The sequence below is a fragment of the Brachyhypopomus gauderio genome, chromosome 7 (genome assembly GCF_052324685.1).
Source record: "Brachyhypopomus gauderio isolate BG-103 chromosome 7, BGAUD_0.2, whole genome shotgun sequence".
In the NCBI taxonomy this organism is placed as follows: domain Eukaryota; kingdom Metazoa; phylum Chordata; class Actinopteri; order Gymnotiformes; family Hypopomidae; genus Brachyhypopomus; species Brachyhypopomus gauderio.
In genome coordinates, this window is record NC_135217.1 from 8,276,789 (window position 1) to 8,346,112 (window position 69,324).

At 44.3% G+C, this 69,324-nt stretch overlaps 6 protein-coding genes and 1 pseudogene across 11 annotated transcripts in view; 5 read left to right on the forward strand and 2 right to left on the reverse strand.

Annotated features, from left to right (window-relative positions):
- The first annotated feature begins 827 nt into the window (after positions 1-827).
- Positions 828-20,031, forward strand: fubp3 (far upstream element (FUSE) binding protein 3). 3 transcript variants are annotated; one of them, XM_077011425.1, is made up of 19 exons: positions 828-1,004; positions 5,254-5,365; positions 9,046-9,079; positions 9,777-9,826; positions 10,037-10,108; positions 10,332-10,389; positions 11,051-11,213; positions 11,459-11,557; positions 11,702-11,812; positions 11,957-12,059; positions 13,560-13,660; positions 14,202-14,343; positions 16,074-16,234; positions 16,945-17,018; positions 17,162-17,238; positions 17,737-17,805; positions 18,070-18,141; positions 18,293-18,423; positions 18,556-20,031. In XM_077011425.1, exons 1-19 carry the CDS (start codon positions 906-908, stop codon positions 18,562-18,564), a joined length of 1,737 nt encoding a protein of 578 aa, XP_076867540.1. In that variant the 5' UTR covers positions 828-905; the 3' UTR covers positions 18,565-20,031. The 3 variants fall into 3 exon arrangements, with proteins under 3 accessions (XP_076867540.1, XP_076867543.1, XP_076867541.1); XM_077011426.1 differs by having other exon boundaries at positions 830-1,004; positions 11,702-11,806; XM_077011428.1 differs by lacking the exon at positions 18,070-18,141 and having other exon boundaries at positions 829-1,004.
- Positions 20,032-23,499: 3,468 nt separating this feature from the next.
- prdm12a (PR domain containing 12a) lies at positions 23,500-28,646 on the forward strand. The gene is made up of 5 exons (XM_077010658.1): positions 23,500-23,859; positions 25,542-25,732; positions 25,983-26,138; positions 26,375-26,489; positions 27,500-28,646. The coding sequence occupies exons 1-5, from the start codon at positions 23,634-23,636 to the stop codon at positions 27,934-27,936; spliced, it is 1,125 nt and encodes a 374-aa protein (XP_076866773.1). The 5' UTR covers positions 23,500-23,633; the 3' UTR covers positions 27,937-28,646.
- An 890-nt stretch (positions 28,647-29,536) lies between these two features.
- On the forward strand, positions 29,537-30,621 carry LOC143518366 (polyadenylate-binding protein 1 pseudogene; annotated as a pseudogene).
- A 9,606-nt stretch (positions 30,622-40,227) lies between these two features.
- On the forward strand, positions 40,228-41,506 carry LOC143518718 (vasotocin-neurophysin VT 2-like). The gene is made up of 3 exons (XM_077011433.1): positions 40,228-40,381; positions 40,654-40,858; positions 41,014-41,506. Exons 1-3 carry the CDS (start codon positions 40,259-40,261, stop codon positions 41,148-41,150), a joined length of 465 nt encoding a protein of 154 aa, XP_076867548.1. The 5' UTR covers positions 40,228-40,258; the 3' UTR covers positions 41,151-41,506.
- A 14-nt stretch (positions 41,507-41,520) lies between these two features.
- Positions 41,521-59,143, reverse strand: ythdc2 (YTH domain containing 2). 4 transcript variants are annotated; one of them, XM_077011430.1, is made up of 32 exons: positions 58,990-59,101; positions 58,738-58,879; positions 57,929-58,093; positions 57,732-57,822; positions 57,436-57,635; positions 57,045-57,247; positions 56,327-56,493; positions 55,836-55,938; positions 55,255-55,411; positions 54,922-55,029; positions 54,578-54,726; positions 53,964-54,099; positions 53,700-53,826; positions 53,302-53,367; positions 53,001-53,179; positions 52,360-52,456; positions 52,150-52,237; positions 51,961-52,041; positions 51,788-51,870; positions 51,535-51,640; positions 51,230-51,349; positions 50,506-50,778; positions 50,026-50,152; positions 49,714-49,919; positions 49,415-49,610; positions 49,133-49,242; positions 48,521-48,828; positions 48,242-48,434; positions 47,710-47,913; positions 47,438-47,620; positions 45,267-45,338; positions 41,522-42,405 (listed from the first exon to the last, which is right to left on the reverse strand). In XM_077011430.1, exons 3-32 carry the CDS (start codon positions 58,086-58,088, stop codon positions 42,397-42,399), a joined length of 4,302 nt encoding a protein of 1,433 aa, XP_076867545.1. In that variant the 5' UTR covers positions 58,089-58,093; positions 58,738-58,879; positions 58,990-59,101; the 3' UTR covers positions 41,522-42,396. The 4 variants fall into 4 exon arrangements, with proteins under 4 accessions (XP_076867546.1, XP_076867545.1, XP_076867544.1 ...); XM_077011431.1 differs by lacking the exon at positions 58,738-58,879 and having other exon boundaries at positions 41,521-42,352; positions 58,990-59,139; XM_077011429.1 differs by lacking the exon at positions 58,738-58,879 and having other exon boundaries at positions 58,990-59,143.
- A 1,466-nt stretch (positions 59,144-60,609) lies between these two features.
- On the reverse strand, positions 60,610-61,837 carry LOC143518720 (uncharacterized). Its single transcript, XM_077011435.1, has 3 exons — positions 61,567-61,837; positions 60,885-61,117; positions 60,610-60,711 (listed from the first exon to the last, which is right to left on the reverse strand). Exons 1-3 carry the CDS (start codon positions 61,835-61,837, stop codon positions 60,610-60,612), a joined length of 606 nt encoding a protein of 201 aa, XP_076867550.1.
- A 4,619-nt stretch (positions 61,838-66,456) lies between these two features.
- Positions 66,457-69,324, forward strand: part of hspa5 (heat shock protein 5) — a 4,039-nt gene continuing 1,171 nt past the window's right edge. The window contains exons 1-8 of the mRNA XM_077011434.1: positions 66,457-66,634; positions 67,328-67,478; positions 67,570-67,801; positions 67,903-68,040; positions 68,151-68,263; positions 68,369-68,759; positions 68,854-69,091; positions 69,209-69,324. The exon at positions 69,209-69,324 is cut by the window's right edge and continues 52 nt beyond it. Coding sequence (XP_076867549.1) covers positions 67,363-67,478; positions 67,570-67,801; positions 67,903-68,040; positions 68,151-68,263; positions 68,369-68,759; positions 68,854-69,091; positions 69,209-69,324 — 1,344 coding nt within the window. The 5' untranslated portion in view covers positions 66,457-66,634; positions 67,328-67,362. The remainder of the gene's footprint in view (positions 66,635-67,327; positions 67,479-67,569; positions 67,802-67,902; positions 68,041-68,150; positions 68,264-68,368; positions 68,760-68,853; positions 69,092-69,208) is intronic.

Genomic DNA, 69,324 nt, shown 5'->3' on the forward strand with positions numbered 1-69,324 from the left:
ACACACACACACACATCTTCTGTGTTTCTCACAGTGCTGTGTTGGTCATTTCAGTACACCCATTCTTCTAACTCTAATATGTCACACACCATAGAATCGTATCCCATGTAATAAACATTTGGGCTGAATGAAATGTAGCAGGCAAGGGCCAGGTTTTGCATTAACAGGGTTCGAATTTGCGGCTATTTTAACGCATTTAACTCGCATCTCTACTACTACTCGAGACTCTGCCAGATGTTCACGGTTAGACGTTTCCACATGTGCCCTACGAAAGAAATTCCAAGTCAGCTCACTCTATAACTGCACACTCATTTCACAACTGCAGCCTGCTCACAGCAATATTATATGCATGACCCGAGAAAAGAACTGAAAATATTTTTCACATTTCCCCATTGCTTTGTTTATTTTTTACAGCGTTTAGAAATAACCGAGACGATAGATCAAAAACCTAAGTGACATCGTTATGTTGTCACTACAATTTAGATTGAATTATTGACTAAAACATTAACATGTACTTGAGTTAGTGGGTGGTACTATGTACCTTTATTCTAAAGCAAAATAGATATAAAATATAGATGGTATCTTATTAGTTGGAGGTTTTCAGTTATTATTATTATTATTATTGTAGTTATAATAATAATAATTATTAAATTATATGTGTTTTAATTTTTTATTATTTGTTTATTTTTTATTATTACTCCATCTATCTATTTCACAAACAAAATAACCTCCTGACTTCACTATCTCTGGTGGACGTAGACCGCTCTAAAACACAGCGGGGAAATCCCCTCTCGCGGTGTTTCCTAGCAGCGTGGCGCGTTTCCGGTTCCTGGGTCGGCGCGTGCTTCCTGATCGGCTCGCGCTTCGCTATTTTTTATGTGTTGCCGCGAGCTGCCGTGGTAGGGATGATGATGATGGCGGAGCTGGTGCAGGGACAGGCCTCGGTGGCTCAGCCTGGAATGAAACCAGACGGCTTCGCCGACGCTTTACACCGGGCTCGACAGGTAATGCCCTTAAAACAGTGAAATACTGTAGAATGCAGATGTTATGCGAGGAAGTCCTTTCGGAGTGCTGGAGGAATGTACTTTTTAAACAGCGTAACCCCAGCCCCACTCGCTAGCAGCAAACCCACTCCTGTGCACACACGACGCTAGCGAGCAGGCTACCCACAAGGTCCAAGTGTTAAGACTTACATGGCAGTGCGTGCAGATTAAGGCAACGCGGGCCACAAGACGCCCAAAAATAAACCCAAGAACAAAATGCACTCGCTTTTCCCGATGCAGAAATCGGTTGACGTAGTTATCAAACAACTTTACGATTGTTCAGCCCACGGAGTTAGTTCAAAAACTGAAACCCAAGCAACAAACGGCAACCTGTTGTAGTGCCACAGAAGTTAGGAGCCAGTTAGCTGGCGTCTCCCCGAGCTAGCTAACAGCCGAGCTAAAGCTAGTGGCCGTGTGGCCTAGTTCCGCGAAGCCCTGCAGCCACCTGATTTCACGCGAACACTGCACGAAGTTAGCTCGCGCTCGCGGGGCGCTCGCGCTGCGCTCGAGACGTGTCGACGCGTTAAAAAAAACGGTCGAGTATCTTTTATCGTTTCTGTGTGGAAACGGCGTCGTACCTGTCTGCCTTAAAACCCCAGTGTTGAGGCGGTTTGTACGATTTTATGGTGTTTTGTTGAGGGAACTTCGCGTAAACAAGTTCACAAGCTCGTTTTAGACACGCGTCAACAAGTTTGTCTTGGGCGAAGAAACGTTTTTGGCCGACGTGTTTCTGAGGCTTCACGAGGGGAGACGCGCCGACAAACGGGCTTTTCTCTCGGCGTTGGGCGAACAGCGTGACATATTAGTTAAAAAAAACAACAAAAAATGTTCCACTGTAGGATATGGGCTTGGTGAAATGTGATCCTGCACTAATAGCCAGCGTAGCTAGCAGGCGACCAGCTTTTTAAGTTAAAACCTTAGAGTGACGTTAACACACGGTCAGCTGAGCCAAGTGTTGAAGTGACTGCGAAGACGTGACACGGCCATTTCGCTGTCATGTCAAATAAAACGCGTTACCTGAACACCGCGTCTTCGTTTCAACACGTAATAAAGTCTTAATATTAAAGTAAAAGCTCTAAACCTAAATGGTTTTTCTCAGATGTGTATATTTTAGCCCTCATTTGAGGGGGGAAAAATTCTCAACTTGTTTGTACATTTGAGGCCACTACGCAGAGAACCATTCATGCCTGTGTGGATGAGCATTAGCGTCTCTCCAGATAAAAATGTATTAAAGTTTCATAATGTCCGTTTTCTTTCAGGCATTCTTAAGGACCACAGTTCCAACAACCACCATGCGTATTTTAACGTTTGGGTATTTTTTTGTTGAATTTTAATTTTAACTACACTTGTCCACCATTTCGGAGCACTACCACCTTGTAAATGAACTTGGAGAAAGGCTGGGTATTAGAAAGGCATCCTGTTGGACCTACCTCTCCATGAGTCCTCGTATAACATGAAAAACCAGAAGTGTGCAGTGGAGCACTGATGTCACTCTCTTTTTCTGTTGTTCTCTTGCCATTTCTCAGAGTTAAACTTTTACTGTTTGGCTACCTGTCGTGAGCCAAGGCTGTTGCATATTACTCACACGTTTGTTGGGAGGGCTAAAGAAAATGGCTGTCATCTTTCTCATTGATTTTTGCCAGCATTTACTCTCACAGCAGTATTATATAATTGCTGTAACAGTGTGCAAAAATAAACTCAATTGCCTATTGCACAAATCATTAGGAAATAAAACTGACAAATCTCTGTGGCTTTGAGTCAGTGGGGTCAAAAAGCATCTTTTTAAACACATTCTTTCATTTAGTGGAAGACACAAGTGGTGTTCCTGTCCATTCTGTTTTGTCTTCAAGATGCTTCACTACATGATAAAGAAGCTTTGTTAATTTTTGAGTCACTGGAAGTGCTTTGTAAAGAACCTCAAGGTTCTTTTCTGTCGATATGACCAGCTTTTGATACTTGTTTCAGAAGTACCATTCTCAAATCAGCATTCAGATCTGTAGTTTTATGCTTCTGAGACTACATTTAGTGCAAGCAGGTAGACAACTAATATTTACAAACTGGTTCATTGTAAATAATTTATGCTACTTGCAAAGCACCTAAAAAAGTTCAGGTGGTTAACTTTGCATACAGGAAAAGACCCCCCCCCCCCCCCCCCCCCCAGCTAGCTGTGGTAATGCAGCTTTGTGCTGTCGGTGTGCAGTGTGGTAGGCCTGTGATTGGAATGTTCTTGAAGTATATTATAACATGCCAGGGAACCCTATTTATGGCACAATTCATGCTCAACCAGCATTTATATTTTTTAAAGTGATTGTTGGATCATGTAAATGCAGTGATGAATTAAAAACAAGTTTGAAGGTTGTTCACAATGCTCAAAGCACACAATATAATGTGCTTTGTTAAAAGGCCAGTTGGTCTATTGCACCTTCCTGCAATACCAACATCACAAATACCATATTGCAATGGCCATTATATGATGTATTGTCCAACCCTTCTGAGTATCTTGAGTGTTGCCTCAAGTCTTGCTTGCAGGCCGGGGGCTCTTGGCCACGTTCAGTAGAGCAGCACTGTCGTCCACACCTTCTATATTCACCTCTGCCAAAAGAAAATAGAACTAGGCACAAAGCCAAGAACACAACCAGATTTTATAGTCTGTATGGTAAACAAGATCTTATACATGAAGACCGTCCTAAGGCCTCATTTGTCAGTAGTTCTTAAGTATCTGCCTTTATATGTTATGCCAACATAGGCCTAATATATTCAGACCTGTAATCTAATCAGCATTTGAGCATTTTGGTTGGTCTGTCCTAACCAGGTCAGTACCTACATGTGTGGGCAAACGCACCCACTGTACCAGCACTGTACCTCACTGTAATGATAGCCTGTCCTTAGGTTTCTTTGGCACAAATGTGCCACCTGCTCTGTTCTTGAGGTGTGCTCAGGAACACAAGCTGACTAACTTGTTGCATCGCAAATGCTTATGGGGCTCCATGTGGTCTGAAATGTGTGCGCGTGCTCTCGGGCTGGTGGTGTTCTCTTACACAGAGCAGCCCCTCAAAAACCGCCCCACCCCAGGCCGCTGTCCTCATCGATGGCTGTAATGCCCTCCTTTTTTTTGCTCACTTGGGTCCGAGGACGCCCCCGAGACTGGCAACAAGTGGCCGGTTGTTGGGTCAGAATTCCTCTAGCCAGTGTTTGCCTCCCCCCTTCAGTGAGCTGGAGACTTTTCCTGGCAGGCTGATTTATCCATGTGCTCGCATTGTTGGCATTCCAGCCTAGCATTCCACAGAAAGAGGGTTTATCTGGGGGGGGGGGGGGGGGGGGGGGGGGGGTGAGAGGCAAGCATGTTCTATCTCCCTCTCTCCTCTCCATCTTTTACCTCCTATGCTCTTGTTCTCCCTCATTTCCTCCATTATTTTTCGCTCTACTTTCTCTCCATCTACTACTTCGTCTTCAGAACTGTCAGAACCCCCCCCCCCCCCTTTTTTTTGGCCCCGCCTTCTCCCACCCATGTATGCACCAGTATGTTTTATGCCGGAGTGTTAACGCCCCAAAGGTGATAGAAGCCTCTAATTGGGATGCACTAATTGGAGACATTACATTTTGATTTTTTTTTCCCCTCCCTCCTCCTCACCTTCCCCCACCGTTTTGCAAGTACACGTCAATCGGGCGGGCAGGCAGACATCTCAATTTTGTGTAATTTTCTGAAAGACTATACTTTCCAATGGAGAAAGACAATGCCAGGGAAGAATGGAGAAGTGCTCTCTCCTTTGTGCGGGCTTTTACTTTCCAATGCCAGCCATCTGCGTTCATGAATAGCTAATTGGAGAGCGGAAGCTGTGTGATTTTTATGAAAAGTGAGCAAACGATCGTTGCCGTGTGGCCTGAAACAGGCGTCCCTCAAGTTGTCTTAGTTTTCTAACAATGCCAGGAGAATCGGTTGTTTAAAAGATTGCTCATGAGAGATGAGATTTGATGTTCATAAATAGAATGTGCTGACTGCCAAACTGCTCAAAGTTTTATGTTGCTGTTGGTGCCATTTTCTTCCGGAAAAGCACTGTGGCGCAGACGCAATAGCCGTGCTCTGTGGAAACCTGGGCTTGCCTCGGTGCAGGGGCTTTACCATGGAACACCTGCTCTTGGACAGTTTGGTCCACTTCTCCAAGTGTGTCTAATCCGTCCCTCCTTGTGTTTTTTGACCTGATCAACTCAGATTGCGGCTAAGATGGGTGGAGACCAGATGCCCCATATGAACCACTCTTCTCCTGTTGTTGACCCTTCACTTTATGGGTATGGAGGGCAGAAACGCTCCCTAGATGAAGGAGGTAAGATGACTCATGGGGGGGTGAAAAATGTGTGTATATATATTTGTATATAATATATGTATGTGTATGTCTCCTGCTGCTCACTGCCGTGTGCCGAATGCTTTTCACCCAGGCCTGTACCGGGACAACACGGGTGTAGTCCCCTGGGGGGGGGGGGTAGCCACTCATAAGAGGGCTGCATCCTTACCAGGTTCACTTCAGGAGGTTGAGGTGGAAGGGGGGTGTAACACCTCAGTGTCTAGAGTAAAAGAAGCACCAGGCTACAGGGCATGGTGGGGGTGCAGTTAGCCCTGGACTTCCGCACCTCTCCCACACATGTGGACCCAATCAGAGATGCATTTCTTCCAATGCCCTGGGGGGGTAAAGGGGGGGGGACCTAGATCTTCAAGAAGCACAGATGGGTGAACGTTTCAGGAAGTGACACAGTTAGTGTGCACCGGCCTCAGAGCCGAGTGGTAACTTGGACACTACGTGTGTGTGTGTGAGAGAGAAAATAAAAATATATGCATGTTCGTGTGTATTTATAAAATAATACATGAACATGGAACAGACACAACAGCATGAACACTGGACATTTTATTACCAACTACGTCATGTTGATGTACTGAACAAACGTTTAATGGTCTGTTCATTAATGCTGGAGTTTTTGGACTTGCTTAACCTTAGCTAGACTAGCTTGTTTTAGTATTTTGTTTAGTGTTGAACTGTAGGGAAGATCTTAAGCTGTGGCTTAAGTACAGTGTAGAAGGCAGCAGTTACTTCTGTACATTATTGGACAGTATCTCTCAACATGAAGACACGGATGAGTGAGTTCAGTAAAAGGAGAGGCAGCAATAACTAAGTGATTTGAGTGAATTTCCATGATCATGAGATAGCAGTAGTCGTTTCAGTTAACACAATACAGTATCAAGGTAGTACAAAAGAACAGCATGATGGGATTGATCAAGTCAGGGGATTGGGCTACAAAAGTATGTTTTAATGCTGTTAAAGTTTCAAAAGATAACCCAGTTCTGTGGCAGTATTGCTGATTGAGGGCAGAAATACTCTCTTAAAGTGTGTGGAGTAATATCTGTAGTTATAGAACATAGATAGATTTTAGACCTGCTAGAGAGAATGTGTCAGCACTGTAAAATCAAGCTGCGTAGTAGTATAGTTGCAATTTAGGTCATTCTAGCATTAATTCAAACACACAGTTGCTTTTCCTCTCCTTTGTCTGTTCAGTTTTTGTAAAGGTCATTGAACTCGGGTCTTGTTGTTTTTTAATGCATTTATAAATGTGAAATGAACGTTTTTGAGGGGCCCATAACTTTGTGGCTAGCCTCAGAAAAATGATGCATCTCTAGTATCGTCTGTGTGTGGTAAAAACAAATTTCTACGTTATCGTGCCGTGTTGCTTGCATCACCTGCTACTACTGTTCATCTGGACAACCAACGCGTTTCACCTGGGTGACGTTAGAAGAGAATCCTCCTCAGTGTTGTCTGGAGAGGCCGTTGACCCCTTTGATCATGAAGCGTGTTTGTTTGGGCTGGTGTCTTTGCCTTACCAACCCTAACTGATTCACTCAACCTGTGAACTGGCCTGTGAATTATTTTTTATTTATCTATTTATTTATTTGCTTGTGTAAACTTGCTTTCTCCCCTTCTCTACAAAATAAGAAGTGCGGAGTGAATAAATCACTCCTCAGAAGGCTGATCTTGGCACTGGCCTCTAGCCAGTGGGAATTCATATTCCATGTTGGTATAGAACCCAGCTGTTATGCCACTGCATTCTGAAAGAGCGATCGTCAGCAACGCCCTGCGATCGGCGGAGGTGAAAGTGGTCTGACCATGGGCGGTAATGTCAGTGATGGACCTACCACTGTCTAGCCTGGCCGTTGATCAGCGATACCCTAATTTTAGTCTTTAGAAAGACCAAATGGAACCTCGGTGGGATTGGCTGGTGGAGGATGATGGGAACGAAGCGCTAACATGGGGAGACACGGGTCACGACACGACCTGTGCAATGCCGGCTAGTGTCAACAGGCGTTGTTTGTACTTTGTGTTGACACGCTTGCTCACTCTCGGATACTTCTACGATTCAAATAAGCCGTGTTGCTTGAAAGTTATCTTATCTAGATTGGACGATGTGTTCTGGTGTGTTCAGACTTAAAAGCATAACGCCATAATCATATTTTAAGCTGTGTTTTTAGATAGAATGTGGACATGTAATCATTCTCATGTAATGCACCATGGCCCACTATTTACATGCCCCAGGTAGGCCTTGTCCGAACATTTTAGAGCCTGTTTGCTGATGAACCTGTTTAACCTGCATAGTGAAATAATTAATATGCCTGATGGAGTTTAGTAGAACTACACCGTGTTGGAGGTCTGGATATTCCTAGGCAGTCTCTAATGGCTTATTAAACATCCTTAAATGGTTAATTGTCCCCAGTAGTGTACATGTGTAATGCTTCTTTAAAGCTACTTTATTGGTACTTTAAAGATTAAAGATGCAGGATGTATGGTGGTATTTCTTATAGTATGAGAATGTGAAGGGTCACCAAATGATGAATCCGAATGTACTAGAACGCATAATGCACCTACACACACACACACACACACACACGGTGCAGGCATCTTCACTGCAATTACACCGTGATGGCTGCTCTTAATTACTGTGCAAAGAAAATGTTCTGCAGAGCAAACGTGTACGGTGGCAATTTGATCGTTAGCGAGTAGCTTGCACCAGGCAAGGTTATCGCCAATTAACTTCCAGTCTTCGTTGCCTCTAGCCGCTTGTGTTGTCAGGAGGCGCATTCAAGATCAGCGGGTGCTGGGACACTTGAGGGCCTCCTGAAATACACTCCTGAAATACACTCCTCATGCATTTATAACACAGGGCTGCTTGATTATTAGGTTATTGATTGTTTTTATTTTTTGGTGGGGGGGAGGTTTTTGTTTTATATACATGGCTGTGCTTGAATACAATTGAAAGTAGTTTGAAAAAAGTACCCTTTAGACTTTACTCAGTCAATCTTTTTATCTTGGATATGGCATAATTCAAGTAATTTCCTGGGGACTTGCTCCACCAGAGATTCCACTCGGCGCATGTCGGCGAGCCGGTCCGTTTGTGAGGGACGGCGTTACGGTAGCGCCTCTGTGAAAGGAGCTGTCTGTGTATGACGGCTTGTCCCTGAGCTGCAGACGTGCGCCGTGTGACTGACGGCGCGTGAGAGTAAACGTGCCCACCTGCCACCTGCCACGCTCACTCCTGAGGTAGCACACGCGGGCAAATGACTGCCAGCCGAGCTCCGTCGGAAAATCACTACCAGGCAGTCTCTCTCTCTCTCTCTCTCTCTCTCTCTCTCTCTCTCTCTCTCTCTCTCTCTCTCTCTCTCTCTCTCTCTCTCTCTCTCTCTCTCTCTCTCTCTCTCTCTCTCTCTCTCTCTCTCTCTCTCTCTCTCTCTCTCTCTCTCTCTCTCTCTCTGTGTCTGTCTATCCTCCCCTCTCATCTGTTCTCTCATTCTCGCACCCAGACTCTTTGATCTCCCCCGTGGTAGCAGTCAGTCACGTGTCCAACGGCAGTCTCGTGCCTTGTGTAGTCACTGTGCCATGTGCAGTTATCCTTCTTACTGACAAATGTTGAAAATAACTTTTATCCATATTTCCCCTTTTTGTTCTCTCTCTCCCCCCTTCCACAGTAGGTACCCAGCTCGGAGGAATGGTACATCCAAGGTAAGTTCATATCACATCATAAATGTGTTTTAAATCCTAGTTGCCCATTTTGAATTCACGCTTCATACAAATGTCAGCATGCATATTATCTAAATATCTTAATGTGAAGAGTCTTCGTTTTCTCTTCTCAATAAAATACTAAATTTGGGTGTTTTTAAAAGGGGGCAGTTTCCCCTGTAGAATAGCTTCAAGGACACGTTCAGGGAAGGTGTCATGACAAGGCAGTGGGCACCTCTGGGATTAGCAGCATTTTGCTACTTGATTTGGTTGTTTGGTTAGTTTCTGTCCCCTTGTGTCTCACGTTCACTTGCGCATCACCCACCAGGCTAGTTGGGGCCATTCCAAATGGCCACGTGCGCACGGAGCAGCACATTCTCACGTGTGCTGTGCTCCGGCCTTCTCGTCCAGTCACGTGGACTTTAACGGGGGAATTTGCATATCATTTGCTAATGGACCAGGGTTATGGTGTGTGTATGAGAAATTGGTTTTAATGTAGTGAATTACAATGTGAACTTTCTTAGAGTATCTTTCTTAGTAAGAGATGCCTCTAGCGGAGGTTTATAGGTTCATTTCACTTCTTGCATTTATCCAAAAAATAACCATGTACAATATAAAAGCTCTTAGACTTGCCAGAGGGCAGTTACGGTGTTCTCTTTAATCATAATTCTGGTTCATTGTGAACTTCGGTTTTCTCCAGGGCTATAGTGACAGAGGACTTCAAAGTGCCTGACAAGATGGTGGGCTTCAGTAAGTATGACATTTTTGGTGCAGAAACCTATCTTTGTGTTGCAAAGTAATTCCTTACATTTGAAATAGCTTTTTAAAAATGTAATTTCCTCTGCCATGTAAACCTGAAAAATGTATTCAGCATTGCAGGCTGTGTAAACACGGAAGGTTTTTCTATTTGTTTATGTGCATGGTTAGGTTAATTTTGTCACCTTCATCGTGTGTTTGCAGTCATTGGAAGAGGCGGTGAGCAGATCACGAGAATCCAGCTGGAATCCGGCTGCAAGATTCAGATAGCAGCTGGTACGGAGCTTTAACGCACGCACCCACACCTACAAACACCCTCGTGTTTATGTACATCACAAACATGCATATAACCTCCCGCGTTTTTAAGATATGAACTTATTTTGTTTCACTGTTGAAAGGGTTTTTTTTCCTTTTCATTTTTGCTTTTGTGTTGTTGTTTTATCGATCTGTTTTATTTATTTATTTATTTGCTGGTAAACTGTCTGTGTTGCCCCTATAGACAGTGGAGGTATGGCTGACCGCCCCTGCGCCCTAACAGGGAGTCCAGAGAACATTGAGTAAGCTCTCCCTGTTTCTCCCCACCATCTCTGATGTTGCCCTTTGTGTGACCTGTACTAGACCCCTAAATCTAAATCTGTGTGCTTGAAGGAAAAAGAATCATGAGGCACATCTTTAGTGCTGTACATTTCTACTGTCTTTGTGGAGGGAAATGTTGATTGATTTTTGGATTGGTCAGTTGATCAGATTTTTTTCTTTCTACTATGGTGATCATGATGCAGTCAGATGGCGTAAACTTTTATTTGGTTGCCTGGTTGGTTTGTGTTTTTGTTTGTAAACACTGCACCTGGTTGGTTTGTGTTTTTGTTTGTAAACACTGCACCTGGTTGGTTTGTGTTTTTGTTTGTAAACACTGCACCTGGCTGGTTTTTGCGATCTTAGATGGTTGACTGACACTGGAGTCTTTTAGATTGGGTTGAAACTAATCGGCTTGATGCTGTAATGCACTTAAAGTGTATTTGGATGGTTATTTAATGCTATATCTGTAGTGTATTTACGTAAATATTAAGGAAATGTTTACATGTGTGCTAAACTACCTGTTCAAGTTTGCCGTGTGTGAATGTGCTGTTTGATGCGCCGTGTGTGTGTGTACGCCACATGCTGTTTGTGGAGAAACCCCAAAACCCCTCCCCTTATACACCTGCTGCTTCTGTCCACCAGGCAGGCCAAACGGCTACTTGGTCAGATTGTGGACCGCTGTCGGAACGGCCCCGGCTTCCACAGTGACATGGACGCCAACAGCGCCGTCCAGGAGATCCTGATCCCAGCCAGCAAAGTGGGCCTGGTCATTGGCAAGGGAGGAGACACCATCAAACAGTTGCAGGTGCACTTGCCTCTCAAACACGGAGCCCACTGCAGCAATGTGTACAAACATGCATACTTGTGGTGTGGTGGAAAAAAGCTACTCTCTCTCAGAAACATGATCTTCCTGTCTCCCCCCCTTTTTTTTTTTTATATTATTTTTTATAAAATTGTGAATTTTTACGGATCAAAGATGTTTGAGTTCCATGCAGGCTGCTTCTTTAATCAGCGGTGGTCTGTCCTGTATGTGTGCTGTGTGTACTCCAGGAGAGAACAGGGGTGAAGATGATCATGATTCAGGATGGTCCCATGCCCACAGGAGCAGACAAACCCCTCAGGATCACTGGAGACCCCTACAAAGTGCAGGTGATGTACCTGTCCTTACTCCCTGTAAAGGATTTGGACAGTTTGAACCACAAGAAGGATTTTGGTTGGTGGTTTAGTGGTTTTGTTTGTTGTTGAGTGTCTTTGTGGCTAACTTGGTCGTCTGTGGTGCTGTGAATCTTGCAGCAAGCACGAGAGCTTGTAGTGGAGATCATTCGGGAGAAGGACCAGGGAGACTTCAGGACTGGCCGTGGTGACTTTGGCTCCAGGCTGGGAGGAAGCAGTGTGGATGTGAGTGTGCGTACACTCAGTCATTAAACGGTCATTAAACGGCGGTGTTCCAGTATCTTTAACCAAGCAAAGTGAAGTACAAGAAGCAAAAATACAAGCCTCTGTTGATGTGTGTAGACTCTCTGGATAATTTTTTTTCCTTTTGAGCAGGTGGCGGTGCCGAGGTTTGCGGTGGGCATCGTCATCGGCAGAAACGGCGAGATGATCAAGAAGATCCAGAATGATGCTGGCGTGAGGATCCAGTTTAAGCCAGGTCAGTGTGCCCCACTGGACACCAAGACGTTTCGCAGCTGTCGGCCCAAACTGGACCCACTAGACAAAATCCATCACCAATAATGGCACCAGTGTGATCTGTGTCTACTGGACCGCATCATAGTATAGGTTTAGTTAAGCAAAAAAATGCACTGCGACGTGTTTTCACTTGCCCTGAACGCTGTACATCAGCCAAGACATGCCAGCGGTCCACGCGGTGCTACATTAGTTTAGAATAAAAGCTCCTAATGTTGCTAACACCAAGTCCACACAAGTATAAATATTAAATATAATTTGTTAGCTAGCTCCATGTTCACAAACTTCTCTCAACCTGCTCAAAACGACCATATCACAGTTAATGTTAACAGAAAAGACCTGTGTGTGTGTGTGTGTGTGTGTGTGTGTGTTTAGCCACTGGCACTGTTTTTACTGACGTATCGTTTTAGCAGCAGTATCTACACTGGCCCTGACTGGCATCTGGAGGTGCTTCTGCCTGTCTCTATGGATGATTGTTAATCCTGTCTGAATGGGGTTTAAGGCTGCAATTAAGTCTACATGGGGTTCTAGGCTCATTTCTTCTTCCTCCACCCTTCCTCCACCCTTCGGGGCCCTGAACCCACTGATTCTCCTACTGATTGGCCAAAATCAGGGGGGGCGTGATACCTGCAGTCCTTTAAGGATGCATCCCACAACCAATCGCATCGTCTGGGTGGTAAACTCCCCGAGGGAGTGTCACCAGGAGGATAAAGGAAATTAACTCTGTTAGAAAAGCAAGAGCACACAGGCTGATAAATGAGGCACTTCTGATAGCAACTGCTAATGGCAATGATTCGCATATCACAATGTCAACTTTTTCTATACATAATGACTGATTGGCATGTTGTGATTGGAGTGTGACCATGTGATGCAAACGTTTTGCTTCATAAAAAATTCCATCCCGCTAGAATCTCACTCTTCCTGTTGTAAGTGTAATTCAGGAGCAGGGCCACTGCACCACTCCAGTGCATGCTTACTGGTGTGTCCATTGACCAGATAATTTGGATAATACATCCACGTCCTCGTGACCCGGTTCTCTGGACACCTTTGAGTTCTTTTAGTCTAATTTTCCTAAGTTCACGCCACTCGAAGGAGTAGGGTCCTAAAAGTTCTGTGAACCATGTTGGCTGAAGTGACCGACTCATTGGGACAAGGCCGAGTGTAAACGCTCAGTTCCGTCACATCTGCTCAGTGTTGATGTCAGCGTTGTTGGTACCTACCGAATAATCCCATTGGCTTTAAAGGTAAATGTGCTGGCTATTAACTGTTATTGGCTACATGTTTAGCTGGGTTTACTCTGTAGAAATAAAGATGAAATTAGTCACTCATGACAAATTACACTGTGTTTACAATTTTTATTTGCCATTAAGCTTTGATATTTTATGAGCAGCAAGGGTATACTATTATTACCGCATGCATTATTACTGTATCCCAACGGGGCCCTGTCTGATCTGTGTGTCCCCAGATGACGGAATAAGTCCAGATCGGATTGCGCAGGTGATGGGTCAGCCAGACAGGTGTCAGCACGCAGTGCACCTCATCAACGAGCTGGTGCACACGGCACAGGTGCGTGTGTCCCCCTGGTGGGCAGCAGCAGGCACTGGTGGGTGGGGGGGCAGTTACCCACCCTGCCTGCCAGATCCGCCCGCTGAGTGGGAGGACCGGGGTCACGCCCGCCCAGCAGCGGTGTCACTAGAGCCGCGTTCCCATTGGAGGACTGTGCCTTTATTAGCATAATGGGTTTATTCTGCTAATTCCAGCAGGGGTTTTTGTGGAATTGTGAAGGTTTGCATCTGGTGTTAGATCTGTTCCAATATGATTATTTATTAATTTGCTTCTTTATTTTTAGAATTGTTTAGAAATGCTGTTTGATGTAAAATGTCATTTTATTAGAATCTCCATGCTTTCTCTGGCTAAAAAAGAAATTTTTCCTTTTCATGACCACATTTACTTCACTGTGTTCTTCAAACCGAACATAATGTAGTGTGTTGCCCTACATATCTAGGCAAGTCCTCCACATGGGCCGTCATGTAAAGCCTGTAGTAGCGTAGGGCTGTGAGCGGCCGTGTCTGAGACGCTGTGCTGGGCCTGTGCTCTCTCCCCTCAGGAGCGAGACGGGTTCGGAGGTGCGGCCGGAGCTCGGGGTCGGGGCAGAGGTCGCAGCGACTGGAACATGGGCGCTCCGGGAGGAGTGCAGGAAGTGACCTACACGATACCAGCGGACAAGTGTGGTCTTGTGATCGGCAAAGGTAGCGCTGGAAATTTAGCAAATCCTTTCAGTTATGTCCGTTATGTACTGACTAGCGACATGCGTCACATATGGGGTTCACTCTAGTTACTAAACATATCGGTGCGTTTTAGGTAAGCCTAGCTGTAAAGAATGAAACAAATTCCACTGGCTAATGTAGTATGAAAACGCATACCTCATTCGTTAATATTGAGGTAAGAGGCGCATGTTAATGAGGCTGAGCGAGTCTTCTTGATGGGTCCTCCTGTTAGCAGCATGCTTTGTGTTTTTTGTTTCACAGCAAAACTGAAGATTTGGTCAAACTTCTAATCCACTTAACCTGTGTCATTTGTGTTGGCATACTGCTGTTCAGGTTATTTCAGGCCGTGAAAACCACCAGCCTTCTTGCTGTACACACAATACCCTTTTTGTTACATTGAGAAATGAAAACCCTTCACGGCCTTTTTAATACGCCACCGCTTTTGTTTTTAGAGATTAAAAATTATCCCGGCTCCTGGATGCCATCTTTACCAGTGAGTGAGGCTGTGTAGTGGGATTGGTGGAGGTGATTTGTGAAGTGGGATTATTGTATTCAGTGTAAACTGACATCAGTTATGCAGAAAATCAACATAAAAAATCAGGATTTATTATTTTATTGGATGTTGCTTCTAGTTCAGTTGTTGGCTATTTAAATGCTCCCGAATACAACATGTTGCATCCAGGTAGTGTACCTTCACAGATTATGTGTTTGTTTGGTTGTCAAACATAATGAAAATGTTTTTAAAATTACCCTCCCTCCTAGTCTATTATTGCGAGGATGTCTTAATGTCCAGTGTGTTAAGTTCTCCACTCTGAAACACGTCCTTCATTGTTCCGGCTAAGTGCTTCACCAGGGCGTCTTTTCACTCAGCTTTTAAGACCACCAGCAACACTCTCTCACGCCATTTAAGACCCCCACTCTTTGCCTCCGTATAACTAAGCCTGTCCCGTGTAAAGAGCTGGGATCTGGCCAGTCCCAGGCCCCGCCCACCAGCTGAATGCCCGGTGTTTTTCTGCCCCTCTCCTGTGCGCCTGGAGAGCTAATAATGGCTTCATTATTGCAGAAGTTCAATTTGTTTGACAATAGCTTGCTGGCTCATGTCCAGTCCATTGGTCCTGACGAGGACTCTGCACGTGATCGGTGGGCGGGGGTGGGGTGGAGGGGTAGTTGTGGAGTGTTTTCAGTCAGGGGTCAGGCCAGGTCAAGCAAGTGTCACCCTGAAGTGAACAAACGTGTAATTGATTTTGGGGACATCCCTTCTCCCCCTTGCCCCCCACCTACACACAGTAAGCTTATAAAGGACCTTGTGACTGAGCGGAGGGCCAGGACACCCCCACCACCATCATGCCTCCATAGAGTGGAGAAAGGCAGCTTAAGGGTGGCGCTGCTCTCATTTCTGGTCCCGTTTCCACTGCTGAGGTCGCAGTTCCTCCATGACCAGCTGAACACCGGCCAGTCTTGGATCGTTGCCTTTGTGCCAAAACCCACCGTTGGCTATTGTGTGAGCGGTGCTCTTTGTATTAATACGTAAGGTCACATGCTGATCCTCTGTGGTGCACAGCTGTCCCGACGTGGTCTGCAGGAAACGGGACCATGTATTTTGCAGTTAATCATTTTTAAGTGATGAGACTTCTCAGTTTTCCTCACTGTAAAACTCCCAGGCAGTCCAGGAGTGACTCTTCTGAGAGTGTCTTTGTCGTTGTCCTCATCAGGTGGTGAGACCATTAAGAACATCAACCAGCAGTCCGGGGCCCACGTGGAGCTCCAGAGGAACCCTCCTCCGAACACCGACCCCAACGTGCGCATCTTCACCATCCGCGGCACCCCACAGCAAATGGAGGTGGCTCGGCAGCTGATTGACGAGAAGATCGGGGTAGGTGACACGGGCTCACTGACCCTCGATAATTGCCTGTTTGTGTCATTGCGACTAAACCACCGGTTTCTCCTTTGGGTTCGTTTTTTGTGGTCTGTGGTCTTTGGCTGCTGCCATTCTGAATGAATGTAGTGGCACACAAGCGCAGACGTGAGCTGCTGGATGTTTATACCCCTCTACTTCAAACTTTAGAAATGAAGTCTTGTGCTGTACTGTGCGAGAAATATACAAATGTGTTTTGGGTTGATGTACCGTGTTGAGTAGTTGGTGTGTGACCTGAATGGGTCTGAGCTGGCGTTCTTTGGCCAATCACTGGGGAAACGGGTGTGTTAGTGAAGGATCCTTGAATTCAAGGGAAGAGCAAAAATGACAGCAGTACCAAGGGGGAGTGATTGGCCGGTTTGATGTGACCAGTTAACTCATCTGAATCTATGGCCTATTGCTGGCCCAGCTGTGAATGGGGGCGTCAGGGCATTTGTGATTTTCATGATTATACAAATTTGTTATAATAAATCACCTGCCAGGCCGGTCCATGGGGTAGGTGGTCTTGACTCGGCCCTTGGCCTTTGTTTCGGGGTGCCGATGCACCATGGGGAAGCTCGGGGGCATTTATCCTGCCCCGTCATCAGTCAACCCTGCAGGACGTAATGGTGGGTGGGTGGGTGAGGGAGCCTTCACTCCACCCCGTTCTCACTCCTCCATCCTCTCAGGTCTCTGGAATGGGCGGCGGCAGCAGCTTTGGGCTCAGCCCCTTCACCCAGGGCCCTGCCACTGCGCACCAGAAGTGAGTGGCATCCTTTCTGTTTGGCTAAACTGCATCGGTTTTTTTTGTTTGTGATCTTGCATCTGGCTTGGGGCCCAAAGCTTTGTGATTGTGACCCGCTTGGAAATCTGCTGAATTTATTATTTTTTTACTTTGTCCGACAGTGGACCCCAAACTTTTATGACTGGAGGTTGGGGCACCACATACCAGACATGGCAGACCCAGACACAGCAGGATGTGGGTGAGTACCCCCACTCTGTACCATCCACGTGCCCCCCCCCCTCCCCTCCTACTACTAGGGTTCCTGTCCCCACAATTCCCAAACATGATGCCTGGTCATCTTTTCCTTTGTCATGTTTCTTCTTCCCAGTTTTAAAGTAAATCCGAAATCAAAATGGACAGACCCGTGTCCCTGCTTCTATTTTGTATAACCCGTCTTTGTCATTGTTTACATTTTCATTCATGTTTTTCTATAGTCAATCGACGTCTAGTTTCACCTGCTTGTAAAACATCTGATGTGTCCTGAAATCGGAAGAGGCGATAGTGTCTTTTTTCTGTGGGGGGTGGTTTAATCCAGGCACAACATGTCTGGTGTGAGCAACTGAGTGTGTGTGTGTGTGTGTGTGTGTGTGTGTGTGTGTGAGAACTGCAAAGAGGGATGTGAGGGCAGGCGGACCACCAGCCTACACCTGTGCACTGAACCACTGGCTGCTCACCTTTTGTCTTTCTCCGCTTACAGGGCACAGTGGGTCACAGACAGGACAGATGGATTATTCCAAGGCGTGGGAGCAGTATTATAAAAAGCTTGGCAAGTATCCCACCAGAGGGCGCTCTGCAACTTTCTCTTTTAGGCAAACCAACGTATTAATAAGGATAAATAAGCTGTGGTTTGATTCGGCTCAGGGTTAGTCTGTGGGAGATGTTTCTTTTAGTACACTGACAGCACTTTTGAGCAGAACTTAAGAGTAGCTTAATGTTGGTGTTTTTAGTAATCGTCCTCGAGTTTAATGCCGTTATCCTGCACGTATGCGTGTGTGTACACGTGTGTGTGCGCGCGCGTCTGTGTGATCAGGTCAGCAGAGCCAAGCTCAGAGCACTGGTCCTGACTACAGCAAAGCATGGGAGGATTATTATAAGAAACAGAGTAAGCGCTTCTTCCACTGAAATGAAACATTGGAACATTTTTCCATCCTAGTATGAAGTCTCCCATGCCGGTGTCTTGTGCTCTGTCTGTTTTTGATTCTCTCATTCTCTCTCTGTCTCTCTCTGTCTCTCTCTCTGTCTCTCTCTCTCAGGCCAGGCTGCAGGTCCTGCGTCCCAGCAGAGCTCCCCTCCAGACTACAGTGCTGCGTGGGTGGAGTATTACAGGCAGCAGGGAGCTTACTACGGTCAGGGCTCACAGCAGACACAGGCTCCAGGCCTTCAGGTACTCGCACACACCGCTCTCGTCATTTAACATCCACGTGCCAGTGGAGTGGGAAGCAGAAATAATGTTATTAGCAGAGTTGATCTCGGAGGACTTTTAAATTTCAGCTGCTGTCATTCTTCTGTCTTATAGGATCATTAGAGCGGATTCCCTTTAGTTGAAGATTTTTGAATGATTGAGAAGATGAAACAAACAAAACCTTTTGTAACAGAGGTTTCTAGATTTGCAACGCCTTGAAGACTTTTACTTTTTTTCTTAGTGAGAAACACTAGCTGTAGAATGACTTGTACAATTAAAAAAAATAAAAAATAAAAAAAAAGAAATTTCTAAATCAGGAACATAAAATTGTTACTAAATACTTGTGTACACCATTATTTGAATGAACAATTTCTGGGAACCTTTTCGGACAACAGATGTTTTTTTGTTTTCTATTCTTCCTTTTTAATTCAAGTGAAAACGCCAAAAGGACCCCGGAATTGTAACATTTCAGCAATCGCAATATAATCTATTTTTTTCTAGTTCTGTTGCAATAAAAATCGTAATTATGGGCTTAGCAGTCTTGAATACTTTTTTGTTTTTGTCATGAAATGTTTTAAGAATGTGTGGAAAAAATGTTTTCTTTCTTTTTTTCCTTTTACATAAAGCAATTTTAATTCAGTGAGATAAACTGTGATGTTTTGTTACAGGAAAAATGTGTTGTCTTTGGTTTTTTTTTTTTTTTTTTTTTTTTTTTTAACAAAATGAGTGATGTTGGCAAATGGCAGTCAATTCCTAATTTAATTCCTCTTGTGTTTTGTATTCTGTTTTTCATTGTCATTTTATTGTACTCTGGTTTAAAAAGGTGCAATATCTTATTTCATATTTGAAACAAAGATGGATTTCTTTATTTTGACAGATGTTTAACTTGTAGTTCTTAGATATATTTTTTTTTTTAGGCGTTTGGAAATAATTTTTTATTACCTTGATCTGATGTGGGAATGGGGGGTCTTACATATTGTGACTATTGCCTTTGCTATCTTGTAAAACTATGTATGTACACTCAGATACTTGACTAAATACTTTATTTAAATATATATAATTAAATCAAAGAAGTTTTTTTCCTTTATCGAGTCATTTTTACAGGAAAACTGTCCGTTTTTCTGTTCTGTTTTCATACTGAAATTTTTTTCAAAGTTTGTGAATGTGTAATTTGAAATTTGATGTTGCATCTTGATGTATGGACAAAAAGAGATGATGGCTTTTATGTATGTTCTGTACCTACACCATTCAAGACTGCTAAGCCTCCAGATCCTGTTTATGTATTAATTGTAGATTTTTATATTCTAAGTATTAAGATCAAAGTTGTCTTATTTGGTACCATCCAGCATCCCCATTGCCCCACCAGTACACACTGTGGACTTACATGCAGTCCGATGCTAATAACTTTTTAAGTATTTTTTTCTTTCTACTTGTGTGATCTAATATATGTATGAATGATTAGTTACAAATTGAATCTAGTATTAACTTCACTGCTTAATGAAAAGGGATATTATAATTTCAAATGTTTAATTTTAGTGGTTTTTTTTTCTCATGTGTACAGGTAACCATGTATTAAAAATATCAAAAGACTACTTTTTGTGTTTTTCTTTATTTTGTTCTTTTCTTTTGGTTTTCTGTAACACATTCCAGTTTTAGATCTTCACTTGAAGGCCCGTATATACCCCAAACTGGACACTACAGATCTTTCCCATAACTCCTGGGAGATGACTATACATGTAATGCATCGCTTTGTATTATTTGTGCTGTGTACAGAAAACTATTTTCTATGATACTTTATAACAGTTGAAATAAATGAGACGCAAGTAAGATGTATGTTCATTCATGTAGTCAGCAATGTGAAGCATGTCCACGCACGTGTCGAGTGTGATCTGCTAAAAGTACACTTATTAATGAGAATTAATGACTCGCCTTATAACGTGCTTTTAATTTCATATTCTCATAGTTTAGGTTAGTTTAAGGTGTGGGTTTGTCTTTTAAAGAGGACGAGAAGACGAATCGCGTCTGTGTTGGTGTGACTAACGCATCTTCGGAATTAGTGTGAACTTGTCGCACTAAAATTCAGTGATAATTCCGCGCTTTCCAAAAATAAAGTCCATGTGCAAAAGAGTTTCGTTACTTGGGGAAAGTTTATGGTTGACCAGATTGATGGTAAATAATCTAGTAATATTAGACAGAATATTTTGCTTCTGCATACACTCGCGCACGGCGATCCTGTCATTAAGCGTGTGTGTATGCATTTAAATCGCTTAATAAATAAAAACTTGTTTTCACGTGCATATTCATGTAGGATGTGTTGGAACTATAATGGATTATAGTTCCTTCACTAGGATAAACTGGCACTTGTAGGATCGGTATAAGCTGTCTAAAAGTAAATTGGTCTGCTTTCACCGTCGGAAGTAAATACTTGTCTATTTTGTCTCTGTGTGGGCTACATCTATAATCGTAGGCTTCCGGCAGAGCGAATAGGCTATATAATAAACGATATATGTATATGTAAACGATATATAGGTATATATGTGCGTATGTTATATATAGGTCTCGAATAATTTTGTGCAAATGCATAATTGATGTTTCTTTGTTATATTTAGAATAACATTTTTTTCCTGATCACTGCTGGTATAATGTTGGCGAGCACTTCCCATTTCGTTTGAAAAGTCCCCGTAGACTCCGCATTGCAGGGTGTGTCATTTTTAGACGTCTCTAGTCATTGTCATTGAAAATATTTCCACGCAACAGGGGGCTTCACTGGCGGGGCAGCAACCCCTGCGGCCCCCGCCTCCGTCCCCCGATCTGTCCCCCGCCTCCGTCCCCCGACGGCAGCCTGCAGCTGTTCCCAAATGCAGGCCTTGGTTTTCCTCCTCCCGTTATTAACGTGCCGCCCCTCCGCGAGGTGTGAAATAAGTGCACAGGGAAGACCACGTGGCTCATTTGTACTGATCACGTTGAAGAAATAAAAACATCACCTAACACATCCGGTGAGGTTGTTGGGTTACCTCACCTAATCGATTACGTTTTCTGATTAAAACAATAAAAACAGCCCCACAAAAATGTCAATCACAATTTAATCTATTTGAAACGATGCAAGATAAAGTGCCATTTCTGTAGTTTCATGCTGTTGTAATGTTCAAATGTTTGAGGTGTGTTTCTCAAACTGATCCCCTGGTGCGGTAAGCAGGTGTTGTATGCCGTCCTCACGGGGGGGGGGACGATGAAGCCTCTCACCTCCCCGCAGATAAGATGATCCACCGCTGCACCCTCCACGCTGCCACACACCTTAATCTCTTTTTAATGGCTAACAAATGCTTCCCCAAAGGATGGCGGCTCATATCTGCTAGACACCAAATGATAATGACTGGCCACTGCAACATTATACGTTCAGTATTGTAACTCTTTTAAAAGCGCTCTTTCTCGCTCTCACATACAGTGAAATATATGCACTAATTCCGTTAATTATTCCTGTGTTAACTGGCGTTCATGAGATGAATATTTATTTGCAATTAATTGATGTCCAGTTTGTAGTAGTAACAATTTAAACTGGGTGCTAACAGGAATGCATTCGCCTGTATCTGGGCTGTTAAAACAATTGCCTTTTTATATTGTCTTATGTGATAATGCGTGAGTGACCTGCAAACAACTTTGTTGTTGACTACGAAGATAACCTATCCATTAATATAACATATATAATTCCTCAGACCATTTGAACAATAATTTTAAGGGTAAGTATGATGGAGAAACGCTGCTTTTATGTTGAACACACGTTGAACAAACCCATTTTGGCGACTTTTAAACTCACCTTAAAGTGCATTAGCCAACACGTTCTCGAGAATCCAACTAAATGGAAATATAGGAACATATTTTCTCCATGGAGAAGCAACTTCAGACACCAACTTGCCAACACTCTGCTCGTCCTTTCGTTATTCGCTTGCATGGACGTCGGATCGTCTTCACAACACCGTGCAAGATTGATTTGCGCCACTTTTCATTGGCGCGAGTTTGCGGCCGAGATGAAATAAAGACGTTCTCCCCGCTAGAGCCGAGGGAAAGTGCTCGTTTAAAAAAACTGTCCATCCGATTGAGCGAAACAGAGAATCACATCTGCGACGAAGAGATGAATACATATACAGCCGGACACTTGCACAGTGTGAGTGATCGCTGCAGCCTGTATGAATATGAATCCCTGTATGAATATGAATCCCCCTACCCCGCACATCACAGCGTTGGTCCCAGCGGAGGCGAGGACAATACCATACAGCATCTTCTCTTTGGGCTATGGATATCATTATAAAGGCCAAACAATTACCCCGTATACAGCCAACGCTACATTCATGAGAAAACATGCGGAAGAAGCTCTCAGGACCCCATAAGAGTCCTAATGTCAAAAGATAACGAGGTACCTGGAAAATGTTCGGACTGTGTGGCGAATCGTTCGTTGATGTACTTAATTATGAAATGATATAATGTCGGTATATTTGTTGTTATAACAAATTAGAGAAAGTTGACGGTCGTTAATTGGATAATCTTGCGCATTTTAACGTCACGTTTTTGGAAAGCAACACAATTCTAGTGTAATATCAGGATCTTGTAGCCTATCTGAAACTCAAATGAATGAGAATCTAGATTACGTTTTTTTACGTACAGTGCTGTTCTTAAAAACCGAAGAGCACTTTTAAGCTCTCATTAGAATTGGTGCTGCACCTTTTGCGAAACAAGATAAATTTGTCAGCAAAAAGGTGTCATATACAGGTGGCAAGCTCCTGTCTGGATATGTGTGTGAGACCACGGGTACTTCATGGATAATTAGGCTTCTCTCTCTCTCTCTCTCTCTCTCTCTCTCTCTCAATCTCTAAACACACACACACACACACACACACACACACACACACACACACACACACACACACACACACACACACACACACACACACACACTGCGCGCTTCAAGAGGGGGTGGCCCCCAGCATAAAGACTTTTTCTTTCAAAGGGAGTAAGTCTATAGAGGACGGGAGTACCATTAATAACTAATTAGAAAGGGGTCAGACCGGCTACATATAAGTGCACCCTGGCTTGAGAACGGAACATTTTCGATCTGGCCGTCCTAAGAGAAGGAGTACCTTTTCCTCACATTTCACTCTGCGGACCCACCGTCGCTCTGAAGAAACGAACCCAGCGCCATGGGATCGGTGTTACCCGCAGAAGAACTGATGATGAAGTCGAGATTTAAACCTCAAAGTCACTCCTTGTGTGAAATAATCACGTCCGATATTCTGCACAGTTTTCTGTATGGAAGATGGAGAAACGCACTGGGCGACCATCCGTCGGAAGACAAGCACATTCACACCAGTGTCAGTCCCAGAACCGCCTTCACCGCCGAGGTCCTGGCCCAGTCTTTCGCTGGAGGTAAGCTGCCACTCCACATCAGTATTTCAGTTCTTATCGTGCAGTTTTATTAGTCAACTTAAAGGTGAAAACCAAAGTTCTTGCCATTTCTGTTTTGCCGCGTGTTTCGAGTTTAAACGCGAAAATGTAAAACTAAGGTTTACAGACGGTTCCGACAGCAGTGTTTAGTTTTACTGTTGCGCAAACATTTCTATACAACTGACACATTTGTGCAAATTTTTCACCCATAAACATGCAGATTATTAAAAAAGACCTCTAGTAAAATTGATTAATAGAGTAAGTCTTTTGTTTTATGTGTTTTGCCTTTTTACATATCTTCCGATGACATATCACTATTTTATTACCTAATAAAATAATTAAAACCAGTAAAAGTACTATCCACGCACGCGATTTCCTCTGGCCGGACCTGCTGGCTTGTAACGTCTTCACGCTAAAGGGCGTAAATGGGTCCGTGTTTCATAAAGTTCTGCTGGGTTTCACCTACTACGGGCCCCGCTGGCAAAGGTAATGAACAGAGAAAGAGAGAATTTACTCTCACCCACTGTTCTAAATTTCTTCCCAAGGTCCCGGTGACTTTCCCATTACTGTTCTCTCGTTCCCCCCCATTTTGTCTCTATTCTTCCCAAGCATTTAGCGCCTGAACCCGCTTGGTGCTGCTGGACCTGCGTTTAGAGACTTGTTAGGCGTGTAACTGCTGCTGACTAAAGAAGAAGGGTATTAAATTCATTTGGTTAACTTTGTGCTTGACCTGAGAAAGCTTCCAGTTAAACCGAGGCGAGAGAAAAGTTCCTTTTCTTTTAGATGTCCCGGGTTTTATCTCGCATTCATCAATCTCTGGACAGTCTCTTTTCCTCTTCTGACAGCTATTGGACTCTTGGGCTTTTCTTGTTCTCCGTGCTGAAAAGATGCCTGTTGGTCCAATAATGCGGCGTGAAGGCTAATTCTACTGCCATTCACACCATGTCAGCCATCTAATCGCCTTTCCATCTTTTTTTGTTTGTGAAATTCCTGGGTCCTTTAAACAAGCTCTCGTTTCATTCAGGGCAAATTTATTGCTACAAAGTTCTTAAAAGGATAATGAATTTGGAATTAGCCGTTCCTTTCCAGTTGAAAGTAATGAATATCGTCGGGAAGCATAACAAATCGCTGGAGCTGGAGTAATAGCGGAGCATTTAACCTCTTTCAGCCCGTCTTTTCGTCCCTGCGAATAAAAATTCTTTGGCTGTTACATTAAAGAAAGGCGAGTGTCATTCTTTAAGCCCTTGAACGAATCTGAGCTCGTTTTCTGAAGAATTTCCCTCCCCACGTTTAGCGGTATTTTATCCGTTTAATTGAATTAACCATGGGTAAATACCTGCATGTAATATTTCGTGACTAAAATTAAAATGAGAAAATTGAATGTAACATTTCTGTAAAACATTTTATCACATTGTGCACCGGTTTCTAATTGGGAGTAGAATTATAGGAAACGATTTTTATCCACTCATCGTCTTTATTTGTGTTACATTGTAGCATATAAACCAATATAATATAATAGTTAAAATGATATGAAACACTGAGCGAGTGTTTTACGGGAAATTGTGAAAAGCTTAACAATCTATCACATCACCATTAAATATATCTGTTAAAGCTGCTTGTGGACATGCAGTATCAACACCACCGTCTCTGTGTTTGTCTTCCAGAGGTCCAGAAGTTGTCCAGTTTGGTCCTGCCCAGTGAGGTCATCATCGCCCAGAGTTCAATCCCGGGGGAGGGGCTGGGCATTTTTTCCAAGACGTGGATTAAAGCCGGTACCGAGATGGGTCCGTTCACCGGCCGGGTGGTGTCCCCCCAACACGTGGACCTGCTGAAGAACAACAACCTGATGTGGGAGGTGAGACCCGCCATGATGCGCATTCACCTGTACGGTTCAGCCCGCTAATTCACAACTAAAAGGACTCCGATACTCGGTTCTGTGATATGTGGAGGTTTTGTAATTTCTGTAAAAAACAACAACAACCAATCAAACAAAAAGAGTGTTTAGCGGTACCCCAAACCCTTTTAGAAGCATTCTCGTGAGCTGCTCCTGAGCGCGACAGTAAAGACCTGTGTGTGCTGTGCGCGTGCTGTGCGCGTGCTGGCAGGTGTTCAACGAGGACGGTACCGTGCGCTGCTTCATCGACGCGAGCCAGGAGGACCAGCGCAGCTGGATGACCTACATCAAGTGCGCGCGCAACGAGCAGGAGCAGAACCTAGAGGTGGTGCAGATCGGTAGCAGCATCTTCTACAAGGCTGTGGAGGTTTGAATCCCGCATCTTTACCTCTGTAGGGGCCTGCACTGACTAGGCCTGATGCACTTGACCAAAAATGTCATTTTTACCTTTACATCAGTGTAATTTACGCTGAAACAAGCAATCATTATCGATCTAATACCGAATGCGTGGTTCCATCATTGACACTAAAGAATGTAACCGGACACGAGAACCTTTTATTATTGTGGACTAATTTTTGTTTTGTAACTTCTGTTTTCGCTTAGACCATTCCTCCCGAACACGAGCTGCTCGTTTGGTACGGAAATTCCCACAACACCTTCCTGGGTATCCCTGGTGTTCCGGGCATCGAGGATGAGCACCAGAAAAAGAACAGAAATGGTAAATGTGTGTGTGTGTGTGTGTGTGTGTGTGTGTGTGTGTGTGTGTGTGTGTGTGTGTGTGTGTGTGTGTGTACGAGAGAGGGATAAGATTAGAGGAGAGATGGTGTTGAGTATGAGTTGAGTGTGTGTGTGTGTTGGATTGGTATGTATTCGGGCGTGTACGGCGCTGATAACAGTCATTAGCCTCAGAGCATTAATTACATAATTAGTCCGCCCTTTTGCTGTCATTGTAGATTCTTATCTTGGAATTAGTAGGCCCTCTACTGGTGTCTTGTGGCATAGCGTTTTGATTTGATTATTTCTCCTTTAAGCTTAGCCTATGACAGTCCACCAGAGCTACACACAGGGTGCAGCCCCCTTAAATCATTCCCACAACCCCACCATTGCGAGCTATTCTCAGGCAGGGGTGCAGATGGCACTGGGGACGGGGGGGACATGTCCCCTCCAGATTTATATTGACATCGTACAGCTTGGTCCCCCTCACTTCAGAATTTCCATCTGCGCCGATGTTCTCAGGCATCTCCCTTCGTCTGTGTTTCACTGAATTAAGCCCACCACACCTCCAGAGGGCTCAATGGTGAGGTCTGGCATCCCGACCTCACCCCTCAAAGCTAATTAGCCTCACTGGTCCAATAGAATTGTAATTATAGTCTGACATAGCTGAGCCAATATGCATCCCAAATGTAATTTACACTATAACGTCCATTCAGCATAATGTAACCAATATAACAATGCAGTAATGTAACCAATATAACAATGCAGTAATGTAACCAATATAACAATGCAGTAATGTAACCAATGTAACAATGCAATATTGTAACCAATGTAACAATGCAATATTGTAACCAATGTAACAATGCAGTAATGTAACCTGCTAGTACAATGCCCACATAAAATGTAATAACATATATCCAACACTTTAAAATATTTAATTTTGGCATATCAACTATCTTCTAACATTCTTTAAACAGACGTTTCTGACTCAAATCCTTTTCATCCTGTTCCCAGACGAGGGCCACCCGTGCGACGGTGCCGGCCCGGCGTCCCTCTCCACGTCGTCCTCGTGCACGGCCAGCCGCATGCGCTGTGTGATCTGCCACCGCGGCTTCAACTCGCGCAGCAACCTGCGCTCGCACATGCGCATCCACACGCTGGACAAGCCCTTCGTCTGCCGCTTCTGTAGCCGCCGCTTCAGCCAGTCGTCCACGCTGCGTAACCACGTGCGCCTGCACACGGGCGAGCGCCCCTACAAGTGTCATGTGTGCCAGAGCGCCTACTCGCAGCTGGCGGGGCTGCGGGCGCACCAGAAGAGCGCCAGGCACCGGCCGGCCGGCGGGGCCCTCGAGGCCCGGCACCCCTCGCCTCCCCCTCCGCAGACGCCCTCGCCGGGGTCCGTGGCCCAGCCGCTGCCCCTGGTCCACCACATAGCCACCATGGTGCTCTGAGGCGCGGGGGCGGCGCGTGAGACAATTTGGCCGGACGCGTGAACAACGTTGCACTTTAATCCTTCACCAAATGTGACACATCGTGAGTCAATGAATACGGTAGCAGGGGGCCGCAGGTCCTGCCCGTCGGTCAGATGTGACGTGATGAAATGAATGAACGGTCATTTACAGTGGACTTTTGGGTGTTGCTAAGGCCCAAGTCGCAGAAGATGACATGGCCACGGCGAGGATCTACAGCTCCAGACAGTTCAGATGTTTTCTCAGACACTAGGAACAAAGACAGTCAATGACCTGCTGATCACTGTGGCCTGAACAGGTCTGCATACTCTCCACATCTCACTAAATGCCTTAAAACTGAGCCTAGTAATCAATACTATAGTATACATAGTATACTATACAGTAGTACTATAGTATATGTCAATGTCTGTCCTTTCTAGCCTAATAAAGATTATTGTACGATGTGAACAGGTTGTCTTTAGAAAATGCAAATTGCGATGACAAAATAAATACCCGTTAACAAAGATAAATTTATGTTCATTCAATGATGTGGTAGGTTTGACAGAACTATGAAGACAGTAAAATAAATGTAGATCATATGAATTGAGAATATGTGTCCATGCTGTACTAAAACACTGAAGCCTCTTTGCTACATAACATGAAAAATAATATCACATTATCTGTGTGTCTGTTGTAAATATGTTAATGTATGTTTCCTTTATTGTTAATAAAGGTCAGTGAGCCTGCTTCATAGGCAATGCTTGGCATCTATTTCTTTTATTAGCAATTTTAAGTTTAAAATAAAACGATAACTTCATGATCTTCTCAGAGCTTCATAGATATGTTGCTTTTCATTAAACCAAGTTGTGCATAAGGTGCCTGTAATGTTAAACCATTAAAAAAACCCAAAACATTTGGGCCTTTTAATGTGTTCGATTAAGCCAGGGGTGTCTATAGTTTTTGAAATGAAGGCCAGATTTCAGGGTTGCCATCTTTTCAAGATCATGCGCCAGAGCGAACTAGTAACTCATTGAATCATAGATGTGGACCAGAGGTAAATAAACTAGATTTTTTTTTTCGGCATGAGAAATCGGAAGTGTAGCGTGAGAACGTGTGAAAATGGTCAAATGCGTGTGTCTCACGCTCAATGCGTGAGAGTTGCCAACCCTGCAGAATGTTATATAAAAAAAGCACTCACATACTGTCAAAAGCATATTTATGTTGGCCGAAATCCCGACTGTTAGTGCAGGATCTGAACGACGCCAACTGAACCGGGTTTATGACAGAGACCCAGCGCAGCAGCTAACGAACCACACGTTGCTGTGGAGCTAGTGGCGTCAGCAACAGGCCCAACTAGAGGCCCGGCCGAGTGTCGAGGTCTTGGTTGTTACGTTACCCATTATTATGTAGTGGCGCTTTCTTTTAAAGACATTTTAAACGACGCGAGGATTTGAAAAATGTTAAGTCACTTTTTAGAATAGTAGCCGTTTGAATTGGCGTTCAAATAGTCTAGCTGGTCTACAAGCGTCGACCCTCGTAAATTCTTGGTAAAAAACTTGTTTCGCTAAACGACCTTGACCGTGACCGGACGAGTCGGCCCAAGATGACCCCCAGCGCACCTAGATATGCCATGGTCTCGTTGTACGTCGGGGACCTCCACCAGGACGTGACCGAGGCCATGCTGTATGAGAAGTTCAGCACCGCCGGAACCATCCTGTCCATTCGGGTGTGCTGGGAGAAGATCACCCGGCGCTCACTGGGCTACGCCTACGTTAACTACCAACAACCCGCGGACACCGAGCATACGTTGGACACCATGAACTTTGATGTGATCAAGGGGAGACCTGTGTGCATCATGTGGTCTCAGCGCGACCCGTCGCTGAGGAAGAGTGGGGTGGACAACGTCTTCATCAAGAACCTGGACAAGTCAATTGACAACATGGCCCATTATGACACCTTCTCTGCTTTTGGCAACATCTTGTCCTGCAAGGTGGTTTGTGATGAGAACGGTTCAAAAGGGTACGGCTTTGTGCACTTTGACACGCAGGAGGCAGCCGAGAGAACCATTGAGAAATTGAACGGCATGTTGCTCAATGACAGAAAAGTGTTTATGGGGCGTTTCAAATCTCGCAAAGAGCGTGAGGCAGAGCGCGTGGCCAGGGCCAAGCAGTTCACCAATGTATACATCAAAAACTTATGCGAAGACATGGACGATGAAAAACTGAAGGAGGTCTTCAGCAAATATGGCAACGCGATGAGCATCCGTGTTATGACTGACGACAGCGGATGCTCGGAAGGCCGTAGACGAGATGAACGGGAAGGAGCTCAACGGCAAGCTCATCTACGTAAGCCGCGCTCAGAAGAAAGTGGAGCGGCAGACGGAGCTGAAGCGGATGTTTGAGCCGATGAAGCAGGACCGCGTGACCCGCTACCAGGGCGTTAATCTCTATGTAAAGAACCTGGACGACGGTATCGATGATGAACGCCTGCGCAAAGAGTTCTCACCCTTTGGAACCATCACCAGTGCCAAGGTGATGATGGACGGTGGCCGCAGCCAAGGTGGTGTCGGAGATGAACGGGCGCATCGTGGCCACCAAGCTGCTCTACCTCTAGGCCCAGGGACAGGAAACTTGCTTCACTGGGAGTGGGAGGGTATTAAAACATCCAGATGTTGTGCCAGCATTGTGAAGATTCCTGAACTGAATGTAATTGCTCCAAAAAAATAATAAAAAATGTTATAAAATGTTATATATATTTATGTTGTAAGGGCAGATAATATACCTTTCATGTATCTCTGAATACAGCTTGGAGATACTGTATATAATAAGAATTGAAGGATTTGGTGCAGGCTGTGTCCCTCAGTCTCTGTGTATCAGCACTAAATGTACTGCCACATATGTAGAAGACAACCTAGTATTCCAGAAGATCTAAGATGGTTCTACAGATGAAAGAGTGCAGACAGATAAACAGGAACATGCAGAGCATTGAATGTAAGAAAGAGGATTTGATTTTCAATAAATTATGAGATGGTTAACCAGCGTAACTGATTCAGGAGGTAGCAGGAGGAATATGAGCAGACCTCCCTGTCTGTGTCAGTACTCTATCGGCGAAGTTTTTAATGTACTGAAATCTGTTCAGATTGTTGGGAGGAAGACCTACAAAGATGCAATTACGATAGTCAATAACAGATGAAGGCATGAACGAGAGGGTTAGCATCATTAACATTTAGAGAAGGGTGAAGATGGGTAATAATGTTGAGATGAGAGAAAGCAGAGTGTGTGAGGCAGGAGATACGGACCTCTAGAGACACTCAGAACAGAACTCAAGCATAGAATCAAGGTTGCCTTTAATAGCAAAACTGGGTAATATGGAGACTTGGGATTTGGAGTCTAGCATAATTTCAGGTTTATCTGTGTTTAAGAAAATTCTTATTCAGCAAGAGTTTTAAAAGTCGAGGTTCAACACATGAACCAGGGAGGTGGTAGTAGAATTAGAAGTGTGAAGTGGGGTCACAACTGGGCTTACACATCAAAATGGGTGGAACAGCTGAAATCTTGACGGCATGAGGGAAAAAAAACAGAAAACAGTTGATGTAATGACGACACGCACACAGGCCTTGAGAGGAGAGGCAGGGCCTGGGTCTAGCTAACATGATGAAGAGCTATTCTGGGTAATAACTGTGTATCCCTGATGATGTCCCCAGTCTGCACTGTAGGGGGAGAGGGCAGGAATTCAAGTTTTTAAAAAAGCCCTAAAAATGATGAAAGCTAAAGTATGGCATTCTGGTGAATTCTAGGTCTTTGTAATCTCATTGGCTGAGCTCAGACTTCTGCATCCTCGGTCTATATAATTAGCCTTACACACTATAGATACACATGAAACTAACAAAAATATGATATGCAGAAATCCGCTTGTAATTGCTACGAAACATCCCTGCATTCATGTGAGGAAATCATGATCAGCAGATGACTAGGCTGAAAACAAGAATGTAAACACACACACACACACACACACATAGACATGAGCACGCACACAGACGTACACAAATACCCATCGTTACATGCAAATGAAAACGCTACACTGAAGGACATATTAGACAGCTTGATGAGGTGAGTCTAGCAAACTTTAGAGTGGAATATATGTCTATAAACCTTGTGAAGGATTTATCTGCGTTCTGACCATCACTTTTTACAGGGAAGCATTTTTAAGAGGTGTTCTGGTGTTCAGATGACTATAGAATTTAAGGTTAAGTCTATATTGGTGGGAACGTAAAATGGACACAAATTATTATTTGTATTATATAAGTATTATATAAGTATTATGTCGCGATCAATCGATCGCCAGTGGTTGGCGCCAGAGCGAACTAGTAACTCATTGAATCATAGATGTGGATCTGAGGTAAATAAACTAGATTTTTTTTTGCGGCGTGAGAAATCGGAAGTGTGGCGTGTGAGCGTGTGAAAACGGTCAAATGCGTGTGTCTCACGCTCAATGCGTGAGAGTTGGCAACCCTGAGATTTGGTAAAGTGAAAGTGTGTGGGGACCGACCATTTTCTAATTTATGCAAATTATCTCATTTATTTCATTATAAATTAAAAAAGGGATTTCCTGTGTTTGCTTGTGAAGGGAGGTGGGGTGTGTCACTGCCATCTTCTGACTTATTTCTAAAATAGCGGGTGCTGGTGGGCCGCATCATTGATTTTATGACATAGGCAGTGGGCCGGTAGAAATTTGAATAGAAACTTGAATGCAGAGACACTTGTTGTCCACTAGAGGGAACCCGAAGCTTAAAACTTGCCGTGTACTGAGCAAACTTAGAAACCCCCTTTCAACGCCAAAGTTCCTCAGAAACACAGTGTCCTCCACTGACACACCAGCCACTCTCAATATCCTCTACCACTAAGCCATCAATTAGAATCTTAAATTTCTTATTGTTGTTGATCTACGTTGGACGATTTTCACCGGTCCATGACCTACGTTTTCACCCCTTAACGACTCCAAGAAGTACGTTAACGAACTCCGAATACAGGGTCCATACCAGCATGTATGGATATGGAGAATTACGAAACATCTGGAGGATTCGGCTGGCAAAAGTCCCCAATAGGTTCTGAATGACATCTTATACATGCTGCAAAATATAACATACTGCATCTAATCTATCGCACACGCCTCTTTCTTTATATGCTTCATCATTAACGGTAACGGAACTAACCCCAACTTTCACCCTTGGGTTTCATAAAATGTAACTTTATTCTGATGTGCCATACTCACTCTTCACCACAGAGTGGCAGCAGCGAGTCAGTGACACGCATTTTTTTATGGCCTTTGGGTTTTTTATTTTTATTTTAATGGCTAAGCTTAAACAGTCGGCAATAAGTAGAAAATCAAATCAAATCAATTTTTTATATAGCGCTTTTTACAACAGTTGTTGTTACAAAGCAGCTTTACAAGTGCCGAGTCCTAGCCCCCAGTGAGCAAGCCAAGGTCAACAGGATTAAACGAAAACGAGAAAAACAAACTAGTACTAGAGCAGGGGTCACCAACCTTTTTGAAGTTGGGAGCTACTACTTGGATACCAATTAACGAAACGAAAAGTTGTTGAGCGGGGGGGGGGGGGGGGGGGGGGGGTTGCGGTTGTTGGGTTCATGTGCGCATGTCAATTGCTAAGCGGGAAGACCGCTAGCAACCGCTAATAGCAGCAAAAACATAAACGATGCAGCGCTTTGGTGCATGGCAATATAGTGAGCTGTTTTTAAAACAAGCCCGCGGGCGACTCATAACGTCCTCGCGGGCGCGTTGGTGACCCCTGTACTAGAGACTAGGGGTGGTGGTGGTGGTGGTGTGTGTGTGTGTGTGTGTGGAGCAGTGTTGGGAACGTTACTTTAAAAAAGTAATTAGGTATAGTTACTCACTACTTGTTCAAAAAAGTAACTGAGTTAGTAACTGAATTACTCTATAATAAAAGTAACTCGTTACCAGGGAAAGTAACTATTTGCGTTACAGTTAAAAAAAGGTTATATGCCAATTAATTATGTTTTTTTTAAGCAGTTTTCACAGTCAGTTGAAATGAGTAGATCAGAAAGTTGTTTAACTTTTGATATTTATTGCACATCCACAGACGAGTGCAGGATAAAATCCTTTAAAATCCCAAATCTTTGTAAAAAAAAAAAAAAAAAAGCAAAAGTAAACAGTTACACTATATAAAGTGCACTTACATCTATGAAATTAAATTAAATTCTCTCCACCTGAGACAACTGGTTTGTTCACAACAGAAGTAAACTTAACAATTAAACTTATATTCTTAATTAAATAAATCAAATACCCAGTTTGGTAGACATTCAGGAACTTCAAGTATTTTCTTAAATAATGTTTATATCGCCTTGAAAATGCTAAATTTTCTTCGGCTTGCACCTGACGCTCTTCCGGCCTCTTCTTCGTTTGTGTCGTGTTACTCGCGTGCTTCGGCGCGCGTGTAAAAACACTGGCTCTGATTGGCTATCATCACGCTGCCTTAGCCAATCGCTTACTGACTTGTTAAGTTAAACGGGTGTTACACGGAGAACTGACCAATCAGGATCTGTTACTCCTCACTAGCCTGGGCAGCGGTCCGCTCGCATTAGTATATCGATATATAGTAACGCACCGCTTTTAATGACCAGTAACGTCAACGGCGTTGTAACGACAGGAAAAGTAATTAATTATATTATTCCGTTACTGACAAAATGACGCCGTTACCTAACGCCGTTATTTTTAACGGCGTTATTCGCAACACTGGTGTGGAGAGAGGAGGTGGGGTGGTGGTGGTGGAATTTATACATCTGGAAGATGTGTTTTATGATCTTACTTCCTGAAACTGCTGTGCAATTTTAGTGATCTGTTTAGAACCTAAAGGTCAGGTGATGTTGACCCCTTGCAAAAGCTGTGCGCGAGGATGCCAGTGTGGCTTTGTCTCTGAACGTGCTGTGTGGAATTGGAATGAAGTCCATTCAACAGCAAGGCCTCCACCCACTTCTTATGATTGGATTTTCTGGGGTGTGTGTTTGAATGCTATGGATTCATAATCTAGGATCCTTTAGATTCTTACTCACTCATTTGTATGACCCTGACCCACATGAGAAATTGAAATGCATATAACTCTCTCTCTCTCTCTCTCTCTCTCTCTCTCTCTCTCTCTCTCTCTCTCTCTCTCTCTCTCTCTCTCTCTCTCTCTCTCTCTGTAGTTGGGATCGTTCAGTGGAACACATTTGGTGTCGATGAGCTTTGTGCCGTTTTGCTGTTAAGACAGCAGGAAAATATTTCATGCTCAGATCAGATATGCAGAAGAAAGCTAGTTGAAAAAGTTTTAATCTTACTTTCTTACTGTGTGTGTGTGTGTGTGTGTGTGTGTGTTTTCTTTGAAACAGCAGCAACAGGAATAAAAAGAGTCTAACAGCGGTGTGTGAGTCACAGATGCCCTTGGAGGTGAAGAACAATCGCTGTCTTTTTGTAAATGTTTCCCACACAAAGTGGTCTGTGTGTGTGTGTGTGTGTGTGTGTATGAAGCTTCAACTGTATTTTTACAATCACATCTTCCTTGTGGACCTCTGCCTGAAAAACATGTATTTTACACTACAGTGTCCTGGCTTGATTTCATTGCATATTCCCAGCTTAAATTTTATGACTTGGACTTCATATACTATTTATATAATAAATATTTAAATCCATTTACAGTAGTATGAAAAGGTTTGGGCACCCCTGAAAATTTTCATGATTTCCCTTTATAAAAGTCATTGGCTATTCATGTCAGCAATTTCAGTTAAATATATCATAACATATGAACCCAGTGATATTTGAGAAGTGAAATTAAGTTTATAGGATTTCCAGAACATGTGCAGTAATTATTTAAACAAAATTAGGCAGGTGTATAAATTAGGGAACCCCGACAGAAAAATTACATCAATGTTTAGTAGATCCTCCTTTTACAGAAATAACAGCCTCTAAATACTTCCTACAGCTTTCAATGCAAATCTGGATTCTGGTTAAAGGTATTTTGGACCATTCATCTTTACAAAACATCTCCAGTTCTGTCAGATTTGATGGTTTCCGAGCATGGACAGCCCGCTTTAAATCTCACCACAGATTTTCACTAATTTTCGTTGTCTTGTTGAAGTATCCAGCCCCAACTACAACTTTGTCACTGATATTGATTGGAATCCATTTGAGCCTCAACTTTAACAAGATTCCCAGTACCTGTACTGGCCACACTGCCCCACAGCATGATGGAACCACCACCAAATTAGACTGTAGGTAGCAGCTGTTTGTCCTGGACTGCTGTGTTCTTTTTCCACCATGAATGTCGCCCCTTATCATGACCAAATGACTCAATTTTAGTTTCAGTCCACAGCACCTTATTCCAAAATGAAGCTGGCATATCCAAATGTGCTTTAGCGTACTTCAAACGACCCTCTTTGTGGCATGTTCACAAAAAAGGTTTCTTCTGCATTACTCTCCCATACAGCCTCTCCTTGTGCAAAGTGCAAAGCAGCAAAGTGATGTTGTAGGTCTTTGGAGCTGCTCTGTGGGTTGACCATGACTCTTCTCACCATCACGCGCCTCTAACCTATCTGAGATGTTTCTAGGCCTGCCACTTGGTGCCTTTACTAGAACTGTGCCTGTGGTCTTCCATGTTCCTCACTATGTTCCTCACAGTGGAAACTGACAGCTGAAATCTCTGAGATAGTTTTTTGTATCCTCGCCTAAACCATAACGGTGAACCACCTTTGTTTTCAGATCATGTGAGAGTTGTGAGGCTTCCATGTTGCCACTCTTCAGAGAAGACGCATAGAGGAGAAGAACTTGCAGTTGGCCACCATAACCCTTTCTCATAATTGGATTCACCTGTGAATGTAGGTCAAGGGTCAATGAGCTTACAAAACAAATTATGTGTTCCAATAATTAGTGCTATGGGTATTCAAATCAATAAAATGACAAGGTAGGCCAGTTATGCCTAATTTTGTTTAAATAACTACTACACACTTTCTGTAAAACCTATATATAAATTTCATTACACTTCTCAAATATCACAGGGTTCGATATATTTAACTGAAATTGCTGATCTGAACAACCAATGATTTATAGGAAAATCCTGAAAATTATCAGGGGTGCCCAAAACTTTTCATACTACCGTATATCAGATGAGCAGTTGTGCACAAGAATTGCTTATATATTTCTTTTTTGCAGGTTTCTTTTGTAATCAATAAAGTGTTGAACCTGTTAATTGATTGTTTGATTGATTTACTGATTGATTGATTAGCATCCTGAAACTTAAAAAAATCTTTAGCAATCTGAAGAATATACTGACACACACACACACACATACACACACACACACACACAAACAACCATCTGATTTCTGGCACATCATGTCTTGCCCTTTATCTGACTCTAATTGTTTGTGATTTCCTGTTGTGGTCTGACACTGACTGTCACTCAGGTTCTAATGTAAATGTACTGTTCTGTATATGCTAAGTAGTGACAATTCAGACCGAGATTTTGTTGTTTCAAACTGTCCCTAATTAACATGCTTTAAACATCAGTCTGAGTGTCACCTTGTAAGGTCAAATGCAGAGTGAAATGATAAAATGGTCACAAATCATTTTAGTTTTATTATGAAAGTTAACTTGACAAGAACCAAACTGTCACTACCTTGCATAGTTATTGGGTATTTGGACACCATTCATGAATATTGAGATTAATTAGAACAGGCATTGCTCTTGTTTGTGTGAATAAATTATCAAGAACTATTTATGAGATAGCAGCTAATTCTGCACATGATTTTAACATGCGCAAACCCCCCAGACTATCAAATGCGCACGCACACACACACACACACACACACACACACACACACCCCACACACACATACAGACACCCAAACACTTTTACACACACACACACGTACACACATCGCCGCGCACACACACACACACACACACACACACACACGCACACACACACACACACACACACACACACACACACACACACACACACAAGCCTGAAACAGCACATGTGTCAGAGACATGGCTGAAACCACACACGTCAGAGTCATGCCTGAAACGCCACACGGGTCAGAGTGAAGGATAAAACAGCACACGTATCAGATGCAATTGTCTGGTACATTTTTAATAAGTGGTTTAAATAGTTGTGATCAAAGGAAATGAGCTGATCAGGCCAGATCAAGACTACATCAATAAGACACAAAAGGGTGCACAAAGACTGACAGGAGTGCCAGCTGCCAGTATGAGGAAAAGACTGTTTACTACAAACCACTCGCAAACCTCAACAACAGAGAACTACAGGGTTACAATTCACCAGAAGTTTCAAGGCAGTTTCAGACAAGGCAGTTTCAGACTGGTATGGTAAGAAAAGTGTGAACCAGGAAAGGCACTTTTCCCAAAGCCCAAGGCTGCCTACACTATTGCAGTGATGAAGAGCTCCTGACGACAGCAGTAGCATAACATCACGACCCAACGTCATACCTCAGATCGCATCGAGGGTGCCATTTCTCCCAGGAAATAATGAAACTTCTAACTATAGAACTTAGGTATCACTATCAATGCTTACATTTCTGTTCTAATTACTTGTTAGTCCTATTTAAATGACAAAGTTAATGTAGTGTGCTCTGTCAACAGTGATAAGGTAACAGAGCAAAATGGACCCGTCTCCCTACTCGGGCCCTGGGTAGTCAGGTCCACTTTTCCACCCTCTACCACGCTACAACAACTACAACCTCTAACACTTTTTCAAAAGCCGGTTCTGGTAAACCTCGCGCCCCAGTTCTCAAGCCATTTGTGTCTCCCCCACCTATGAAATCAAAATTTTGTCCATGCTTTGTTCTTAATACTTGTTAGCTGCAGCACATCCTCGTAATACTACTCCTCTCCCAAAAGCAAATGGCCAACCAGCAAACCCTGAGATTAACAACAAAAAACAACAAAAAACAAGCCCTAAATACAGCATTAGTGTTGACAGTGGATTGAATGCAGCAGTGATGTAAACAAAAACGACTGAGAACAAAGTAAATGAAAGCAGACATGAGTTCCGCTGTGTTCTGCCTGACTGTGCCATGACGGGCCCTGGCGGAAGGATCGGAACTGCGCGGCGTCGAGGATGAAGCTTGTTCACCACTAAACCGTGTGGAGACTAAAGCGCCATGACCTGCACATACGGGCGCGCTCCCGTGTTAGGGAGGGACGTGTCACGCGGTTCTGCAGTGGTGACACTGTATGAAGTGAGAGGTGAGCCAGCCCAGACTACGTGACAGGACGGATGCTGAAGATTATAACAACCAAGCAAGAGGTGCCAGTGGTGTGAACGTGTTGAAGTGAGCACGTAGGGGTTCACTGTATCAAAGGTAACACAAGTCTAGCAGGATGAAGAACAGAAGACAGTCAATATGTACGTTTCACAGATGTAACACACCACTGTAACCAGAATTAAGAGGGCATGCATTTCTGCCATAAAAAAGCATTACCCTTGTAACTTTTATTATATGGCTTCTAGATCAAAATTATATCAGCCATATTATTTTAGCTATGCAGATACGAATAACCAGGTTATGTGTCCTGCATAAACTTCATGGATGTAACACCATATAATTTATGTATAATGCATTTACATGTCTGTTATAAAAACCTGAAATAAAACGCTCCGTGTTGACTGAAACGTATAGTCCTATGCTAATTCTTTTGATCAGTACAGAACTAAAAAAGGGGAATACCTCGGCTTTCGATTAAAATTCGTACCGCAACATTTTGTTCTATACTATAAATCAGCGATTTTCCTCATTGTTGACTAAAATGTGAAAACTTTGGTATCTTTTGGATCTACACAGAAAGTGTTTTGGCACGCGTTTGGCACCGGAGTCCTGAATCCGGCACCACACCGGTGAGCTCGGTTTCATTTCAGATGTGTTGGGAGCTCGGAGCCAAAACACTGAACCTGTTTTCACCGTCCACTCACACACAGAGCAGCTGGAGTCTGGACGCAGGTGTCCAGATGTGTTACTGCACACCTTCCCACCACGTTTCGGCCACTCTCACTCATGTCCCTGGATTGAATTGCTGAAAAATAGGTATATAGTAATTACATGGGGCAATAGGTGCCAAGTAATTATATTTCCCTTTCTCTGAAGAGCCGTTCGCGGTTTTTTTTATTTGTTGGCATTGGTTTAATGGGACGAGATGATGACGTAGAAGAGAAACATCCTCCGATGACGGTGTGGATAAATATGAGGGCTGTAATCACTCCGAGTCCAGCTGTCATCGGCATCATTACAGGCACCATGGCGTTGTCGGCGCTGACCCTGGTCTGCACTCTGGGTTTACTCGGACTCTCCTCCGCCTGCTACATCCAGAACTGCCCCAGAGGAGGGAAGCGCTCCTTCCTGGACGCGGTGCCCAGACAGGTACGGGTCTTTCTTATTTTTACTGTGTTTATTTGTGCTAAATATAAGTTTTGCTCGTTCTATAGTGTTAGACTTGTGATTTTGATATGAAGTGAACTGTCGACAAGCCTAAGCGATGTAGGGATCAAAACGTTTTCCTTCCTGTGCACCTCACGCGCTTTTACGCGCAGATATTTGACAGTAAGTTTACACATTTGGGAACATGTAGTTTGCAACACACCATTTCACGCTCAGAACAAAGAGGTGATGTGCACCTGCTGATGTGTGTGCAGTGTTTAGCGTGTGGCCCCGCGGATAAGGGCCAGTGCTTTGGCCCCGGGATCTGCTGCGGGGAGGGTATGGGATGCCTCGTGGGCTCCCCGGAGAGCGCGCGCTGCGTGGAGGAAGACTACCTGCCTTCACCGTGCGACTCCAGGGGGAAAGCGTGCGGGTCCGAGGAGGGTCGTTGTGCCGCGCCGGGGGTTTGCTGCCACTCGGGTAACATTTATCTTCGCGCTTGTTTGTGATAAAGAAAATATTGTGTGTGATTTTGTCACATTGGTAATACAGAGACACCCAGATGATATGGGCTGGCAGTTCTCGTCTTTTAACTCCAAATGAAAGCGACTTTATTTGAATGTGTGTGTGGTTAGACGGCTGTGTGCTGGACCCAGAGTGTGTGGAGGAGAATAAACAAGGAGACGACGAGGAGATGAACAGAAGCTTGATGGGAGCGTCGCGAGGAGAGCTGCTTCTGCGCATGCTCAGCAGGGCACGGAGTCCTTACTGACCGCCGTTCCTGGAGATCACTCACAACAGCCTACTCCACCCCGAACACACACACACACACACACACACACACACACACACACACACACACACACACACACACACACACACACTCTCGCATATTAGACGAACAAAGACGGCACGACCATCGAAAATCTTAATATCGAAGGTAGACTACAAGTAAATGTGTTTACATGTAAAACAAAGTGTCTTTTACGGGTGAAGAATGTTCTAGTTTTATTTAAATGTTCACTATATGCTGCAACGCACTGTGGTGCAGTATGTTGTGATCTGTGAAAGTGAAATTGCACTATACAAGCAACCAAGTATACTGCAAATAAAAATGCTCTGACACGGTTTGTGTGATAGTTCTGTTATTTATCACCTTCCATAACACAAAGAGAAATCAGAAAGGAGAAAAACTGCTATTTTGGAAAACGTGGAGCCTTTTGTCTGATCAAATTACTTCACATATTACTTTATATATTACTACTACTACTTTATGGCAAAACTTATGGCAAGTTTGCCATAAAGATAGAGAATTCCTCCATCAGTTTGATGGCTCTTTGCCCAAGCTCAACACCTGACATTTTAAATGAACAGGATGCATGTAACATCTTTATTAAAACTCATCACATGCAACAAACAAAACAGAGCAATCAATACATTGAATATTTTTCATCAATGTTTCCCAGTTTCATGAGCACAAATGTTTTGCATGAATAATTTCTGATCACAACCACTACACATCGAGATAACCTTCAACTCCCAACATGCATATTAAAAATACAGTTAACATGTACCTTTAAAGAATCTCATATCAAAATAACACTCAGCAAAACTTACATAAGGAACCAAATATCAACAGAGTTGATTTGCCTGTGCATGCCATCATAGACAGCAAAGGAACATTTGCACAGCAAGTAAAGTAGTGCGCATAAAATAAAACAAAAAAACAACTTCCCTTGAACTACAGAAGACACAAACAGGGTTTGTACAGGACTTGACTAACTATTTTCCACTCTAGAATTCTGATTCTGCCTGCTGGTTCATATTCATCCACAACACATTTATTTATTTAATGTTTTTTTACAAATGTGGGGGAAAGGGCAACGTTGGTCACTTTATGTTGGTCTATGATTCTACGGCTTGCTAACGTGTCTGAAATCACTGTCCAAGGTTGCGATGTCGTCTTCTTCAAACCTGGGCGCAGGAACAATGAGGGTTAAACTAATTCACCACAACCTTCAACTGGTCTGTGAAGAAGAGAAGGACCTTCATAAGACCTTTATGAATCTCTGAGAAGCTTTTCAAAGGATGATGTATTTGTAGTGAATGTGTAGTGAACATGGGTGGTAGTGCGCGTGGGTAGGTGGGCGGTGAGCGTGGGTAGGGGGTAGTGAGCGTGGGTAGTGAGCATGGGTAGGGGTATTAGTGCACGTGGGTAGGGGGCGTGGGTAGGGAGCGTAGGTAGTGAGCGTGGGTAGGGGGTAGTGGGCGTGGGCAGGGGGTAGTGAGCGTGGGTAGGTGGTAGTGCGCGTGGGCAGGGGGTAGTGAGCGTGGGTAGGTGGTAGTGCGCGTGGGCAGGGGGTAGTGAGCGTGGGTAGGTGGTAGTGTGCGTGGGCAGGGGGTAGTGAGCGTGGGTAGGTGGTAGTGTGCGTGGGCAGGGGGTAGTGTGCGTGGGCAGGGGGTAGTGTGCGTGGGCAGGGGGTAGTGAGTAGGACTGCCATGATTAGTTGACTAGTCACGATTATGTTGATTATTATCGGGGTAGTGCGCATGTTTTTTTTTTTTTGTTTTTTTTTTACTTTTTTCTCTCCAAACTGCTGAGTTCCGTAGTCAGGTTTCGAAACGCGTGCAGTGCAATATCTACAAGGCAGAACTTGCCTTCCACGGCAGCACAACCGCGATGCACGAGCACCTGAAAAGGTTGTGGCTGATTGTGACACTGATGAAGAGGGACCGTCATCTCTAGGGTTGCAGCGGTAACCGGTTTCACGGTATACCACGATATTAAAATGCACGGTTATCATACCGTGTGCGTTTGCTTATTACCGGTAAAAGGCAAGCTAGCGGAGAAACTGACCCGCGCATGCGCAACTCCGCTCCGGTTCAGCTACTCAGAACACAGCGGTGAGAATGGCAGAAAGTGCATCAGACTTAACAATTTTTTAACAAAAAAAAAAAAAAAAAAAAAAAAAAAAAAAGCTAAACTTAAATCAGCGGTGAAAATGACAATCGCGCGCTGGCGATTCGCGAGGTCGTGCAGCTCTCGAATTTTGTAACTTTGCGCGCGCCACGCCTCAGCGCAATGAACAAAGTCTGTAGGGTTCATACACCTTTATAAGGTGGAATTAAAGCACTTGTACGTCACTTTCAAGGTCCATTTCAATATTTCCCAGCACGTTAAACTTAATTAAGTTAAATATTTTTACATATACTATAAATGATTCGAAATAATTCGCTTTTTTATCACATTATTAAATGGTGGTTTATTTTCAAAACGCCCCATCTTAACGTCTTCACGTTCTCTCATGTTTCGTCCTGGAATTACAAGAGGATCGTATTTGTTAACGTGATACAAGAGAACTGTTCAGTTACACAGCTATTTGTTGTGAAACTAAGTAGTTACAATTTCAAGCATTTTCAAGTACTTTAGGTTTGCGCGAGGTGTGCGGACTCGTGCGCTATGGTCACTAGTGAAAGTATAAACCTAGCTTTTTAAGGTCCTTGCTTTCATTGGATGTGAAAGACGCCATTAATTTACATGCGTTCATTTTCTAATTCCGACGTGCCTGTTTTTCATGTTAAAACCGGACTCTGTGTGAAAGCCTTAAAATAGAAATCTCTATTGTGAGGATCATGTCAAAAATAAATCCTCTCTTTCTGCAGTATCTGGTTATATTCCAACTTGGCAGTAAAACTTGGCAGACGTTTACAACAGTTGTTGATCAGACACTGACCCAGGCTCAGTGTATCAGATATTAAATAATTTAAACTTAAATAATTGTACTGAAATCCATGATTTAGGTTTCTCTCATTTTTTTTAAGGAGACATTTTGTATACAATAGTTCCAGGTTTCTAAAATAAATAGTTCATTGAACAAAAAAAACTTGTTGTAATTTCTTTAAGGTTCAGTGTATCTTTTAATAATATATGTAACAAACTGTGATACCGTGGTGACCGCGGTATTTTCTGAGACGGTTATCATACCGTGAAAATCTCATACCGTTGCAACCCTAGTCATCTTGGTAATCTAAATTACTAGTTAGCTGCTAAAACTAGCGTAAACAGAGCGTTAACTTAATACTTACTCATCTTGTTGGCTGTAAAAGTTATTAGCGATGGCGATTTGTTTCATTAGCCTTAGCATGCATTCATGTGTTTTCTGTAACGTCAGTGAAACCAAAACTTTATTTTTGTGAATAATTCCTTAGTTTCAGGTACCTACCTAATTTGATTTAAATGTAGCCAAGTTTGATGCCAGAGACAAATGAAAGAAAGAACATAAAAATAAATAAATTCTTTATTAATGTATTTATTTTTGTGTTGTTTAAGCCAGTGCCTTATCCTTATTTTAATAATTGTTTGTTGCAACAAGCTGCATATTTCATTAAAGGTTTAATGAACTATGATCTTAATTGTTAATTAAGATCTTGATCTTAACTGTTTTTATTTTTAGCTGAAATCTAATAATGGTTATACAAAAAGCAGTTGCATTGTAGTGCGATAAGCTGTATGTTTTATATTAAATAAATGTATGAACCGATTAGTCGACTAATCATAAAAATTACTTGGTGATTAGTCAACTATTTAAAAAATCGTTTGTGGCAGCCCTAGTAGTGAGCGTTGGTAGATGGGCGGTGGTGCGCGTGGGTGGGAAATGGGGTGGCACGTGTGGGTAGAGGGTAGTGGGGTAGCGCGTGTGGGTGGGTAGGGGGGTAGCTCGCGTGGGTGGGTAGGGGGGTAGTGCGCGTGGGTAGGGGGCTAGGGGGGTAGTGCGCGTGGGTAAGGGGGTAGTGCGCGTGGGTAGGGGGGTAGTGCGTGTGGGTAGGGGGTAGCGCGTGTGGGTAGGGGGGTAGCGCGTGTGGGTAGGGGGGTAGCGCGTGTGGGTACCTCATGCTGCTGTTTGGAGAACATTCGACCCCAGAGTTGTACAAGCTGCCCTCCAGCCTGAGGCTCCAGCTCCTGCAAACCACCAAGACACCACGTCACGCTCTTACCCTCAAACCTGCCTAGGATGAGATGCCTAATAACAGACTAACACCATCGCTGCATGTTATATATATATATATATATATAACATGCAGCGATGGTGTTAGTCTGTTATTATATATATATATATGCGTGTTCTGACTGCACAGATGGGTTAAAAGCGGAGGACAAATTTCGATTGGGGTGTAAAAATCACAATTGACAAAATATGGCACATTTCATTTCATTTTTTTCACATTTCATATGGAATTATCAGGTTTAATCTAATCATACTGGAGTACTTAAACGAGTAATTGCATTAGCCCATTCAATTCAATATCACATAGTAGAAGAAATCTCATCAGGGTTCATACTTAATAAATTTGTGTCTTTAGCTGGTGTGACAAAAACACTCCCTGCAAATGTGAACAGATTCATCCAGTGAACCATTATAACCAACAATTCTGCCTCCCCTAATCCTATTAAATTCATATTACATTTGAACCAAGCTCCAAGTTCATAAACGATGACAAGGAAACGTTGCATTGAGCCATTTCTTGCAGGACAAAGCTTAACCCCGCAAGGCAGCCCGAAACCCACATCATAAAAAAAACCACAGAATGCACAGAGAGGGAAAACGGAGAGAGACTTTGTGTACCTAGCGGCCCTTCGAAGAAATTGGAGGCCCATTAATAGCTCGGCCCCTTTGTGAAAACACACCGGAAAGAAGCCGCAGCTCAAAGCAACATGGTGGCGGCAACAATGGACTTGAAGAGTGTCGCCCTTGTGCCCGCGTCTGGGGCCCACGTGCCTCCTCGACGGCATCTGAGCGCGGAGGCCACCGGACGACCTCACGGCCAGCTGGGGCTTAAAGATCCTGCCTCTGCCGTCGAAACGTATGTGAATGGTTTATTAGTTACCCGCAGTGGCACATGGGCACACACGCAGGCACTCTGACAGGACGGCTGTATTCTAATGCCCCCGTACAACGCTGCTGTATCACAACACCTCACGGGGGAAACCAATGGCGGCCGTCCACATCTGCGGACGTTTGAGCTCTACCTTGTGCGTGGCATGAATTTAGCTCCTCGTGACGCATGAAAATTAGGTACCTAGGTAAGCCTAGACTTCCTGGACCGCACAGCAAGTGTGAACAGCTTGGATCAAGGACTGCTGTAGATATTTAAAGAAACGTGATCAAAATTATAGTAAGAAACGGAAGAAAAGGAACACAGATTCTGGGCGATATCAAACTTTATACAGTATCATTTAGAGCAGGGGTCTCCAACCTTTTTGGAACTGGGAGCTACTTCTTGGATACCAGTTATTGCGGAGGGCTACCAGATGTTGAGCGGGGGGAGGGGGGGGTGGTTGGCGGCGAACGAAAGTTGCGTGTGCGAGTGTCAATTGCTAAGCGGGAAGACCGCTAGCAATCGCGGACAATCTATAATAGTAGCAAAAACATAAACGATGCAGCGCTTTGTGAGCTATTTTTAAAACTAGCCCGCGGGCGACTCATGACGTGGGTGACCCCTGGTTTATTCAATATTGACGGCACCCTAACTTTTTGATTGACAGTTAATTGAGCAATAGAACACGAGAGGGAGTGTGTTATCATGAATATATGTACATGCCGTTACTTGACAACGCGTCCGCGGAGTGATACAGAGAACGAGAATACCGTGCTGTTATCACACATATCTGCAGGGTTAGAACACTTCTCAACCAGTCAGATTGTGAACTAACTGTTGTATAATTGGCGAATAATCATTTAGTATTAGAAGGGGAGGGACAACTGTGAATTTTGATTGGACATAAATTTAAGTAGATTTCTCGATGGGACCAATTAGGTTTACAAATTTATATGTAATTCATTGGCCCTTTGGCGAGCTACTCGGAAAGGGGTGGCGAGCTACTGGTAGCTCGCGAGCGATGTGTTGGAGACCCCTGATTTAGAGCATGAGTGCAGATCTATAGGGGCTTATTTCAGCATCCGTCTTCATTTGTAAGCTGCTGAAAGAGCACAATATAACTGACCCTAGATCAGCATATATCACTCGGTGTCTATCTATCCTGGTCATGCCCGAGCCCACCTGTCCATCTCGGCTGATCTGAACCCTCTTGTTGTCATTCCAGGGGTTGAGGACTTGGTGGGTGACTTGGAAAGGGAGACTGTCTCTCCGGATCCACTCCACACCGAACACCCCTCCCAGTCCGGTGGAACCCCAGTCCGGACACTGCTCCGGGCTGATCTCGGAGCTCATCCTGGCATAGCCCTGAATGAGGAGAGACAATGACTCACCCAAATTTGCATACGTGCTGTTGCAGATAATAATAAACAACCCACCAGAACTCTCGAGCCCACCTGGAAGTGTCCGGAGCCCTGCACGGAGAAGATGAGGAAGACGGCAGCGCTCTCCCGGAAGGCCCGGTTCAGTTTGGGCTCGTTGCTGGGTGTGGTGGACCAGATGCCCCTCTGCTGAGACATCTCAATGTTCCTCAGATTACTGCTCTTCATGATGAAGTAGCGCACAGGACCAGCAGGACGAGGCAACAGTGACTTGGAAATCTGGAGAACAACAAATATTGCGGGATTATAATCTGGGACAGCAGAATATATAATTACACAAAAAATGAACACAAGATTCCAGAGAAACAGAATGTGTACAACTGAGGTCCTGGATTATCTGTGCAACTAAAGTGATTGTGAATTAGCAGGAGAAGCTAGTTAATTTATGAAGAACATAATAAATGACGAGGAACGGGGGACTATGATGTAATCCTTCTGAATTCAGAAGACCAACACAACGAATACAAAAACAGAGAATATAATCTCAGTAAGCCAAACTGAAGTTAGAATCCATATTGGTGTGGTCGGAGAACAAGGTGAGGCCCACCCCAGCTGAAAGAGAGGCGAAAACAGAAGACCCTCTGCCCGAGGACGTGGACGTAGGACTGGCGGAGGGACTGCTCAGACCGAGGCCGTCCATCTTCCCAGAGACACGGTCCTCTGCAGAGCGCTTGGAGTGGAGCCCACTCTTGTCCCTGTGACTCTTGGGCTGAGAGGGGACAGACGACTGTCCTGCAGTCCTGAGGAAACAGACATCGTCTTAAAAGAGGCTTTAAAGAGACTGAACGTCCTTAAATAGAGTCTGTCGAAGCGGCGGTGAGGTTACCATGGAGACACGTGCCTGTCTGTGGCGGCGGCCTCCTGGGCCGGCTCGGCGTCCCCGGCGTTTCGGCGGCTGCCGGAGTTCCGCCAGGACGAGGCCTGCAGGGGCTCGCCGGGAATCATGGGTTTGGGTCTCTGGCCGATGCCCGTGGGCTGCTGCAGACTGGCGGCCTGATCCTCGGCAGACAGCACGGAGACCAGCGCACGCAGCGTGGCCTCGTCCAGCTGGGAACACGGCCTGGAGGGGAAACGTATGCGCCGCAGGAACAGTGTCTGCCATCGCTGCCTGAACTGGAAGACCTGCTCCGCCATCTTAGAGGGAGGGGGGGGGCACATACAAACAAGTATCACGGAGATGATTGAACGTGTGCTGTATGAGCATACCAAGTGCTCATAATGAGAACATAATGAAGTGTTGTAGAGGGAAAATAAAGCAATGAAGCCTCCTAGAGCCCAAGCGTGCTGTGGGTCAACGGTGCAGTTCAGCAGGGACGAACGGGAAAGAGAATAAGAGCGAAGAGAGAGAGAGAGAGAGAGAGAGAGAGAGAGAGAGAGAGAGAGAGAGAGAGAGAGAGAGAGAGAGAGAGAGAGAATGTGTGTCTCGGAGTGTGTTCACCTCTTGATTCAGTTTGAAGTTGATCCATTCATCAATGTTCACCTGGGCCAGGTGAACTGTGGAGGGATCCTCATTTTCACTGTCACTTCCCTCATTCATAGCATAGTTTGCTATTGGCAACACACACACACACACACACACACACACACACACACACACACACACAGAGGCTGTATTTTGTATAATCTTCAGTATAGTATCCTTATTATAATCATTCTGTAACAGATGGTTAAAACAGGGAACCAGAGCTGTGTGATTGCCAGTCTGAGGGGGCGGGGCTACCTCTGGGCATGGTGGGCTCCTGCAGGGCGGTACTGGGCAGCTTGGCACAGCCCCCGAACACAGCCACGGTGAGGGGAGTGACCACCGTGCAGCACCGCACGCTGGCTATCCTGTGCGCCCGGGTCATCTCGTCATACAACAGCCAATCAGTGGGCAGGGACTGGACCGCTGTCGCCTGGGCATTGGCTGGAGGGATCTGGGGAGGGAATGGAACAAATTGGAAAGGGGTAGCGGAACACACACACACACACGCACACACACACACACACACAAACACTGTGTGCTGTAGGCCCACTGACCTTCTTGTACTGGGGCTGGCTGAGGACGGAGGTGTGGTGGAGGCGGACCTTCCTCTCCTTGGCCCCGCCCAGCGTCTGCCGCTGCCGGTCCAGGTGCACCAGGCTGGGGTACATTCCCGCCACCAGGGCCGCCTTCACCACCGCCCAGTTCTCCGAGTTCAGGTTGACGTCACGGATGTCGCCGCCCCCCCGGGCCCGCACGAAGCCTGGGAAAGTGCACGTGGGGGTCAGCGTGATGAAAGTGTTTCTGATTGGTGGATTGTTGGTTGTGCCGTTTGGTCTGTGTTGAGTGCTGGAGAGCCGTGGCGGTACCTAGAGCTCGGAGCTGGCCCAGCAGCTGCGTACGCATGCCTATGATCATCTCCATGGTGGCCTGGGACAGGAAGTTCTTCTCACAGAAGGACCTCTCCCAGCCATCGTTGCGGGCTTTCTGCCACGCCTGACATGACATCATCACACGTCAGGGTCAACTTGGAGGTCAAAAGCCAGACATGACAGACAGAAAGCAAACATCCACTGTATGGATGAGGCTTATGCAGACTTGCTGTTTTATGGACACAGATTAAGTCCTAACACAGATTAAGTCCTGGCAGAAACCGTAATACTACTCCTGACTACTGAAAATCACCCTTAATTAAGGTACAAGGTACTAATTTCATACAGTTTATTGCTTGACGACCGTTACTCCCGTCTGAGGACACCCACAGCTACCATCCACCAGATGGCGCCACAGCTCTGCTCCAACGACTCCCACTCAAAACACCCCCAACGTTGTGCCCCCCGTGCGGCTACCTGAAAGGCGCGGAGGAGGGCCATGTGGTCGCTGAAGGTGTTGGCGGAGAAACGTCTCCTGCACTGCATGGCGGCCCGTTTCTGGGAGGCCTGGGAGGGCAGCACGAACGGGTCCCTGTAGGCCAGCGTGCAGGCGATGGTGAGGATGGGGTCCAAGCACTTCAGCACCACCGCGCACAGGACCATCTTGCCCAGGTGCGGCTCCACGGGCATGTCGGCCAGGTGGTAGCCCATCTCCGTCAGGTCCTCCCACGGGTCCATGGCGTCTATGGACTGGATGGGAGCAAACGTGTCTTTACAGCTAGTAGGCTCACACTTTTTTTGGGACAATATTGTACTGTAACATAAGTAACATAACCTTTTACCAAAAATATTAATAAACATTTGACATCTACCGTACTGTCCTGAGGGGACTGTGTCCACCCTTTTAAAGTCAATACAGCTTTTAAATCCAATCCAGGTTTGAAGACCTTATGAATTCTAAGACTTGGGATGTTAGAATTATGGCAGGAACAAAGTTAAATCCAGTTATTTTGGACCGACAAATGAATCACATTTTCCCTTCAGCCCAAAACAGACCTGAACCCGGTTATCCTGCAGATTGCACTGGTGTTAGCAAGATGGAGCAGAGACAAATGCGGACTGTTCTAGAAGCTCCTTGGCAGTAACTGATTTTGTAACAAAGTGCGGTATGTTCTGATGTGAGTGAGGTCAAAGGTGACACCTTAAGCATCTGCACAGCGTTCTTCACTGTGACCAGGTGGGGAGGTTCTGGGGCTTTGGCCAGGAACTCTGCAATGGAGCTGCTAACAGGGGCCAGGAGCTTAGTGTGGAGACACAGTTCCTGTCAGAGGGAGAAACAGGGAGAAACAGGGGGGGAGGGAGGGAGGGAGAGAGAGAGAGAGAGGGGCAGGAAAATGAGGGGTGAAAAAGAGCGAGAGAATGTAACACCCATGTGCTGGAGCTGAGCGCGGGCGTGCTGTAGGCGCGTGGTCATGATGGGTGTGGCCATGGTGGGCGTGGCCATACCTGTAGGGGCATTCTCAGCAGCTGAGGGACCTGGTGCTCCAGCATGTTGTGGAAGCGTAGCCTGCTGAAGAGGTGGAAACACACCCCCGGCCTGCACCGTCCCGCCCTGCCACACCAACACAGCACTCAACTACACCGGGGCCTCGTTACTGCCGCCTACCCACAACCGTACCGAGGTGGTACCGTACAACACCGCACAAAAACGTAGCCCTAAATAAAACATTATTGTGCGACAGCATGACCGGTGTCGTACCTGCCCTTACGCTGCAGGGCGCTTGCTTTTGATATCCAAACCATCTTCAGCATGGTCACGTGGTTCAGGGCATCGAACGCTTTCTGTCACAAAAGAATTAAAGAGAATTCTCAAGGAATGTCATATACAACATGGCAAATTTGGAAAACAACATTGGAGGAAAAAAAAATCACCTCTTTAACTTTTCCAGAGTCGATGACAAAGACAACATCGTTGATGGTGATGCTCGTCTCTGCGATGTTGGTTGAGAGGATCTTGAAGACAGCGGAAATCACAGAGTTCGGATACAATCGGCAAGCAGACAGACAAAAACAAAAAACTACAACAATCTGCCATCGGACAATGCTCAAATCTGCACTCACAATTTTGCGAACCCCATTTGAAGTCGGTTTCAAAACCTTCCTCTGATCCGAGGTCTGCATGTTGGAGTGCAGTGTGAACACTTGGTACCTGAGTGGGCACGAACAAAACAGAACTTCAACCCCAATAATGGCCAAAGTTTTCATTTGTCATATTTCATGTTTCATCTTTGCAATTCATCTTGCTGCTAACAGCCACATAGTTCAACCGGCCTGTGCTGATGCTCTACGAATCTCTTATCTTCATAAACTATACGGTCCCGCAGTCCAACAATCTCATCATAGCCGGGTAAAAATATCAGAATTGCACCTAAGGACACAGAAAAGAAACCAAAGATGAGATGAGATTTTTAAGAGCACTGCAGCACTGGGTGCACAGACTTAACACTAGGAATGACTCAATAGTGGGAATGCCTAATACATTGTGTTAACTATTATCACTTGCATAACCATCTCACATGAAGGGTTCACCGTGTGCGTGGACATAATGCAACGCAAAATAAAATCACAATCTGTAATTGTACAAATGCGACAAGGTTCTTCTGTTCCAACACTGCAGCCCAACATGTTTTATGCAAGTTCTGGCCACATCCAACCTCCAGCTTCTGTAGACATTTATCTGTTAATAACGGGGAAATACAACGATGTTCAACTTTAACCCTTTAGACTCCAAGGCTTCGGGAGCCGACTCTTTGCTCACTCTTGCAACTACACACCTTTCATATTTCAGTGTACCTACTCAACAATGCACAACAGTAACTGAGTAATATGCTTCAAGGTTACCATCTAAATACTAAATCTGGGGGACAAACGAAAGCGTAGTCTCGGTTCTGTTCTCAGGTCCCGGGTCTCACCGTCCTCCGAGCTCTGGCAGATCCTGTAGAGCAGGTGCATGATGAGGTCCAGGTCCACCTTCTCGTCGTCGAAGCTGTGGTGGTAGGCCTTCAGCAGCTCCTGCTCCTCGGCGCTCAGCTCACCGCCGCTGGCCTGCACCAGCCGCGTCTCGTCCAGCTGCCCCGCCTCCAGGGAGGAGCTACAGGGACACAGCGCAGCTGGAGTGCACCTATCAGCAACTACGTGTTTTACATACAAGACAGGAATAGCTTCACGGCGCCGAGGGGGCGCGCTAACTACACCGTGATTCGTTGATCTTACATGTGCGACTCCAGGAGGTCTGCTGCTTCTGTCTGCTTGAAGTGTCTGGCCCAGTCAAGTGCGGTCCTGAAAAAGAGTGACCACGGAAGAAGGCGACTACTTAGGGAGCACACTATGTTGTTAGACCGCTTAGAAAAAGGAAGGGAGCACTTAAATCGCACGTCACATCTCGGTGAACGAAAGATTCAGAATGAAAATCTTGACTTGACTGAAAACGACGATCAGTGGAAACCAAAATCATCAACCAACTCATCGGCTGGATTCAAAATCACACTGAACATCAAAGTGAAACATTCAAGTCATTTAAGGGGAGTGTGGCTCAGTAACTGGTGGAGCCAATCAAATCACAACAGCAACAGTAAAGCGAAAGCTGGCTGCTGATTGGCCCGTGTGCTCACCAGCCGTTGGAGGCCTTCACGTGCACGCTCGCCCCCATGCTGAGGAGCTGCTCCATCTGGTCGGTGAAACCCCTCGCCGCGGCCACCATCAGCGCCGTGGCACTCGTCTCCCTGTGTCTGTAGTCGACTGAGACCAGCAGAGACACACACCTGCTGTGACGTATGCTAGACAGACCACACCGAGGAGAGCTAACCGACTGGGGTGTGTGTGTGTGTGTGTGTGTGTGTGTGTGTGTGGGGGGGGGGGGGGGTGTAAGCTCGTACTGCTGATGTTCTCGTTGAGGATGAGGTTGAAGAGCTGAACGAACGCGTCGTCGTCCTCCTCCAGGAAGATGCTGGAGATGCAGGAGTCCATCTCCTTCATCAGCCACGGCTCCAGTGCCGTCACGTCCTTCTCACTCTACACACACCACGCAATAATGCAGCCCGGGCCACCGCCATATCGCCACAAACCACCTTACACTTACAGACTTGCACTCTAATCCTAATCTATCATTCCGCCTAATCTAGATTTACACCTAATTGCAATCAGTCGTTCGCCATTCTCCAATACCTCATGCATGACACAGAAAAAAAAACCTCATTCGTGGCTGTTATCAAGATCAGAAGTGCTCAGCTCTGGTCTCGGACTTTGACCAGTCTGCAGTGTTCTGTTCCAACCTCCAACCCTGATCTAACACACCCAATGCAGTTAGTCAAGGCTTTCCAGAGCTTCTGAAAGTTAGATCCAGAAACAAACCCTGTAGGGTGGTGGACGTCTAGACTTTGGCACCTATAGTTTAGATCTTTACCACATGGTGACCAGAGCAGAGCTTTGCTCAGAGTTCGTGGACTGATGTTTGTAGATGCAGCGTGACTTATGGTAGATGTTGCATTACCAGCTGGCTGAAGACACTGTCCCCTCCATCGTCCAACAGGTCGTTGTCCTGCTGGATGCAGACGGGAGGTCTGTCCCGCTGACACTTGGGCCGAGACGACCCCTCTTTCACCTCACACCACTCTGTCAGAGACGTCTGCTGCCTCTCCTCTGTGAGGACAGATACACACACACACACGACAAAAAAGCCAGGAAAAAAAAAACACCATTTATTGAGAAAATTCAATTAAACGATGTCGATGCTAACATGTCACACAACATGCTGTGTAGCGTTAATGGGAGCAGGGAACATCAACCCAGAACCACAAGAGAGTTCATATCCAGAGAAAGTCCGACTACACACACCTATCTGCTTCTCCTTATTGTACTTGTTCATATCTTTGTTGGTGTAGCCTGTGGTCCGCAAGATGTCCTCCAGATAAAGCTGTTTGACCTCATGCGGCTGCCCTTTGACTTAAAAGAAAGATGCATTTCAGTAGATTTCCTCAAACAGCATTACACCTGAATTTGTGACCCTGTCCAAAAGAAGTCTTACTCAGTGAGGAAGTCGAATGGAAATCTTTGCCATTAATCAGTTTATCAGCTTTGTAAAGTGGTATTTACTGGTGAAGACTTATAACGCTGCATACAGATGGGCGATAACAAAAAGGTGATTTCTGGTCCACCCTGGTCACGTACTGTAGATGACGGGGCAGTCGCCGAAGTATCTGATGAAGAGGTTGACGTCTAGGGCGGCGCTGGACAGGATGAGCTTCAGGGAGGGCATTTTCGGCAGCATGTCCCGCAGTTTGATCAGCAGGAAATCCGTCAGGCCGTCCCGCTCGTGGACCTCGTCCTGGAACAGCGGGAAGTTTGTTTTCTTTCCCCATTTGTTTTGTTTGTGAGGGCAAAGCAGTAACTTCACATGGCATTTTGACTTTGGCACTAGGCAACTCAGATATTTGACGGTATATCAGTACGTGTGCTTCTGGGTAATTAAAACGCGTGACACTTTGGTGTTGCTAGCTACGGGAGATACAGGAGACAAGACCTTGCATGTTGTGACATTATGTATGTATTGTGTTGTTACACAAAAAATCTATCTATCAATGATTGCAAGACTGTGGGTGCATACCATTCAACAAATGCTAGAAAAGTGCGTGAGTGGCAGGAAAATCCATTCAAATGTCATCAAAAGTCAAATTACTATAGTCTTCCAATTCCTTCATTCTACTTTAGCTAATAATATAGTTCAACATTAATTACGAGGTGTGCATTACCACAATGACGTGCGTGACGGTGGAGAGGGTGGCATCTCCAGCCATCAGGGTTCTCAGGAGCACACCGCTGGTACAGAAGGTCAGCAACGTTTTGGGAGAAACTCTAGAGAAGGGAACAGAAGATCATCACTGACAAAGGACATGCACAGGGGGTCCTCGGCTTACGACGTTGAGCCGTTCCTACATCGCATCGTAAACCGATTTTCAGTGTAGGTCCGAACATATGTACATACTGTATGTAAATGACATACTGTAAGCACTTGTCCTATTCTAACACCTATCCTAACACAGTAATTATCAACCATGTAACTGCGTAACCGTGCATTCTTCCACCGCGCACACCAAACACGAAGTTCGCGTAAATTGTTTGTCTCTGGAGCAGCAGTTGATCACATGATAACATGTTAAGATCTTCCCTGTAGCTAATCTCCAGCCCACCTGATCACATGATAACATGTTAAGATCTTCCCTGTAGCTAATCTCCAGCACACCTGCTCTCCAGGCGGATCTGGTAGCCGATGGTCTGCCCGACGGTCTCGCCTCTCTCTGCCGCCACACGATCGGCCACGGCGATGGCCGCCAGCCTCCTGGGCTGTGTGCAGAAGATCCTGCAGGGGATTCCCTTACTGCTGCTGTCGTCCAGCAGGAACTGTGGGATCTGGGAGACACAACACAGGGGTTGTGAGAGGAAGCATGTTCCTCTATAGTGCTGTTTGCTTAAGATGTGGCCATCAATAAATAATATGGAACACATTTTAACCACTGCTTGTGCTTTTCTACTGGAGGTTATGTTTATGGATGTACCAACACTATCTTGGGCCTAAAGAATCACAATAATGAGCACCGTGTTGTTACTGTGGTAATATTATAAACAAGGCAAATTTTAAAAGAAGGCTTAATCTGTTAGAGAGATTTAAATAATTGGTTGTAATTATCAGTTCAATGTTGGAATTTTGGCCCTTAATGGCAAATATACCAGCGGCAGATGTATTATGCACCTCCAACATGAAATGCTTCACCCAAAAACACCCATTTGTCCAGTAGTAGAGGCAGATGACAATTAATGAGTAACTGTTAGTACTACCAGAACAGCAATGATAACTCAGTCTTACCAATTTTGTCATTAATACTGTTGACTATTTTGAAGCACATGAATACTGAAGCAGGGCCAACCACAGCGCCTGCTCTGGGCTCAGACTGCAGCCTCACCTGTGTTGTCTTGCCTGAACCCGTCTCACCCACGATCAGCACCACCTGGTTCTCCTTGATGGTCGCCACTATCTCCTCCTGGCGCTCGAAGACCGGAAGGACCCGTCGAAAGCAGTCAAGATCGGACGGGCCTCTCCTTTGGGGCACCTGGGGTATGCCGTTATTCAGCCTCCCGCTGGTTCTGTTCTTATCTCGACTGCTATCTGAAGAACAGGGTACCACCAAACCAACCATACAAAAAACATCACTAGGATTGCTTACACCTTGCTATATAGATAAATACTATTATTATTATTATTATTATAAATAGAACCTTATGGACTGCAAAAGGTTGTATACCTACATCCCATTGCATCACACCTCGGTGAAAACATGATAAAGACAGAAATACCTCCAGCCTGCAGGGAAACAGACACGCTTCTCTTCATGCGTGGGAGGAGGTCACTGCGCTCTTTATTAGTGATGGGGAACATCTGTAGCAGGCTTCGCACCACGTGCTTGGAATTGTGGGTGAGGTCAAAGGTCATAATGGACTGAGCCTTGTCCGAGCCATCCTTCTTCCAAATAGTAAGGAAGCGTTGTGATCCCTTTCTACAAAGGCACAAGCACACGTGTCTGGTGTTTAATCGTGCACAGATGTTGGTGTACATGGTTACTTTCTCTTTCTATGAAATGCAACTCACTCACCCTCTGCTTTTTGAAATGTAACCTAAGGACTGGGCAACGCGATGTACAAAAGCTCTCTCTGAGCTCGTGAATGAAGAAGGAAACTCCATCTCTGTAAAACAAAACGATAAATCTTCACACTTTCCCGGCAGCGATCAACAGGAACACTAGTAAAGAGTGAGATTTCTGTCTTATTAACATCTTACGCTTGAACGCACCTTTCTCATCACTGTGATGAAACCTCTCCAGTGCTATGTTCACAGCAATCTTAACTTCTTCATCAATCCTGATGTCTTTAAACCCTTTTGCTTTCAGAGAATGAGGCTTCTTGGCCGATGTCATGTATGCTTTCTGGGAGGTGGCGTTTGGTTGGAACATGATGGCTTATCATGGAGAACAGAAAGAGATTTGATGTGAGCAACCTGAAATCTCAGGCTGTACAATAGAAAGTCCTGGGTCAGAAGATCCCATCATGCCAAATCACTGGAATTTAATATCCCATGTCAAAGAAACATTAAAATAACATACAACAATTCCCTACGAGTTCTAATGTAAGAAACACCACTGGATGTAGTTCATTAGTTATTTAGCTTCCATATAACTGAGGTTCACGTCTCCTAGAAGACAGTGACCGAGGGAGGTTATCTTAATTTCATACATTACGTTTCCCTTACTAAACCTGAACCGTATTTTTGTCTTTTAATTAATTTACCTAAACTGACATCACCCGTCAAGACAAAATGAACATTTAAACAGGTATTTTGAGAAAGTATTTGAGGTAGTTATGAAGCTATGTGGCTAGCCAGCTACATTAACGACCACAACATCACTGTAGTTAGTTGGTGTTGGTGGACACGCAGCTCCAGTTCACACAGCCCTCAGTGTTAGCCTAGCTGCTGTACCCAGCTAGCTCTGGAGCCCGCTAACCCGTTTATCCAGCTAGCTAGCCAAGAAGTTTGGTAACAGGACCGAACTCGTATTTTTAATTTAATTGGCAGGCAAATGTGTCGAGTTAAAACATCATTACATCGTTTACATCTGTAAAGACCCAGAAATGCGCAGGTAGGTCGGCGCCTCGGGGAGTTTCTGGTGGATGTTCAGCTGGATATCTGGATATTTGTTTAAACGAGCTAACGCTAGTAGTCCACCGCAAGCTTTTATTTTGTTCCCTGTTTAAAAAAAATAAAAAGCCATACTTTATTTTACACTGAGACAGTTATCACAAGATTGAGAGCAAGACTCCGCGACGGTGGGTAACTAAAGCTAGTTCGTTACTTACTGTCTGTTGTGGATCTTAAGTGGACAGATAGTGTCCAACACTCCCGAGTTTAACACCTAAACTCCAAATTAAAAGTCTCTCGCCTCTCTGTGGACAACCAATCAAGACCAGAGACGTCGCAGCATGTCACCAAGGAACACAGCCAATCACCTGTCAGCAAGGAAACTACAGATGTAGTACAGAACACACACATGAGTAGTACAACATATATTGGTATATTCACTGTCTGCACTTCATCGTCTGCACTGCATTGTCTTACACTCCAGTCGGTAATAATCTTAGATCCTTAAAGCAGTGAGGTAGAATAGATCTTATAGGCAGAGGAAGATAACGGAATATAATTCTGAAGATGAGAAGTCTGATTAGTCCTCTTCTCTCATGTATGAGTGACACATGAGCCTGTGCATCAAGGTCAGTGCAGGAGATTCATCTGCACAAAATGCACACTGGTCATCATGTGGGAATCAGTGTGAAAATGAGGGCACTATTATGACACATCAGGTGAAAGCGCAGGTGTAGCTGAGTGCATTTACACAGCCCAAGAAAATTAAGAAGACCCTAAAATAATTTTTAAATCTTTATGTTAAATGAATTAAAATGCTTTAAAATGCTAAAAATGTTGCATTTGAGATTTTTGTGTTAAATAACAAAAATTTTAATGTGGTAATGTGGCTTTCTGCTGTTTGTGTATTTAAGCTGTGTCCATCAATTTATAATTTATTTTGCAACAAAATATTGTGGGAAAGCCCCAAGTGTTGGCTTAAAGTCTTTGCAGCTACAATCCCATTTCATGGAACACAGACAGTCAAAATGCAGCAGGGGACTTGGCATCACTTCAAATGTTGCATTTTGTCTGGAAGTTTTGAACAGCAGTACATCTGGAATTTCTACAGAATAGCATGTTGGATCACAATTAGTATGCAAGTTAATGTCCTGGTGACCTATGTTAACATTTGCTGGAAACTTACAGACCATTTTAGTTTAGGTTAGTCTGTTTTTTACTTGTCTCCTTTCAAGATCTTGAAAGTTGTGTCGGATTGATGAATGAAGTGCTAGATTCCTGTGATGCTGAATAGTCTCGTCAGCCTCAGGGACAGGAAAAGCGGTTGATGCCACTTAGATGATAACAGACCAAGCCCTTCCGCGTTACTTATGTACAATTTTATAATATTTATTTACTTTCATGACTCTGAGATAGTTTATAAGACTGTATGACTCACGTGAGGCTTCATGGTTGTTAAAGGTTCTGGGGCAGGTAAAGTGTTAAAGGTTCTGGGGCAGGTAAAGTGTTAAAGGTTCTGGGGCAGGTAAAGACATTGACAATAAACAGACCGATCCCTCTTTACAGCTACTTGTGTCATTATGTTTAGTTTCACAGCAAAGAAGGACGAGCCAGTTTTCTATTATTTCTTTGTTTAATAGTAAGAATAATAAAAATAATAATAAAGCAACATGACAACAGTGATGCATTTTATTCATAAAACCTAATTCTGAATTCAACAAACAAATTCAACATATTCAGCAAAGATTCTCTACCTTATGGGGAGAAAGACCAAGCTGGCAACAAATAAACCATCATTACACTTGAACATTTCTCCTCTGACCAACACGTTCAGTTTTTCAGTCCCCATGAATTGCATTTTTCCAGTCGTCTTGTCCATGGAGACTGAAAGGTAATCTCTTTTGTCTTCTCCACTTCGCTCTTCGGTTTTTAAACCACACCTAACGACACATTGTGCATTATACTGATTAATGCGCCTACTGATATGCAAAGATACCATTAAAACAATTTGAGCTCCAGAATCCTTTTTCCAGACTCACTGTATTCCAGATTATAATAGTTTTAGTGAATTGCATGACTGCCAGTGGGAGTCGCAGACATCTACATAGGTTACCTCCACCCGCTCCTCACGCAGGTTGGTCCTCCCAGCTAGCAGCTCGCGTGTGTGGATGTCTGGGTACTGGTTCTGCAGAAAGAGCTCCTCCAGAGCGCCCAGCTGTTCCTCTGTGAATATCGTACGATGCCGGCGGACCCGCTTCTGTATGTGACTGAAGCTGTCCCGGTTCTGTGCTTCTCCGGCCAGGCACCTGTCCGTCAACACTCTCTTGTTCCACGCAAACCGACATGCTGAAATACACCCGAAGGGCGGATGGATCAACGTAATCAATCATGATCTGTACATGTTTTATCTGTACAGTGTCCTTGGGTGTTTATGAAAGGCGCTTTAAATAAAATGTATTATTATTATTTTTATTATTATGATGAAGTTTAAAGGAGTGGTCAAATGGGAGAGCAAATGAAGCTGAGCTATGGAACTATCAATTAGACATCTACTAATATATTTAACTGATAAATCTACTAATATATCTAACTAATATATCTACTAATATATAACTTAAGCTGATTCTTGTTATGCTCAAGAATTCACATAAGCAGGGAAATCCAGTTTTTACTTCATGAGAAAGCCCTAAGTAGCTCTAAACAAGTCATTGTTGCAACGCATATGTGCAAAAATAAATAAATAAATAAAGGAATCATAGCATATATATCTCTGTATTAAATCAGGGAGGTCTTACACATGCCAGGTAGGTAGTCAGCCTGTAGCATCTCCCCACAGCGTGTGCAGTAGCAGCAGCAAACGCAGGCGTGCTGGTGGGGCTCCGGCGGGCTGGTAGTGGGGGCGGGCTGTGGATCCACGCAGCTCCTGGAGGGTCCCTGAGGCTGGCATTGGTCCAGCATGGTGACATCACTCTCATCGCCTCTCTCTAAAGTCCCACTCAAGATGCTGTCAATGCTGAAGGCAAAGCGTGTCTTCCCCATGTGGGCTTCCTTGTCCACAGTCTGCATCTCAGTGCTGACACCACCGTGTGCTGGGCAGGTTTGTTCCTGCCTCTAGAGATGCAGACTTACATATAGAAATGGGTTTCTCTCTCTCTCTGTTCCCCATACTCTGTGTCAAACCCCCATTTACTCAATAGATTAAAGAAAGGAGACAAAACATAATCCCCCTATACAGAAGCACAAAAAAGTATAAAGTGGCTGAAAAAAAAATCCCATCTAATCTGGGTAGTTTTGTGAAGGTGTTAGTGAGAACAGGAGATTCGGCTAATCTGGCTTTGGCCGAAATGAAATCAGATTTCACTGTATCAAATGAGGGGTGTAGAGGGCCCTTGAAATCCTCCTGGTTGTGGTTTTAGGAATAAGATAAATTGTCTGGCATTAGAGGCTTTAATTCTTTGCGGCTACATCAGGTGTCACGAGTGACCGTGTGTCTTCAGGAGGATAAGATCACATTAGTATGTGTGTGTACGACTAATGTGAAAACATGCACCTTTCCCACAGGCAAACTCTGGTATGGTTTATATTGTTTTTAAAAAGCGCTTTATTTTTCACCTGCAGGACACGTGTGAAACATCAATCAATGTCCGTCATAAAGACATGAGTGGAGATGGTGTTTGCAAAACAGTACAAAGCACATGGCTGAATTGAAATACTACCTCCCTTGCACTGAGTGGAGCTTATCACTAAAACGCAGCCATTTCCACGCTCATTTCTGACACAGCGCCTCGATGCAGGCAGGATATTATACATTAACATTCTTTTCACAACAAATCCCTTGTAATCATACAAGTCAGAAGCTCTTATTCATCAAGGAATTAATGGATTTTCAAAATCTGCCTTAAGCCTTACAGATAAGGGGGATAAAAAATAGATAACAATAAACAGCTTCCCTTTGGCACGCAAAAATTCATTGCCTTTACATTGTTGAAGTTATAGTCTTTATTGTCTGTTAGTGTAGCAGACTTTTATACATGTATGTTGAATATCATTCAGTATCATGTCCACCCAGTAATGGTATTCAATATGAACCACTTCTCAAGAATCACTATCAGATTCTTTCTCCTGTTAAACTGGCATTCAGTGGGCCTAACTGTGGAGTGTCAATAGATGGGGAATCAGTAGGCTACGCAATAATTATCTGGGCTGCAAAATAAGTGGTATTTATTGCAGTTCAGATATGCCTCATAATTATATTTAATTAAAAGACACTGCTAAATGCTGGAGGGTGCCATGGTTGAAAATGAGCCTGCGATATTTGAACAAAAATGAATTATGTTGGATTATGTGATTCTTGTAATTAATCAAAAACATCTACAGAAACATCACCAGAGAAAATGTATAAAATCAGTTTTACACTCTTTACAATATTTATGATACTGAAAACACCAAAGTGGAGTGAACTAAGCACTGATGAGCAGCCCTAGGTCATGAGTGCTCCAAGATCCGTGGCTCAATCTGGCTGTCATCGTTACATCAAGTTAGACACTGAAGCGGTATCACTACAGTGTTTTGGCCTGCGGAAGGCATTACAATTACTGCGGTGCGAGACTAATTTCTTTACATTGTGATAACATCTTCAGCAGTGGGCACATACACATGTGTAAGGAGAGAATGTGCACATATTTCAAGTCTGTTGCACTGCATGGCAGTTAATATACTGCTGCACATATACTGCTGTACAAAATATTGATCAGGGCCATTGGTCCTCAATTTTGGATCAAGATGATGAGAGTGAAAGGTCTGTTTGTTATTGACGCTTGGGCGAAAGGAGTTTGAGTGACGACGGCTGCTCGGCTAGTTGGTTAGTTTACTTTTAGATCCAAGACAAAGACTTCAGAAAACAGCAAAATACTGCAGAAAATATTCAATGAACATGAACTTGCTTCTTTATTAGGGCAATGTGTATGGGAATGTACTAAAATGTATGGGTATGTATGGAATTGTATAGTTGTGTATGGAATTACAGTGCATAATCCATATAGTACAAAAATTTACGCACATTAGTGTTAAAGTCACGGGCACTGAACAGATGTGTAAAATCATTGTTTGGTCATATAGTCATATTCTTGACAAATGGGCTGGACGACATGTGGCATAAAGCGATTTCAGCGTGAATGGACTTTTTACAGTCGCCGTTGTTTTGTTAGAGCTCTCGGTTTTGAATGGTTTCATAGCCTCCCTCCTTCCACACAGTTAATGTGGCCTGAAGCCAGGCATTGCTGTAGTGTTACACAGGCAACATTCCCATGTCCTACTTGAGTAATGATCTCCTCTGTGTGTACGGCCCATGGGAACGCCCACCTGTGAGTCATCAGGACTTTCCTGCTTGGTACTTCCTCGTGTTTGTCCGCATTTAGACTTACGGCACTGTGATGTAGGCAAAAGGCAAACATACTTATGTTTGTTTCTAAAACAAATATAATTTGGGAAAGGTGTTCGCCTATATAAGAATTCAGTTTCTACATGCACACACACATATTCTGTGATTAATTGAGGGTTGGTATACAGTCATGATAAACATAGACATGTAAAACCCCCACGTTTCTCTTCCCTGAAGTAGTAGTAGCCATAGACAGACGGACAAAGAACTTAATAAATAACCAATGTGTAGGAAGTAAATAAATTAACTTAATAAAACCAAACATAGAAAACGAAAACAAATAAAAACAGACAAAATGCTGACATGCTTTGAAATGGAATTTATTAAAGTTATTATTAAGGACACACACATACACATGCGTGCGAGACATACAATTATAGATGCACGCTCACCAAATTACTTCCGTCCAGAATTTTAGCTCCTCACCCAAAAAGTGGTCTATATGAAAATATCCAAGACTGTCTCAAATGTCCAAAAGCATGACGGGTAGTTTCCTCGTGAGGGTGCTGAAGAGATCACCAAGAGTCAACAAAGCTGTCACCAAAGTACAGGACATTTTGAAGAATCAGAAATCAAAGAAAGTCAATATTTGTTTATCACAGCTATTATGGCCTCCGCAGCATTGCGTTTACTCTGTGAATCTCTGCTCCTTCAGTTTTGTTCTCTCTTTAGAGAGAGAGAGAGAGAGAGAGAGAGAGAGAGAGAGAGAGAGTCTGGTGTTAACGTTCCCTTTTATAAAAATTTACCAATTCACGTGTGGCATAGGCCTAATGGCATTTTCACATTAATAACATTAAAACAATAGCATTGGCAATAAAATAGTATAGCATGTGTCACAGTCTGCAAAGTAGGGAAAGGTAGGCAGTTGCCTAGGGCCAAATATGTTATTCTTAAATACACATCAGTATTACATATCAAAGTTTTTTAATGACTGTTATCTGCTACTACAGCAATTATCTTCAATAATTATGTTCATCCCTAATCATGGCTGTCATAGTCTGCACCATGATTTTTTTTCACCATTTCAAAAAGATGCCATTGGGAATGAGATCGGTGAAAGTAACCAAAAGCTTTGATTGTGTGAAACGTAATTTCACTTCACAGTAATTTCACAGAAAAATGCTGAATCAAAGTTGACTGAATGTAACTGAGAAACGTGAAACAGGGTAGAGAATACAGAAAGTCACTCCACTCATGAGATGAACTGTTATTTGTCTGCGAGTGCAGATACAGTGGCTGGGCACACTAATGCTCATGTTCATATTCCTTTAGATTAGTGAGGGGCAGAGTACTGTGACAAGATTAATTTAATTTATATTTTCACTTACTGTATTTGTTAATATATCAAAGACTATGATATAATAACACTGCTACTTCAGTAGACTGGGTTTCTTTACATTTCACTATATTCAGAAAGTGCAGTGATGTACTTTTACTGTCATATGTATATTACACATGACTGAGGAATCACCTAATTAATTCACATTAGTAAAGAATAATTTTCACTTTGCAATTCACTGAATAAAACCTGGACTCATTTGATTCCTTGCAGTAGACATAATAGCTTTGCAATTCCAACAGCTTCTTTACTAATGTGAATTAATCAGCTGATTTCTCAGTCATGAGTAATAAGCACAAGACTACAGAAGTAGTTCATTTATGATGAATATGGGCATAACTAAATCAGGTATGAATTATGTAATTGTGTGGCAACTCTCCGCAATAGACTACCTGGTGTAATCATTCTTGTTGCAGTTTTTTGCTAAGATCGATGCATGTTTGTGGTAAACGAATTGGCTCTCACGTCCAAACGTGTATTAAACGTGCACAGCACGAGTTTAAAGTAAAAGTGCTTATGCTCTAGGCCTGTGCAAGATCACGTTATGTCGGTTTTCAGTGTTAACTTTCATATAAGGCATTCTCCTAATTCCATATACATGGTTTATAATTGGACCCTTTTTAATTTAAACAATGGATGTGCGGGTTTAATCAAATCTTTGATGTCCTGGCCACAATTCTTTTGGTTTCAATTCACATGTGACTCCTTTCACCATCGCTCAGCTACCGGGTTTCCAGAAAGTGGCGTGCACGCGACCCAATGAAACGGTTACAGCCAGCTTCGTCTCGTGACGTTTTCTCCATCAGTACGTGTGCAAATCAGGGGAAGCCAGCGTGCCGGGTTCGACCAACCAGCGCCTTACACCAAACTTCTTATTGACCAATCCCGAGCCTCCACGACGGGGAAGAAGCGAGCGCTTATATACAGCCACTGTGGGGATCAAACGCACTTCATTTTACACTGACGTACACGGCGAGGACGAGGATCTGTTACAGTGAAGCATATTCACATAACGTACTCACACGGAGAGAGAGAAAGGCTATCCCGCATTAACGCCCTGATTATCCACCTTCTCCACGTTTAGGTAAGTGTTCCGTTTTTGTCTTCTCTATTTCTGCCATTAAAGTAGTTGGCTAACGTGACAGTACGTTAATATTCGTGGTCGTAAGTCGTTGAGAAACCGCCGCCCTTCAGTTTTTAACGGCTCTTTTAACCTCGAGTATCCCGCTCGGCCGGCCGGGCACCTGACGTTCTCGACGCTTCCACAACCGCTCGGGAGGCTGCGGGCCGAGTTAGCACGCCAGAGTAATAAAACAAGGTGTCCGAGACTGAATTTATCAGCATTTAATGAGTTATGTCCAGATATCTATTACTGAAATGTCCCTCCTGTATTTGAACAACACGCTTTTTAAATTTGGCCTCTTATCCAGATGGCTGGCTAGCTTGACAGGAAATAACTAATTTTTTCCCCGGCGTGCTTGTCCGGTACCTTTAGGGCTAACCTAGCTGACTAGCTGAACTCGGTTTAATCATTTAGATGCTTTCATGGCAATATAAGTTAGTAGTTAACTAACTACTTATAACAATATAAGTTAGTGTCCCCCCCCTTTCTAGTTAGCTAGCTCCAAGCTTAATGTATCGTGTAGCATGTTGGTGAGCTTGCATAGCTGACTAGCTGGTTATCTACCTGCATATCCAAAATTCAGGGCGGCAGCTGCAATGTGACCTCTAATGTAACTCAATCCTAACATTTTAAAATGTGTCTATTCTTTTGCAGACTTAAGTCGGAGGTCTGAGGACTTGGACACCAAAATGAGGTTGATTTGCCTGTTTCTGGTGGTGGTCGGCTCTGTGTATGCCGACGATGATGACAAGAAGGAAAACGTGGGCACCGTGGTTGGGATTGACCTTGGGACCACCTACTCGTGGTAAGAGGGGCATCATTCCTGGCTTTTGATCTAGTTCTTGAGCAACACTTCAAGTTCTCATGTTGAATAAACTAATTTGCTCCCATCTTAGCGTTGGCGTGTTCAAGAATGGCCGTGTTGAGATTATTGCCAATGACCAAGGAAACCGCATCACACCTTCCTACGTGGCCTTCACCAGTGAGGGTGAGCGCCTCATTGGTGATGCTGCCAAGAATCAGCTGACCTCCAATCCTGAGAACACCGTCTTTGACGCCAAGCGCCTGATTGGCCGTACGTGGAGTGATTCCTCTGTACAGCAGGACATCAAATACCTGCCATTTAAGGTGCGTCTTGCCTCAGTGTTTTATCCTGGTGTTCCGAGATAGAAATGCAAAGAGCCAACGTTGAACCCATGCTTAACGTTCGTTTATTGCTTGGTTTACAGGTCCTCGAGAAGAAGAGCAAACCCCACATTCAGGTAGACATCGGAGGTGGTCAGATAAAAACCTTTGCCCCTGAGGAGATCTCTGCCATGGTCCTCACTAAGATGAAGGAGACTGCTGAGGCTTACCTGGGAAAGAAGGTACATCTTCTATTGAAATTTTTAGCAAGTGTTGACCAATATAGCCGCATGGTTTATCTTGCCATGTTTATTGTGTTGTAAAAGGTCGGTTTGCTCTTCTCGATTTGTAGGTTACACATGCTGTGGTCACTGTCCCTGCCTATTTCAACGATGCTCAGCGCCAGGCAACCAAGGATGCTGGTACTATTGCCGGCCTGAATGTGATGAGGATTATCAATGAGCCGTAAGTGCTGTTCCTTTTAGAATGTATACCATAATGTGTACCATTATGCTAACTCGCTTTTGGAGTTAGTTGAATCTGGTGGCTCAGAGCTTGTTACTGTTACAGGACTGCTGCTGCCATTGCTTATGGTTTGGACAAGAAAGATGGTGAGAAGAACATTCTGGTGTTTGACCTGGGTGGCGGAACCTTCGACGTGTCCCTGCTGACCATCGACAACGGCGTGTTTGAGGTGGTGGCCACCAACGGCGACACGCACCTGGGTGGTGAGGACTTTGACCAGCGCGTCATGGAGCACTTCATCAAGCTGTACAAGAAAAAGACCGGCAAGGACGTGCGCAAGGACAACCGCGCAGTGCAGAAGCTTCGTCGGGAGGTGGAGAAGGCCAAGAGGGCCCTCTCCGCTCAGCACCAGGCCCGTATTGAGATCGAGTCCTTCTTTGAGGGAGAAGACTTTTCAGAGACCCTGACCCGTGCCAAGTTTGAAGAGCTCAACATGGTAAGAGCTCACGAACAATCCGTGTGCTGAATGTTTGCATAAACATCACAGTCTGGTTCATTTTCTAATGGGTTTTGGTTTTGTTCCTTCGCAGGATCTCTTCCGCTCTACAATGAAGCCCGTTCAGAAGGTCCTGGAGGATTCCGACTTGAAAAAATCCGACATTAACGAGATTGTGCTTGTGGGTGGCTCTACTCGTATCCCCAAGATCCAGCAGCTGGTGAAGGAGTTCTTCAATGGCAAAGAGCCCTCCAGGGGCATCAACCCCGACGAGGCTGTGGCTTACGGAGCTGCCGTCCAGGCTGGAGTGCTTTCTGGAGAGGAAGACACAGGTGGGTCCAACAACCTGACTACCAAAAAATGGTTGATTTTGTTTATATGGCGTGCATTCCACATGACTCGTTTTCAGTCATGACTGAGGTTTGAGCTTCTTCTTTTAACTTGCACAGGAGACCTTGTGCTGTTGGATGTGTGCCCCCTGACTCTTGGTATTGAGACTGTTGGAGGAGTGATGACCAAGCTCATCCCCAGGAACACTGTTGTGCCCACCAAGAAGTCTCAGATC

Bases quoted from the DNA above. Each gene is read 5' to 3' on its own strand.
- fubp3 (XM_077011425.1), top strand. From the start codon at position 906: ATGATGATGATGGCGGAGCTGGTGCAGGGACAGGCCTCGGTGGCTCAG. The intron at 9,080-9,776 runs GTAAGTTCATAT...GGTTTTCTCCAG, and splicing joins GGAGGAATGGTACATCCAAG to GGCTATAGTGACAGAGGACT. The intron at 10,390-11,050 runs GTAAGCTCTCCC...TCTGTCCACCAG, and splicing joins GGGAGTCCAGAGAACATTGA to GCAGGCCAAACGGCTACTTG.
- prdm12a (XM_077010658.1), top strand. From the start codon at position 23,634: ATGGGATCGGTGTTACCCGCAGAAGAACTGATGATGAAGTCGAGATTT. The intron at 23,860-25,541 runs GTAAGCTGCCAC...TTTGTCTTCCAG, and splicing joins GGCCCAGTCTTTCGCTGGAG to AGGTCCAGAAGTTGTCCAGT. The intron at 26,490-27,499 runs GTAAATGTGTGT...TCCTGTTCCCAG, and splicing joins CCAGAAAAAGAACAGAAATG to ACGAGGGCCACCCGTGCGAC.
- LOC143518718 (XM_077011433.1), top strand. From the start codon at position 40,259: ATGGCGTTGTCGGCGCTGACCCTGGTCTGCACTCTGGGTTTACTCGGA. The intron at 40,382-40,653 runs GTACGGGTCTTT...ATGTGTGTGCAG, and splicing joins TGGACGCGGTGCCCAGACAG to TGTTTAGCGTGTGGCCCCGC. The intron at 40,859-41,013 runs GTAACATTTATC...GTGTGTGGTTAG, and splicing joins GGGGGTTTGCTGCCACTCGG to ACGGCTGTGTGCTGGACCCA.
- ythdc2 (XM_077011429.1), bottom strand. From the start codon at position 58,088: ATGTTCCAACCAAACGCCACCTCCCAGAAAGCATACATGACATCGGCC. The intron at 54,100-54,577 runs GTAATGCAACAT...TGGTGTGTGTAG, and splicing joins ACAGTGTCTTCAGCCAGCTG to AGTGAGAAGGACGTGACGGC. The intron at 52,238-52,359 runs GCCGGTTGAACT...GTGCCCACTCAG, and splicing joins TTCGTAGAGCATCAGCACAG to GTACCAAGTGTTCACACTGC.
- LOC143518720 (XM_077011435.1), bottom strand. From the start codon at position 61,837: ATGCAGACTGTGGACAAGGAAGCCCACATGGGGAAGACACGCTTTGCC. The intron at 61,118-61,566 runs GTAAGACCTCCC...GGTGTATTTCAG, and splicing joins TGACTACCTACCTGGCATGT to CATGTCGGTTTGCGTGGAAC. The intron at 60,712-60,884 runs GTAACCTATGTA...ATGTGTCGTTAG, and splicing joins TGCGTGAGGAGCGGGTGGAG to GTGTGGTTTAAAAACCGAAG.